Genomic DNA, 72,089 nt, shown 5'->3' with positions numbered 1-72,089 from the left:
TTTTTTTTCTTAGTATAGGAATGTACTGCCCATCTCAAAAATTGATGGGATAAATATAGAAGGGGAAGAAAGAGGGAGGAGCATCACCCAGCATCAGGCTCAAAGCAGATGGCCTGCCTGGTGTCCATATTTAGATTTCTGTTGCTGGCTTTATCCAGGTAATTGGTGGTTAATCTTGGGCAGAATTCAAAGCACTTCTACAGGCCAAAGTACCAGTACAGAGTGGACATGCTGTAAGACAGAAGCCACTCCATCAGCTAACTGGATCCCAGTCACCTTATAAGCCTGAGTTTCCCAATCATTTTAAATATGATGACTTCCCGTCATAATCACCTAAGAAGCTAAAAAGCACAAAAAGTCCACTAACGCTTCTAAATATAACTGCATTTTATCAGCCACATCATTTGAAAAAATTCCTTGTACGTGTGAGTCATTTCGTCTGCAAACAATGCTCAGTATACACTTGGGTGCTGGACCCTCTACTGGACCCCCAGCCCTGCTGAAGTCCTTGGTCCATAATTTGGAAATCGTAACTGTTTGCCTCTTCCCTAAAGACCTTCATTTGTTTGGCTTGCTTCTGGCTACATTCTACAGCATGCAGGATCAAACCCTGCCACTGCATTGAGAGCGTGGAGTCTTAACTACTGGCCCACCAGAGAAGTCCCAGAACCTTCTTTTGTATCTTTGTTGTGTTTTATGGCAGTGTTTAATGTGGATATATTAATGGTCATTGGTTCAGTTCATCTTAACAAAGCTACCTTATCATCTTCAAGTATCAGAGAACTCAAAAAAAAAAAAAGTGTTTTTATTTTTTGCCTGCTTATGTGCTTTGCTGTGCTTAGCCACTCAGTCATGTCGGACTCTTTGCAACCCCATGGACTCTAGCCCACCAGGCTCCTCTGTCCATAGGGATTCTCCAGGCAAGAATACTGGAGTGGGTTGCCATGCCCTCCTCCAGGGGATCTTCTCAACCTAGGGATCAAAGCCAGGTGTCCCACACTGTAGGCGGAGTCTTTACCAACTGAGCCACCAGGGAAGTATATGCCATCTTATTTCTTTTAGAAGCATTGGAGATAGCCACAATCTGACTTTTGACAAGCCACACACAAACTCACCTATATAGAGAAAAACCAAGCAATGATTTATTTACCAGCTGCCTAGGACAGAGAAGCCTGGCAGGCTACAGTCTGCAGGGTCACAAAGAGTCAGACATGACTGAAGCGACTTGGCACGCATGGCACATATGACATAGCAGAGGGGCTTCCTAGGTGGCATTGCTGGTAAAGAACCCACCTGCCAATGCAGGAGACATAAGAGACACAGGTTCAATCTGTGGGTCGGGAAGATTCCCTGGAAAACAGAATGGCTACCCACTCAATTATTCTTGCCTGGAGAATTCCATGGACTGAAGAGCCGGGCGGGCAGGCTACAATCCTTGGTTTTGCAAAGAGTTGGACATGACTGAAGCAACTTAGCGTACACACACATTACATAGCAGCCCTCACACTGGATGCTGAGGGAGAAAGCTGATGAAGAAATGATCCCTGCCTCCAAGGAGCTGCAGTCTCCTTTTGCTAAAGGGCAGGTGGGGAAGGCAAGGGAAGAACACCAACAAGCACAGAGACAACACCAAAAGGAGAGCCCAGCATTTGCCAGAGGAAGGCAGGGACTGCTCTGGGACTGAAGAGAAAGGGCCTCTGCCTGGAATGTTTATGGAAGGCTTCCAAGAAGAGGTGGTCTTCACCAGATTTATGGGACAGGAAAAAAAGGGAGAGAGACATTCCATTGAATGGGAGTGGCTGGAACAAAGGCAGAAAGGAATGAAGAGTATGTGGGCTCTGAAACAGGCAAGGAATTCAGCAGGACTAGAGAAAGTGCTGATGGAGCAGGAAGAACAATCACCTGCCTACTTAGATGGTGAGCGTATTCCTCACACTCCATGCTCTAACATAGGTCCCAGGAGTTCAAAATCCTGATTCAGCTGTCTGCCTGGCCTCCGTGGGCAATGTTTGATGAATGAATCATACCATCAGTAAGGACCGTGCTTAATTCTCTGTGTTGGTGGTGGAAATCCGTGAGAATGGAACATTTGGGGCATGTTATACCCAGCATTCTTTCATTTGCTGTCTCTAGCAGCAAGTCCCCAAATTTCTTCATTGAACCCCAGCTTTGAAGCGTGAAGCTGTCCTGGGCCCTACTTGCGCTAACTCCCCTGGTCCTAAGAATCACCCAAGTGCTTGTTAGTAAGACAAGCTTCTAGAATACCCCCACCCAGCTGTGAACAGCAGTCTGTAATTTGGGTGCCCGTGGTCTTGAACAACTGTGAACAACAACCTCTCATACTTTGAGAAATGCTACACTTCTGGAGTTTTCCTTTCTTCCCCTTTCAATAATTCAGCGTATTTCCAGTGTGTCTAGACACCACAAGTGTGTCCAAACAACCACCCTTTCTCATGCTGTGCAGGCATGTTGGTACCATTTTTTGACCCAAGTAGGAATTGGAGAAGACTTACTCAGAAGCTGCTATGACCAGCCAAATGGGGCAGGCCACCTAGGCCACCGACCCTCCCCATCTCCTCAGCTGCTTCCCTTCATCACTGGGCCATTCTCCTCCTAACAGCCAGGAGCTTTGCTGTCCCAGGGCCTGAGCCTCTTACGTGGAGACACAGCACTGCAGCATGTGGCCTCGGCTCGGAGGCTTTGCTGAAGACACCGGATGCCTACCTGCTCTCCTACACAGGACATTTTCTTCTTGTTTTCTTGAAGTCAATTTAATAATACCTTTTACTTTTAAAATATACCCTTTGAAAAGCACATTCTGTTGATTGTGTGTGTGTGTGTTTGTGTTGCTTTAGTCTTATCCGATTCTTTGATGATCCCATGAACTGTAGCCCGCCATGCTTCTCTGTCCATGGGATTCTCCAGGCAAGAATATTGGAGTGGGTTGTCATGCCCTCCTCCAGGGGATCTTCCTGACCCAAGCAGATTCTTTACCTTCTGAGCCACCTGGGAAGCTACTTTCGCCTATTTGCCTGTACTTTGCTATTCTTATTTATATGACTTTGAACTTCCTTTCTTTTTTTCATGCTGACCCTCTTTCTGTCTCAAAATTTTAAACCTCCATTTATTTTTACATCCTTTTTATTGTCTCTTAGAATTAGGTTGAGATTAAAAATTTTTATTGCTACTTGCCTAATACTTGTCATTTTATGTCATTGTTGTTTAGTTGCTAAGTCCTGTCTTTTTTGAGACCCCGTGGACTGTAGACTGCCAGCCTCCTCTGTCCATGGAATTCTTCAGGCAAGAATATTGGAGTAGGCAACCGTTTTCTTCTGCAAAGGATCTCCCCTACCCAAGGATGGAATCCGCATTTCCTGCATTGGCAAGCAGATTCTTTACCACTGAGCCACCAGGGAAGCCCTGGCTTTTTATACTCAACTTCTAATTTCTCTTACTTAGCTATATATATATTTTTTGTTCTATTTTGTTCTATATTTTTTGTTCTACTTTTTGTTCTATTTTGTCCTTTTATTTGGCAACTGTCTTGATCTCTGCTTCTTTGCAACCTAAAATTCTTCTTAACTTTGATTTTCTCCTTCTTTGAATATTTTTATGCTTAAATAGCTCTGTTTACCTTGTGTTATTTGCTTTCAACCCTTTCCCTCTTTTTATTTACATTTTATGCCTTAATCTACACTTATAATCTTTCTTTACTCTTAATTCCTTAGTCTCTTGGTTGTTTCATTGGTCTTGCCTATTTTTTATATGCTCTAATTATTTTTCCTTATGCATTTTAATTTTTCCATCATATTTTAAAATTTTCCCTAATTCTAATTTAGAGCTTTATGCTTAATCCCCTCATTTTGTGAATGGAGTTGCTGAGATGCAAAGAGTTAGAAAAAACTTGCTCAAGATCTTAAGATGGGCAGTGATGGAACCTAAATAAGCAGCTGGCTCTATTGGTGACCAGTCTGGTGCTTTTCAAGCAAACCACTCCAATAACAATGACTATGCAGAGTGAAGCTCCCCTGGTGGCTCAGATCGTAAAGAATCCGCTTGCAAAGCAGGAGCTGCAGGAGACTGCGTTCAATCCCTCCCTCAGTCAGGAAGATTCCCTGAAGGAGAAAATGGCAACCCACTCCAGTATTCTTGCCTGGAGAATCCCATGGACAGAGGAGCCTGGTGGGCTACAGTCCATGGCTCACAAAGAGTCAGACATGACTGAAGCAATTTAGCATGCACACATGTGCAAAGACTACCCATTTTCTTTAAAATAAAGAATTCCAGGGACTTCCTTGTTAAGTGTTAAGACATTGTGCTTCCTCTATGGGGGGAGGGGGGGCGGGGCAGGGGCGGGAGTGGAAGAGGTAGGTTTGATCCCTGGTCAGGGAACCCACATGCCTTGTGGCACAGCCAAAAAAAACAGGAAAATACAATACAATAAAGAAAGCCTGGGTAGAATCTCATTCAAGAGCATTAGGTTTCCAAGACATTAGAGTCAAGACTGTGATTCAGTGTCAGTGATCACCCTGGGAGAAGGTTTTTCTTGACCTCTCACTAAAAAACATGTGGAAATAATGTGAAAAAGGGAAAGCCAAGAATTGACTTTATTTGTAAAATACACAGAAAAACAGGGTGTGAAGTCAGAACACAATGTGCAAATACTCTAAGCAAACAGACAACTCCAAGCCTGTTTTCTTGTTTCTAAAATGGAATCATCTGGCTATTCCTGCCGTACTCACATTTGTGTTGTTGATCAGATCAGAGCACCAACAGAAAAGTTCTTTGTAAACTTTGTGCCTAGTTGTTCTTATAATGCCTGTAAAATTCAAGAGACATATTAGAGGAATAACAATATTATAAAGAACATCACTTTTACTTTTAAAATATTAGTATGTATATTGGTTTATATAAAAAGGGAAAGAATACAATGTTGTGCTACTCTCAATACTCCAAATCATATCTTCCCCTTCTTTTTTTCTTTTTTTATGAATCAGATTAGCTTTTATTGACTTTCTATTGTTTGATGCACATTTCCATCCAGTGCTCTTGGATTTATAGTCCTGTGTTATATGCCTGCTTCATTCCTCAAGTTCTGATGGATTTTTAAAAATGAATATAACACTACCTTAAAGAAAAATACTTTATAAAAAAGTCTGTCTTTAGACTCCAATTTGATCTTACCAATCAAGCAATGACTTCTGCAGCAAACTTGGGGTTTCTTCCCTGATGTATTTCTTACTTCTACATTCGCACCAAAGTTCCACTACAAACAATCTTTGTGGAAGTTGACAATGACAATGAGAACAAGCATTATCTTGCACATCTGGTATTTGAGACGATTTTTTAATTTCCTTATCCAATAAACGTTTCAGACAGCAATCTTTCAGGGCCTTGGCATCTGGGGTGGTTATTTCCGAGACAGAACTGGCTCTGCAGCAGCAAATTAATGGATTAAAATGCTGAGTGAATTCTCACTGGTGAGAAATGTGGGAGTAAGAACGAAGGATGAGTTAGGTCAGGTGTTACTGATAAGGACAACGGATCAGGAACATTCTAGACCTGGAGCTGCCTCCCAGCCAGTGCTACAACCACCAGAAAAGAACGAGAGTAGGATTGTCACTCAGGACACTTAGGTGTGGGAGCACCTGACCACCTTTTGCCCTTTAGTATGAAGCCATAGGCAAGAAACCTATCCCTCGCTGTGATCTTACATGTGATCTCACACATCTTACTCTGATCTTACATGTCTTGGAAGGACAAAATTGCAAGGAACTTAGAACTTCAGTTAGAAGTTCTTCACTATAACTCACAACTTCCCCTCAGAGACCCTCAAGTCCCTGAGTGACTCAAGGTGGCCAGGAGGCCTGCATCAGCAGTGGAACAAGAAGCTTCCTAGGATGATATTCTTTCCTCCCCACATTTCTGACCCTCTTCACCCTGCACCCATCAATGACAAAACAGAGGCAAAAGAGCCCACCCACAATGTTTGACTGCAGTCTTACATTTGTCAGGGTGAGAGACCTGTGTTCTTGCTGTAGCAAAGCAGAGCCATTTCCGCCTTCAGCTCAGCATAGGCCACCTGGGGAGACTTTGGGAAGAGAGAATAAAGAGGAGTGACTGGAAGTGAGAAGACAGGCAGGGCACAACCTTAGGGTAGACTCCTCTTATGAGAGGAGACTGGCCACCACAAAGAAGGCTCCATCCTACAGCAGTCTCGGACATCCCTAGAGGCCCAGTGGGTTGCTCCTAGGACCATGGACGCTGTGCTATCTACGACATGGAGACACGGAGGCACTGAGCTTCATTAAACAATTTTTTTTCTGTTTTTTTGGCTGCTCTGGGTCTTCCTTATGGTGCTCGGACTTTCTTTGGTCATGGCACGCTGGGGCTTCTCTTGATGCAGAGCATTGGTTCTAGAGCAAGTGGGCTCAGCAGGTTGTGGCGCCAAGGCTCCAGAGTGCACACACCTCTCGAGTTGTAGCATGCAGGCTTAGTTGCTCCTTGGCGTGTAGGCTCTTAGCTCCCCAACCAGGGATCGAACCAGTGTCCCCTGCACCAGAAGGCAGATTCTCAACCACTGGACCACCAAGGAAGACCCTTGAGCTTCAATTTTTGATGTATTCATTTAAAAACCACTTCCTCTTCCCACCAACCACCACAAAGTGCTTCCCCAAACCCAGTTGCCCTGTTCAAAGAGGGAAGGTGATTTCAAGATGTAAGGGAGAGAGATATTCTATTTGGGTTTATTTTTACCTATCTTGCCACTGACGCTCCAAGTCTCTGAAGAGACGCCAGAGCCCACATTGGCTGTTTGTAAACAGTGAGGATTTTCTGAGGAGAGTTAGTGTTAGTTGCTCAATCTGTCTGGCTCTTTGCAACCCCATGGAATGTAGCCTGCCAGGCACCTCTGTCCATGGAGTTATTCTGGCAAGAATACTGGGGTTGGTTGCCATGCCCTCCTTCTGGGGATCTGCCCAATCCAGGGATCAAACCCAGGTCTTCCACATTGCAGGCAAATTCTTTACTGTTTGAGCCACCAGGGAAGCCTTTTCTGAGGAGAATGGGATTAACAAATATAGCTGAGTGTGTCTCTTCAAGTTCTACAAGACGAAAAAGCACCTGGTCAACAACTCGCCCACCACTGAGTTGCACCATCTGCATGTTACAGTACATTCCTGGAACTCTTCTCTGTCTGGTAAACAGCTGTCACGAGAATCATTTCTCCCTGACACTGCTTCTTTTACTGGTGACCTATTGGTCAATAGCACTGAGCAACATTGTTTGCTAAACCTCAATGATGACCCCATGATCTTCACTCCCAATTTATATATCAACCTCCCTTAGCACCCTGAAAATTAGCAGCAAATGGTACAGAAGGCAGTGAAAGAAAATAGCACAGTGTTGGAAAATGATTAACTCACAGACATTAAAGAGACACAAACTCATAAATAGAAAGATGCCCTGCAGAGTATTGTGGGCATTTAGGCACACTTGATAGAAAAATGGTTAGGAACAGGGAATTTTAATTGACTTAATTTAAACTGAGATGACTCAAGAATTGCAAACAAAAACTTTCTGCATGCAGCAGCACCATTCAATTTAGACTGAATGGCCCAGTGATTAACTAATTTGAGACAGTGCTCACCGATAAATTGCCATAGATGCACATCTGTCAAAGGAATTTGTCACAGGTTGTCAAACTTCCGTGACATGAACGACACAAATCCACTCATTAGGTGGCCCCTTGTTCTTTTCATGAGCCCTCATTGACCTCAAGGACAAATAACACAAACTGCAGGCTAAAAGAAGGAGCAGAACTCACGTAGCTAGTCAACCTTGGGAGTCACAGGACTCTATATGAACTTTTGGAGAGGATGTTAGGAACAAAGAACCATGAAAACTGAGAGCAGAAAAATACTAAGAGCTGACATGTACTGAGAGCTGATGACATTCTGGGCTTTATTCTAAGCACTGTATCCGTACTATCTTATTTAACCCTCACAACAATCCTTAGAGACTGATCCAATCTTCATCTTTCATGTGACGAGATAGAGATTATCCACTTTGTTCTATAGATGAAACCTAGAGAATTTGAGCAAGACTTGCCCATTGTCACAGAGCTAACCCTTTGGGGAGGGAAAACCCAAAGGACTTCTCTTGACCCCGGTCCAGTGCTCCAAACCCTTGTAAGCGGGTGGCAAGAATTCATTTTACAAGGTTTACTGAGTTCAGAAAAGACATAAAACCATTCCAGGAAGGAGAAACTTTCCATCATTTCCAGAGTAATTGATGGCCAGTAGGCTAACGGGGTCAGCCAGGTGTCATCTGGACTGCCCAGAAGTAGAGACACAGCTGCTCTTCTTCTCCTCATGTTCTCTCTCAGACCAGCAGAGGCCTGGGGTGCTGGAAAGGGCTATCTGGACACCTGAGGAACTGGGCATCACTTGTCTACAGCTTCTGAGCCACGCTAGGAAAGCAAACTAAGAGGAAGCTTCTTGAGGAGGAGGAGTTAAACTAAGACCTCATCCTAACATGGCAGACAGGACAAATCTGGAGAGGAGGCCAAGTGATAGAAACAAAAGTCGGAGGTTCACAGGGGATGGTGAATTGGAAAGATATCTACTAAACTGAAAACAGAGGCATCTCTAACCAACTGTTGTGGCTGAAAGTGGTGGCAGAGGGTCATTCCAGCTTTATCTGTAGCCGACAAAATTTTCTCAGTGACAATAGTCTCATGTATTTATATTTAATTTGCTATTAAAATGAAGTAAATATTTTTGAAAGGAGAAAAACAGATAAATGAAAGGTGGGGGCAGTGTCTAGACTTGTACAGGTATTGGGTAGCTTTTCAGCTGGTACCTGAGACTCCCAGTGTGAGTCACTGAACGGCTATTAAGGTCACTATATCAGTCCAAAGGGGGCTTCCCTGGGGGCTCAGCAGTAAAGAACCCACCTGCCAATGCAGGAGATATAAGAGTGATATAAGGAAATATAAGATTTAATCCTTGGGTCAGGAAGATCCTCTGGAGAAGGAAATGGCAACCCACTCCAGTATTGTTGCCTGGGAAATCTCATGGACAGAGAAGCCTGGCAGGCTACAGTCTGTGGGGTCACAAAGAGTCGGACATGACTTAGTGACTAAACAACAACAATCTGTCCAAGAAGTGAAGGTAGTCACAGCCCCAGTGACCAGGGTTACTTCCTCTTCCCTGCACCTGGGGGCCATGGGTTTTCCTTTGGGAGGGGGTCAAGAGGTGCCCCAAGGAGAGAGAGAGAGAGATTTTGAGGAATTGTCTCGTGTGGTTGTGGATGCTTGGTGAGTCCAGAATATGATGGGGGAGGCCGGCAAGCTGGGAAGTCAGGAAGGAGTTAAAGTCCAAAGCCTGAGAAATCCCTCTTGCTCAGGAGATGTCAGGTTTTTGTTCTATCAGACTTTCAATGGATTGGATGAGACCCATCCACATTCTGGAAGGCAACCCACTTTATTTAGTGTCTACTGATTTTAATACAAATCTCATCCAAACCCATCACAGAAATATCCAGATTAATGTTTAATCAAACGTCTGGGCACTGTGGCCTGCCAAGTTGAGACATCACATTAATCATCATAGCATGTAAACTTTGAGGACCTTAAGAAGATTGTCCTGTGCTGAGACTAAGAGGGAAGGACATGGGGCAGGTTGCTTGTGCCATTTCTGTCTATGGCGGCCAGTAAATTAGCCTATATCCTTTATTCCTTTTCTTTCTTTTAAACTTGCCCATTACTGAGTCAATTCAATGACTAATCTTTAGGTGGGTTAGGAGGAACTGGTGCTTGCCTGGTGGCTCAGATGGTAAAGAATCAATGCAGGAGGCCTGGGTTCGATCCCTGAGTCGGGAAGATCCCCTGGAGAAGGAAATGGCAACCCACTCTAGTATTCATGCCTGGAGAAGCCCATGGACAGAAGAATCTGGTGGGCTACAGTCCATAGGGTCCTTGAGTCAGACACAGCTAACACACACACAAAAGGATAAGTAGATTCTCCTGGCTAGCTCCATGATCATCTAGCAACACTCAGACACTCTCAGATGATAAACCCAAATGCGCACAGAGGCCTGGGGACCTCTTGACCCCTTCCCAAAGGCAAACCTGTGGCCCCCAGGTGCAGGGAAGAGGAAGTATCCATGGGCACTGGGGCTGTGACTCTCTCGACTTCTTGGCCAGATTACTGTTGGTCTTTAATTGCAAAGTCATGTCCGACTCTTTCAAAGTGAGTGCCCCTGCTTTCTCTTCCTAAGCACCTGTTTAGTTTCTTTCATGGAAAGTAAACCCCACATGAGCAGATAATGTTTTGTTCGTTGTTGTGACTAGTGCCTACAAAGATGTTCAGTAAATACTGCATTTATTGAATGTTAAATCGATAAATGTCCCCATGCCAGCCTCAGACTATTGCAAGAAAGTAACTCTTTTGGAACTTCTTTCATTTGTTAAACACTGAGTGCCTACTATGTACCAGGCACTCTCAAGCCGCTGCAGATAACAAGAAGGGCAAGGTCTCCTCCACATTCATGGAACTTAAATGTGGTGAGGAAAGTGGACCATGATAGACTGTAGCCTATCACGCTCCTCTGTCCATGGGCTTTTCCAGGCAAGAGTACTGGAGTGGGTTGCCATTTCCTTCTCCAGAGGATCTTCCCAACCCAGGGATTGAACCTGAGTCTCCTGCATTGTAGGCAGACACTTAATCATCTGAGCCACCAGGGAAGTCCAAGTAATAAAATAGTAACAAGTAATAAGTTTAAATAAAATAATTTCAATATTTGATATTTTAATAATTAGATATTTTGACTAGACATTTCAATTTATTAAATGTTTAATTTTTAATAAATAATGGCAAATCAGATTTCAAGCATAGATCTATGAAGAAAATAAAGCAAAGTAACAGGCCTGAGAGTGAGTGGGGGGTAGGTTGTGCCCACCTTAAGAAGCCTGCTTGGCGAGCCTCGGTGAGCCCTCAAGGGAATGTAAAGGAGCCAAGACAAGCCTGGGGTGGAGTGCTGTATGCAGAGCCACATCAAGTGCAGAGGTGCTGAGACTGGAACACGTTAATCAAGTCTGAGGACAGGGTGGCTAAGCCCAGAGAAGGAGAGCGTAAAAGGCTAGGTCAGTGTCAGGGAAGGCTATATCAACTCAGCCTCTCAGGCTGTGCTGACCAACGTGGGTTTCCTTCTAAGGGTGACAGGGAAGTCTTTGGAGACTTTTAAGCAAGGGGTATTACTTCCTGGTGCATGAGGCATAAGAGCTGTGGGTTTGATCCTGGATCAGGAAGAGATCCCTGGAGAAGGGCATGGCGACTCACTCCAGAAATCTTGCCTGGAGAATCCCATGGACAGAGGAGTCCACGGGGCCACAAAGAGTCAGACACCACTGAAGCGACTTAGCATGCATGCATTACTGTCTGGTTTACTTTTTAAATCACCATTGGCTTCTCTGTCAAAAAGAGGCTGTAGGATGAGACTGGGGGCAGGGAAGGCAGGCTGGGCAGTCACATTCAGGAGAGATACTGGTGGGATGGATCAGAGTGGGATCTGTGGAGAGGGTGAGAAGAGGCAGGCTACAATAAGGACAACTTGACTCAAAAATATTAAAATACACTGGCCTTCTTCAGAATCTAGGACTTCCCAATATTCTTCCCGCACTCCTGGGTTGGCCCAGTTTGAACTCACTTTTTTGGTTCCCCAGAGATGCCTTTGCACTTCTCCATACCTGATCCTATCAGAGAGGGAGGCAGCATGCTAAAGGAGTGAGTTGTCTTTTTTCCATTTATAGAAATAAACTCTCATTTCACTCAAAGTAAAGATATTATGGGGTTTCCCAGGTGGCTCAGCCTGTAAAGAACCCGCCTGCCAATGCAAAAGAAGCAGAAGTGAGTTCGATCCCTGGGTGGGGAAGATCCTCTGGAGAAGGGAATGGCTACCCACTCCAGTATTCTTGCCTGAAGAATCCCCATGGACAGAGGAGCCTGACAAGCTACATGGGGTCACAAAGAGTCAGACGTGTCTGAGCAACTGGGCAGGCAAGGATAATACAGAATAAAGGAGGAGAAGCTCTTTTCCACCCTTGGAAAACTCTCTCCAGTTACAGCCACTAGTGCTCTATGAGCCACTATGAAGATTAAATTATTCAAGAAGTAATCAGAATATGACTTGAAGTGTTTAAAAAGTGAATCCTGAAAAAACAAACAAATAAACAAAGCCCACCACACAGAGCTGGTTTTACACCACCCACAGGGCATCTCTGGGTGATTCTAGGCACTGGTGCACCTCAGTGGGTGGCCCCCATCCCACCAGCAAAGCGAGAAAAGGCTGACTTTATCTCACAACCAGGGAAACATGGAGATAACTCCAGGCAATCTGCCTGCTCCTTGGGTGGGTGCTAAGGCAGACTCTCCTGAGAGGCTGACATGCATTATCAGTTCTCTGAGAGCTAAATGCCAATGCAGTCACTGTTAACAATTCCTCCACCCTACAACTGGAGATAAAGTTCCAGCCCATCCCTAAAAGGTGCAGAGATTACTTATTTCTGAGTAAGAGCGGAACAGGAGAGGTCTGGGCTAAACCAGAGGAAACTGGTCTGGGTGGCTTAAGGTCCTGCATCCCGGGGTTAACGAATAGCAGGGCGCACTTCCAATGGAGAGAACAGCTACCCTGCACGCGCTGCACGGCTCCAACCTAGTAAAAGTTAAAGGTTTCCTGACCTCACGCTGCACTCAAGGCCATCTCTTAAAAGGAAAATTCCAAAAACAAAGGTTGGTAAACAGAGGGGACTATTATTTTTGACAGCAGCACAAAGACTTTCTGGCAGAATATCATGTCACTGGAAAATGATTGCTAAGGAGTCCTCTCCTGATTAAAGATGTTCTGACAATGGTTGTGGGCCTCATCAGCTGAAACCAGAGCAGAAAGCCAGGAGCCAGGCTAAGAGGAGTGTAGCTACCTGGGGTCTTCAAAGTCTGATTTCAAAACTGCTCCCTAAAGCGTGGCTGTGCAACAGAGAGTGCCTTCTGTTATGATTGAACGGGCTAATGCGTGCAAAGTGCTGAGAGCAGCACCTGGCACCAAGCAAGAACTCATAAAGATTAACTCTCTTTGCTAATAATACTCGCTCATGCCTTTCCACCAAGAAATTACTGTATTGTTGTCTATGGTTACGTTTATCCCTCCTTATGCATTATGAGCTCTGAAGTGTCTTTTTATATCATGCATCTCAGAGCCTGGGGCTGTGATTTGAAATGAATTATTGACTCACTTGCATTATCTGGTAGAAGTGACAGAAATGGAAAAAGGGCGGAGAAATAAAAGACAAATGAAGTCTGAGTTTCCTTTGCATCCTCACCCTTTGTTTCTTTGTAAAGCCCCTCATTTAGGGGCTGTTTGTTACATTTTCTCTGTTGGACACTGGTTCCAGTTGAGCCTCAGTGGAACCAGTAACACTCTCTGCTAGACACAGTTCAAGCTCAACCAAATGAGATGTCACCTGTCTCCCAACAAGGACTGGACATCACAGAGGATACACAGAGGGCACAAGCCCAAGCCCTGTGAGCAGGTTTATTTGAGACCTCTCCACCACTGCCCCTGACAGGTACTTCCTGACATACACTGAACCAATAACAGTAATAGCAAAAACAATAGTAACCAACATTTGCTGAGCACTTATTATTTCATATATTACCACATTTAACCCAATCAATAAAGTGTATATTCTGTTCTTTCGTCGGGTGAAAAAACTAAGGCACAGAAAAGTCTCATGCTTAAGGTCACACCACTAGTAAAATGGTGAGATTCAAACCCAAGTTCATGAGTGTCCAAATTCATTCAGATAACCACTCAAGCCTACAGTGACCCCTGGCCACACAGTCTGGCTCTGAAGCAGAAGCGCCACAGCAGTGGTTCTCTGCAGGGCATGTGCCTTCTGTGTGCCTGTCTTTCTTGTCCCTGCAACAGAGCAGGGCAGCCCAACATATCTCATTTTCTATAAAAGCCTCTATAAGCTTTCTTTTTCACTTGCCCCTGGTTACTGCCACACTTAGCAAGTGCCTTAAAACACAACCATCTCTGGTTTGTAACTTAACACTGAAGAAACCTGCTCTCATTTTCTTTCCTGGTGGAACAAAAACATTGACGCCACAGGTAACAGAGGCAAAGCATTTATTGATTAGATTCTCATCAATATTCACCTCTGCCCAAGATTAGACTTGGCCTCATGCCTCCTACCTGGCCCCTCCTATTCTAATGTATAACTAGTCTCAGAAAGCTGGAGAAGGACAGTCAGAAGCTGGCCACTGCATCTGCCACTCTAGACCTGGAATTAAGAGGAGGACTCCGGCCCATAAAATGACAGAAGATAAGGTACAGTTGTATTATGTCCATTTGAGGACATGAGTAGGGAAATCTGTTCAAGTCAGTGAGCATATTGAGGATTCTGTACGAGTATACTGAAGATTTGGGGAATGTTGGGTGTAGCTACTGCAGATGAGCCCTTCTTCTTTTGGCCAATTGATAGTTAATTTAGCCGCTAAAAAATCATATTTTTTTTTCAGTAATTGGAAGTTTAAGAATACTTGCTCTGTTTTCTGACTAGCCTGTGTAATGTTTTCTCGAGTAGTACAGCCTAACAATATTATTGAAGGAATGTGCAAAAAAGGGCACTTTAAGCCAAATCTAACTCATCATGAAACTGACCTGAAATCTTCAAAAATATCAATATATGAGAAGGACTGTCTAGATTAAAGGAGACTAAAAAGGACTATTCTAGATTAAAAGAGACAAAGAAGAACTGACAGCCAAATGCAACAAGTGAGCTTAGATTGTGGAAGGAAGAAGAAAACAGCTCCAAGGGACAATATAGGGGTAGAAATTGTGGGTATATTAGACAATATTTTATAACTACTACATTCTTGGATATGATAATGGTATTATAATTATGTAGGAGTAGGAGAATGTCTTTTTCTTAGTGAGTACATGCTGAAGTATTTAGGAGTAAAGTGACATAAATATCTGATACTTATTTTCAAATGATTTGCCAAAATAACACACACAGACACACACAGTGAGAATGAAGCAAATGTGAAGGCTAAGCATTGGTGAACACAGGTGAAGGCTATGGAGTGCTCACTGCACTACTCTGTAAATTTCTCTGTAGATAAAATACTTTTCAAAATAAAACCTTGAAAAGAGAAAGGGTATAGTGCTATTGTTCCCTTATAAGTGTCCCCCAACCAAATCACAATCATACAATGGGTGTTCGAGGAGGGACCTCTGAGTTCTGATCTGGTGTAATTTACTCTGCCAAGCCTTCCTTCATGTCAGTAAGTGACAAGGCTGGGAGCACAGGCTTTGTGGTCATGATCCTAGATTGCGAGTGTGCTAATGTTGCCTACCTGCTGTGATATGGGGGTTAAGTTTTTTTAATTGGCCTATCCACCAATTGAGATTTTAAGGATATTTGCTCTGTTTTCTGACTAGTCTGTGTAATGTTTTCTCAAATGGTTTTTCTCTCTTGCAACAAATTAAAAACACATTGGAATTGAACATAAGGATATAGTATGGGAGATAGGGATTATAATAGTTCTTTACTGTATGGAGCTTCCCTAGTAGCTCAGACAGTAAAGTGTCTGCCTGCAATGCGGGACACCTGGGTTCAATACCTGGGTTGGGAAGATCCCCTGGAGAAGGAAATGGCAACCCACTCCAGTACCCTTGCCCAGAAAATCCCACAGATGGAGGAGCCTAGTAGGCTACAGTCCATGGGGTCGCAAAAGTTGGACACGACTGAGCGACTTTACTTTCTTTCTTTCTTTCTTTTACTGTATGGGAGTAATTAAATGAGATAATATTAGAGAAACTCAGGTGACAGTTTACTATCAATAGCTGTGTGTTTGTATAATGTATATTTAAGGAATACTAGCTAGGATTTCATGGTTTCCTATTACAGCCCAGGATACAGCTAAATTAGATAAAACTTTAAAAGCAGTATAAAGATAAATATTGAGTTAATAACTATACAGATGATATGTAGATTTGGCAAAAAAAAATCATGAAGGTAGCATTCAAACAACTGAAGTTTGGTAGATACTGCAAAACAGAAGGTGCTTGTCCACAGTGCCTGGCACATAGAATATACTCAAGTTTCATTTAAAATGATTATTACCTTCCCTTAGGAGCCTTAGAAATTGTGCTATAGCACTTCTCTTGAGAATTAAAGAATTGCCTAGAAAGGGAACCCAGAAAGAATGAGAACTATTGTAAAGCGCTATGTGTCACCTTTATAAATTCACCCGGGTTGAAAGGAATGAGCTAAGCACGAGACTGGATTCTCACTCTGGATATAGCCAGTAATGCGTTGTATAACTTAAAGGACTTCGATTCTCCAACTGAAAAAGGAAGAGATCAGACTAGAATCCATTGCTCTTAAAGGTCCCTTGAAACTTGAAAATTCTATAGCTTGAGAAACTCCTGGACTTTTCCAAAGTTGAGTGCAAGATCACCTTTGACTTGCTGCTTGTGGTATTTTGTAGAGGAAACAGTACAAGCTTCTCCTCCCTGCCTAGTCAATCAAGAGCTGCTGAAAATCTGAAAATCATTTTGTTTAGCAGTGGGAGTTTAAGATGAGCTCTGGGTTCCAATAAAAGAGTATCTGTTATTTACCAGCTATGTGTGTTGGGAATACCACTTGGTCTCTGAGCCCTGGCTTCCTCACCTGTAAAATGGAGGTATTTTGTAGTAGTGTTGTGAAAACTATAGTTTGAAAAATTGACAGGCGGTTTTTTTGGCAAGAGTGATGAACAAGATGCTAATGATGTGATTAAAAATCAGTTGTTTTACAGCCCTTTTACTATTTATAGGAAGACCATAGTGTGTGTCTTATTCAGTCTTTATAGTAAGTCTATGCATAACTATTATACCCATTTTTGGGGCAAAGAAACTAACACTTGGGGATGTTAAGGGCCTGGATGGGACTCTTATAGGTTTTCTGACTCCCAAGTTGATTTGTTTTTCCTAATGGACTCCATCTGACCTCTAAGTCACAAAATAAACACCACATTTTGTTCTTTGTTAAGGTTTAGCCCACTTGCCCACATTCTTTTCTTCTACATTTATCCAGCAGCATATTTTTAATTGGATATAGAGCATAGCTTTCTTTAATTTAAAATTATTAAGCTCCAAATGTCTTTCAAAAAGTGCAGGCTTAATACCTTGCTGTCTATGAAAACGGAGAAGGCAATGGCACCCCACTCCAGTACTCTTGCCTGGAAAATCCCATGGATGGAGGAGCCTGGTGCTGCAGTTCCCGGGATCGCTGCGAGTCGGACACGACTGAGCAGCTTCGCTTTCACTTTTCACTTTCATGCATTGGAGAAGGAAATGGCAACCCACTCCAGTGTTCTTGTCTGGAGAATCCCAGGGACGGGGGAGCCTGGTGGGCTGCCATCTATGGGGTCGCACAGAGTTGGACACGACTGAAGTGACTTAGCAGCAGCAGCAGCCTATGAAAAGGTTGAGAAAAGACTTGAATATCTTCTACCACTTGGTGGTTACAGGCCTTCAGGCAAGTTCCTTACCCTTTCTATATCAGTTTTACCATATGTAATATGATAGAATTTCAACCTACAAGGTTATTGAGAGAAAAGGCAAACCAATTAGATCACAGAGCCTGGACAGAGTGAGCTCCAGCTAAGTTTTCACTAGCTTCTATGTACTTATTTGTGGGTCAGTCTCTTGGATGATAGATTGAATGAATTAGGGTTAATGGGCTAATTCAAATTTAGTAGTTTTCAGAAATTCTCCCTCTCATAAACAGAACTTTCTCTGACCAAATCTAACCACACAGAGGGTTGACTACAAATGTTACCTCTTTTTATTTGACAATGGAAAAGGAAAAGATGAAATGCAAAGAGCCAGTTCAGAATGGAGTTCAGAGAGGGAAATCAAGCCTGAAAATAAGAGATACAAGACAAAAAAAGAAAAATGCAATCAAACAGTTCCAGAGACTTCAATATTTGGAATGATTGCTTCAGTTGGGAATTCAAATGACCCACTTAAAATAAATGAGATTGCTCCTTGTCTGACCAAAAATTTCTCTCTTGAGGAGTTAAAGTGAGGAACTACAGGCCATAGGGTGGCAGGATCAGAGCCTTCACTAAAGAAAAGAAGCCAGGAAGACCAGAGGACAAAGATTTTAAGAATGTCCTACGATTTCTAAACATTTAAAACCTCTCCTGAGTGGGACGAGTGCAGAAAGTAGCACCGACATGTACACACTATCATGTGTAAAACAGACGGCAGGTGGGAAGTTGCTATACAACACAGGGAGCCCAGCCTGGTGCTCTGTGATGACCTAGAAGGGTGGGCTGGGAGGAGGGGGTGGAGGCTCAGGAGGGAGGAGCTCCAGTTCCAGTTCCAGTTCAGTCGGATCTGACTCTTTGCGACCCCATGGACTGCAGGATGGCAGGCTTCCCTGTCCATCGCCAACTCCCGGAGTTTACTCAAACTCATGTCCATTGAGTCGGTGATGCCATTCAACCATCTCATCCTCTGTCGTCCCCTTCTCCTCCTGCCTTCAATCATTCCCAGCATCAGGGTCTTTTCAAATGAGTTAGTTCTTCAAATCAGGTGGCTAAAGTATTGGAGTTTCGTCTTCAGCATCTGTCCTTCCAAAGAATATTCAGGACTTATTTCCTTTAGGATGGACCGGTTGGATCTCCGTGCTGTCCAAGGGACTCTCAAGTCTTCTCCAACACCACAGTTCAAAAGCATCCGTTCTTCAGTGCTCAGCTTTCTTTATAGTCCAACTCTCACATCCATACATGACTACTGGAAAAACCAAAGCTTTGACTAGATGGACCTTTGTTTATATACATATATATATATATATAATTATGGCTGATTCAAGTTGTTGTATGACAGAAACCAAAACAACATTTTAAAGCAATTCTCTTACAATTAAAAAATAAATTTAAAAACCTCTCTCCTGTTTCCTTCTCAGTGGTATTTTTTGTTATCTTTAAGTGGAAGAAAGTGATCTTAGGGGCAACTCCAGTATTCCTACAGCAATGACTTAAAGCAATTTAATTGGGAGGTAATGAAACGGGAGTTCTATCTTTAAAAATTAACATTTATTTTTGTCAAAGAAATGTAGGAACAGCTAACACTGTTGTGACTGAGACTCATTTGGAGTGTCAGAGGAAGGCTGATGGAGTGTGTGTGTGTGTGTGTGTGTGTGTGTGCATATGCAAGCACATGCACTCATTTGTATCCACTCTTTGAAACCCTCTGGTCTGTAGCCTGGGGCTTCCCAGGGTGCTAGTGTAAAGAACCCACCTGCTGATGCAAGAGCAGAGGTGCGGTTTCAATCCCTGGGTCGGGAAGAGCCCCTGGAGAAGGGAATACCCACTCCAGTATTCTGACCTGGAGAATCCCCATGGATGGAGGAGCCAGGTGGGTTACAGTCCATAGGGTCACAAAGAGTTGGACACGACTGAAGCAAATTAGCACACAGTATGCACAGACTGTAGCCTGCCAGGCTCCTCTGTCTGTGGGATTTTCGAGGAAAGAATACTGGAGCAGGTTGCCATTTCCTCCTCCAAGGAATCTTCTTGACCCAGGGATCAAACCCTCATCTCTTGGGTCTCCTGCATTGGCAGGTGGATTCGTTACCACTGCACCACCTGGGTACAGCAGACCAAACCAGCTGCAGCCACTACCTTCACTCCCGACTTCCATTCCTGCTCACCACTGCCATGGTCACTGGTTGTACTCAAAATAAGAAGAAAGGAACTATATGCTTGTCTGGTAGGGACCGGAGAGCCAGCAGAGAGCAGAGCCTGGGGTGGGAGGGGCATCACTAAGACACCGGGCACTGGGAGACCCTGCCGCTGGAGGGACAGGGGATGTGGGGAGGAAACTGGGAGAGTATATTGTGGCCCTGGGCTTGGTGTTGGGTAGACCCTGAGGTTCTTCAGCTGAGCTACAGAGGAGCAGTTGAGTAGCCTTTGTTTGTCTTTTCAATTTTTACCAAAAACCTCACAAAGGTTTTCTGTGGGTGTGTGAGGATGGCGGGCATTTGTGTGGTGAGTGGTGGGAAAATGTGCTTGGAATTGGTGGGTGTTTGGTCATTTGGCTTCAGCATCAAAATTGGCAAATTCTATGAATATGTGCACTCTTGGATATTTTTTCCAATTTAGGAAGATTAGGATCCTACATTTTCAGATATGTTTGCCTTTTGAATGTCTGTTTCTGATTCATGAGAAATTCAAAATAACCAAGTAATTAAAAGCATAGGTTCTAGATCCAAATCATTATTCTACAACTTACTGGCTGTAAGACCTTAACCTAGTCTGCTGCTGCTGCTGCTAAGTCACTTCAGTCGTATCCAACTCTGCGACCCCATAGCCCACCAGGCTCCCCTGTCCCTGGGATTCTCCAGGCAAGAACTCTGGAGTCGGTTGCCATTTCCTTCTCCAATGCGTGAAAGTGAAAGGTGAAAGTGAAGTTGCTCAGTCATGTCCCACTCTTAGCGACCCCATGGATTGCAGCCTACCAAGCTCCTCTGTCCATGGGATTTTCCAGGCAAGAGTACTGGAGTGGGGTGCCATAACCTAGTCTAGTTATCTGTAAAATAGGGATACTAATGGTGCTGTTGTGAGGAGTGCTATTGGCAGAATAAGGGCCCTCAAAAGATACCCATAACTGTCCCTGGTTGTGTCCTTTGTCCCGTGTGAATCTGTTACCTCACACAAAATAAAGGGCTTTACAAACATCTTTACTGTTATGGACTTTGAGGTAGGGAGATTCTGTTATGAAGATGGAGGAAGGGCACAACTAATCAAGGGATGTTGTGGCCTCCAGAGCTAGGAATGGCCCTTGCTTTACAGCCAGCACAGACTCTGGTCCTTCATCAAGAAGGAATAAAATTCTATCAATTCAAATTTTCCCCTACATCCTCCAGAGAGGAACACAGCTTGCCAACACCTTAATTATAGTCTGGTGAGACTACTATCAGACTTCTGACCTACAAGAACTGTAAAGTAATACATTTGTGTTACTTAAGCCACTAGTTTGTTGATTTTTTTTGTAATAGCGAGAAGAGAAAACTATTACACACACACACACACAGTGTGTGTGAAGTGATACTAAATCACTTGAGTCATGTCTGACTCTGTCCTTCCCCATGGTCTGTAGCCCACCAGGCTCCTCTGTCCCAGGGATTCTTCAGCCAAGAATACTGGAGTGGGTTGCCATTTCCTCCTCCAGGGGATCTTCCCGACCCAGGGATGGAACCCGCATCTGTCTCCTGCGTTGGCAGGCGGGCTCTCCACCACCAGCACCACCTGGGAAGCCCCTTGTCTTACAGGAGAGGAGATTGAACGACAAACATGAGAATGCAGAACCATGCATGACAGAGAGCAGGTGCACAACAGTCTTTTAGGAGAAAACATCAGCCTGCCAAGTGCAGAGCTGAGCGCTGCAGGGAGAGGTGGTCTCCAGCCAGCAGCTTCTGGGCCTCCTGCCTTGCTGCCCTCCTGCGTTCTGTGAGCTCCATGCCCAGCCCTCTCAGTTGCATTTCTGGTTTGGTTCTCAAGTTCCAGTTTCTGGGTGTTACTTACAACTCTGCACATACAGCATCATGCTTCCATGTCAAGATGCAAAGTAAGTAAATGAAAAAAAAAAAAAGATGCAAAGTAAGTGACTTCATTTGTAAAGCAGTTCTCGGAGACAATTTAGTATCATGTCCTGTGGGTACTTCTTTAAACATATATGCCCCGATCCCATCACTTAGGGTTTTGTGTTAACTGAAAAATTTTTCATGCTTCCCAGTACACGCCGAGTCTGACACAAGGAACCCCTCTTATCTCCTATCTCAAAACTCTGCCTATTCATATAAAGAACTCAGATTCCCTTGTAGCTCAGTAAAGAATCCACCTGCAATGCAGGAGAAGCCTGGAAAAGGCATTGGCTACCCACTTCAGTATTCTTGAGCTTCCCGGGTAACTCAGACGGTAAAGAATTCACCTGCAATCCGGGAGACCTAGCTTGGGAAGATCCCCTGGAGAAGGGCATGGCAACCCACTTCAGTATTCTTACCTGGAGAATCCCGTGGACAGAGGAGCCTGACAGGCTATCGTCCATGGGGTTGCAGAGTCGGACACAACTGAAGGGACTTAGCACATACACATGTGGAGAAGGATGTTTGGTTCCTTCCCTGGACAAAGCTGTCCCAGACTCTTTGCTGCTTTGGCAGTATAGGAGAAATGAAAGACACTCACAGTCCCATATGAATGAGCCCTGCCAGGAACATAGGGGTATATAAGAATGAGTGTCAAGTGGCAAGAACCAGCCCATAGAACCTGTCAGAAACCCATGCTGCAGACTGATGGACGGTGGGCAACTGAAATTGCCTGGTGTTTCCCAGCCCTGTGTTTCATTCCCCGCAGGTCACCGGGACCTTGGTTTTGGCTGTCTTCACTGCTGTGCTGAGTTCCTTCCAGTTTGGATATGACATTGGTGTGATCAATGCACCTCAACAGGCAAGTGAAACGTACAAGTTCTCTTTTTGGCAATTTCTGTCAGTGGCAGAAAGATATCAGCTCCTCATCCAGAGAGATAAAGTGTGCCCACATGGGGAACACGTGGCAATCCGGTCTTCTGTTGGGTACCACGTGCGTGATTCCAATGCTGATAACTTGACCTTTGCTCCTCATTTAATAACCCTCATAGAAAAAGAAAGAGTAATGAATAATTCTTGATCTCTGATTCTGCTGTTCGCTGAGCTCACAGAAAACTTCAGCCAGAATACCATGTGCCAAAAGGATTTAAAAAAAAAAACAAAAACAAAAAAAGGCTTAAGAGCTTATTGCAGCATATATTCAGAGCTCCTAGCCAAAAATGGATGGAAATGCCAGGGTGTAAGAAGAAACAGTGGAAGTACAGGCTTTTTTCAGTGCAGAAACATGTACTGAGCACCAACTCACTGTGTGTCAGGAACCAGCATATTCTCTCCCCTGCGGATTCGCCCAACAACCTGATTATGCCCAGGTTTTTGTCCAGATCAAAGCATTTTCGAGCCTTGGGTGGGGAGGGGGTGGAATCAGATAAAGGTAGTTAAAAGGTACAAACTTTTAAGTGTAAGAGAAGTAAGTACTAGGGATGTGATGTTCAACATGACAAATGTAATTAAATATAACTAATACTGCTGTGTGTTATATATGAAAGTTGTTAAGAGGATAAATCTTAAGAGTTCTCATCACAAGAAAAAAAAAAAGACAAGCAAAGGAGAAACTGTAGGAGCCTAACACTGGAACGATTCCAGTCCTTCCCTCTACGTCAGTCTCCCATGTATGATCCAAAGTAAAATAATATAAACCTTTTAAATAAGTCAAGAAGTCCAACAAAGTTTGGGTTTTCTCCATGTTGACTCTTTGGGTATTTTTAATATTGGACACTTTCTATCATTTTTCACTTTTACTGTATGCATCCCTACTCTGGTTTCCAGGAAATACACAGGAGAGAGATATCATTTGTCTTAGATCCCACAGCCTGTAAGTGGGGGAAATCAGGAATTCATTCCCTCTGCCCTAACTCAGACCATCAGGTCATTTAGGGTGGGATTGATATTGTGTTCGTCTTCTTAACACCAGTGCCAAGCACAGTGATTGATAGAAACATAAAATGTTTAGTAAATAAAGAAGAAAGAGACAGAGAGGAGAAGCTGGGGAAAGGGATGGCATAAGGTGACAATACAAGCTTCAGTTGGGTGTTCTCTGTGAACCCATCATATTTTGTCTGCTTCTCTTAACATAGTGGACTCTTAGGAAAATGTAAGAGACTACAGGGTGTGAATGTGTGAAATGTGTACTTGCCAAGTCCGTCTGCTGAAAAGGGTTGCTCCTTGGACCAAAAGATGCTCTCTGGTTAGGCACCACATGGCATCATGAATGTGGCAGGTCTTGCCAAGGCTGAGAGATTTAGAGAATCGCTCTAGGGGGTCATATCTTTTTTCCTGCGGCTGATAACATGTGCCAATGTAGCAGGATTCCTGAAATTTGGCATTGGTAGAACCTTTTCTCTCCTTGTGGGAGAACTTTTCAAATCCTTATTTAAACCGCCCTCTTCAGTGTTGGACGTAAAAATTAATCTAAGGTTCCCCTCCTCTAATCCAAGTCCTAGAGCCAGACCTGACAACAGAGGTCATCCCTCTCTGGCATCAGGATTAGTGCCCTCTCTATAGCCCCCTCCATCTGTATTTAAAGAGCTGTTTAAACAGCACTATGTAAGAAGAATTTGTTTTCTACTAGCAGAATGACATTTGGAATTATTTTAGGGTATTTTTAAATCACTTTTTATGACTGTGAAAACTCTGCATACCTGTTGCAGAAAGTTTCAGAAAGAGAACTATTAATGATTATTCACGTAGGGCAAACTGCTGAAAACATCTGGGCTATTTCCTTTCAGCTGTGTACATTATCCATATAGAGTGATCTTCCCATGAGGCAAAGGTCTGGATTGGAGTTCTTTTATCATAAGAGGATGTAAGTTCTCTCCTTCATCAGCTGACTTTACCACATAGGACTTTGCCCAGGTCTGGCAGCGTAGACAGCTGCATTCCAGGTCATTGTTAGAGGTCTTCCCAGCCCATTGCTGCCAAGTGGTGACCAAATCATCCAGAGGAATGACATGGAAGAAGAGCCGGAAGGATGTGCCTTTACTCAATCATACTTTTGTTCGAGTTTGCCTCTACTGAAACACTATAAAATATGGCTCTGTGAACTCTAGTTTTGAACACTGTTTACTGTTACCTACTGCACTCAGTGAGGACCCACGCAAGACACTTCCTTTAGGTCCCAGTACCTTCTCAGGGACTTCTGAGTTGGTTTTGATCTTCGGAATTCACCAATATACATGATTGTTTTCCTCTCTTTTCACTGGCTGCTAGGAAACTTATTAATAAATTTATAGCTCACCTAAAGCAAGGATACAGCACCTGGTGTTTGAATTTTGTATGCTAACTTCATTTTTGGCCTCAACTTTCTCAAACTTTTTTCTTATATCCACTTTTTTGTTTCTGTTAAAATATTTACAGTAGCCAATTTAAATCCTGCTATGCAGGGCTAACAGTGGCATGAAAATGTACCTTTTCAGCTTGCAGGATAGTTTCAATATGGACAGTTGCCAATCTTTAAAACTTGAAGCATTTTACATAAAAATACACACGTCTGGTTTCTCTTTAAAAATTAAAGGCCATGCAATGCTAGTCTCAAGTTGCAGCTTCCTCCTTCAGATGGGACAAATAAATTCTGCCCACTCAGTATTCTATTCCCAATACTCGTTGTTTAGTCACTGAGTCGTGTCAGACTCTTTGTGACTCCATAGACTGTAGCCCACCAGGCTCCTCTGTCCATGGGATTTCCCAGGCAAGAATACTGGTGTGGGTTGCCATTCCCTTCTCCAGGGATCTTCCTGACTCAGGGATTGAACACATGTCTCCTACATTAGCAAGCAGATTCTTTACCACTGGAGCCCATATTCTCAATAGTATAGACTATATTTCAGCCCTCAAGTTCTCAAGCTTCTTCTTGCCTCCTTTACTTGTTTGTTCCTGCCAGGTTCCTGTTGGCACTGGAATTTGTGACCTCTGTTTTATAGGATGTGGTCAACTGTAAGCAATCTATATGCATTAGTATGTGCCTAACACACATAATTGAAATAATCCTGCTTGAACACCTAACAAATAGTTTCAAGGAAAAACAAACCAAAAATATACAGAATGTTCGAAATATTTCAGCTATTTTTCTTTATTTTATCTCCTTAGGTAATTATAACCCACTATAGACATGTTCTGGGTGTTTCACTGGATGACCGAATAGCTATCAACAACTACGCTCTCAACAGTACAGAGGAATTGCCCACAAGCCTGGGAGATCCAACGCCAGTCTCCTGGGCTGAGGAAGAGACTATGACATCAGCTAGCCTCATCACCATGTTCTGGTCCCTGTCTGTGTCCAGCTTTGCAGTTGGTGGAATGATTGCATCGTTCTTTGGAGGGTTGCTTGGGGACAAGCTTGGAAGGTAGGCAAATTTCATAAATAAGCATACACACAGAAAAGTCACTATTTGGGGTTTCAGAATTTGTTTGGAAAGAAATAATCTTCCATTTTGTGGGATAGTTTTAGAGTTGTTCTTTCCAACTCATGATCTTATGAGTTAGGTTGGTATTGGACCAAATAAGGGCTTCCCTGGTGTCTTATATGGTAAAGAATCTGAATGCAAGGCAGGAGATCCAGGTTCAATCCTTGGGTCAGGAAGTTCCCCTTGAAAAAGAAATAGCAACCCACTCCAGTATTCTTTCCTGGAGAATTCCATGGACAGAGGAGCCTGGCGCGCTATACTCCATGGGGTCACAAAGAGTCAGACACGACCAAGCGACTAACACTTTTACTTTCTGAACCAAATAATAGAGAAAGCTGTTGCAGTAAACTACTTAATTGTGAAGATATTTACAGACAAAGTGAATTTGGTGTGTATTTCTGGATAATCACTTTGATTCTCTGACTTTATAACTTATAAAATGTATTAAGAAATCACAGCCCATGTGGTTTACTCAGGAACTCAAGGGAAGAGTCAAGCATGGAATTTTTAAATCTATTGTTGGCTTCACCAAATTGCTCCATTTCTCAGACACCCAGTTTTTCCTTTTCAGATTAGAATTTGACATCTGGATCAGCCAAGTCATAAGGTTAAGTCAATATCACCAATTCCCAGTTGCCCAATGTACTTGATAGGCAGTTTCTAGCTGCTGCTACTGCTGAGTCAAAACCCAACCACAAATGAAGCAAGTGGTATCTCCATTCCTCAACTTTCTATTTTGGATTGAAACTTCCTGTTTTGGATTAAAAACATCAGTAGAACTCCTTTACATCCAAATTTCATTTAGTCATGTGAAATACTAAAGCTCTTGGAGTTCCCCCCACCCCCATCAACTCAGTCCAGTTGCTCAGTCGTGTCCAACTGTTTGCAACCTCACAGACTGCAGCACACCAGGCTTTCCTGTCCATTGCCAGTTCCTGGAGCTTGCTCAAATTCATGTCCATCGAGTTGGTGATACCATCCAACCATCTCATCCTCTGTTGTCCACTTGTTCTCCTGCCTTCAATCTTTCCCAGCATCAGGGTCTTTTCCAATGAGTCTGTTCTTCATACCAGGTGGCCAAAGTATTGGCGCCTCAACTTCAGTATCAGTCTTTTCAGTGAATATTCAGAACTGATTTCCTTTAGGATTGACTGGTTTGATCTCCTAGCAGCCCAAGGGACTTCAAAGAGTCTTTGCCAACACCATAGTGCAAAAGCATCAATTCTTGGGTGCTCAGCCTTCTTTATGGTCCAACTCTCACATCCATACATGACTACTGGAAAAACCATAGTTTTGACTATATGGACCTTTCTCGGTAAAGTAATGTCTCTGCTTTTTAATATGCTGTCTAGGTTTGTCATAGCTTTTCTTCCAAGGAGCAAGCATCTTTTAATTTCATGGCTGTAGTCACCATCTGCAGTGATTTGGAAGCCAAAGAAAATAAAGTCTGTCACTGTTTGCATTGTTTCCCTATCCATTTGCCATGAAGTGATGGGACTCGATGCCATGATCTTAGTTTTTTGACTGCTGAGTTTTAAGACAGTTTTTTCACTCTCCTCTTTCATTTTCATCAGGAGGCTCTAGTTCCCCTTTATTTTCTGCCATAAGGGTGTTATCTGCATATCTGAAGTTATTGATAGGAAATAAAACAGAAAATCAAAGTTATTTCTTTATATTTATTTTCTGGTCTTTGCATCCACTTTTTTATCACTTTTTTCTGATGATAAAAATATGCAAATATGGAAAAATTAGAAAATGCAAAAACTTTTAAAGATCTAAATGATACAGGCAACTACTTTAGTAATGTGTATGCTCAGTTGTGTCCAACTCTTCATGACTCTATGACCTGTAGCCCACCAAACTCCTCTGTCCATGGGATTCTCCAGGCAAGAACAGTGAAGTGAGTTGCTATGCCCTCCTCCCCGGGATTTTCCCAACCCAGGGGTTGAACCTGCATCTCTTACATCTCCTGCATTGGTGTACTGGGTTATAATTCATTTAATTATTAAAATTCCTACTTTATAGTTTTCCCTCTTTGGTTATTAAATTCTGATAATTTCTTCCTTTTGTACTGGAGCTTTTAATAAGACTATAAGAATTTTTCTAAAGTAATAGGTAGCACGGAAACACAAGTTTTATTCTTATTCTTATTTGAAAAGGACTTCCCTCTACCATAAAAGAAAATGGTCAGTTCTTCAAATTTTATCAAATTACTGACTATTGTGGGGTATTATCCAGCTCATCACATGGTTTGTTGGGAAAATGAGTATGAGATTATATAGTTTTATTCTTCCAGAAAAAAACAATCTGCTTGGTGTTTAAGATACTTGTTTAGGAAAAGCTCACCTATTAAAGTTTGAAACACGGAAAAAGAATGTAACAAGATACTTACATTTCTTTGTGGGACAGACATTTTCACATTTATTCACTCAGGTTCTTTTATTGGCCTTATCATCATTGACTGAACTTTGAAGAAGGTTTTTGTGTACATCACTTTCTCATTTAACAGGAAGAAGAGTATCAGATACCTGCAAATGTCAATTTTTGTATGATCAATTTTGAAAATGGTGGTTTTTTTGCTATTATCACCTTTACTAAGTATTTTGCATTGGTTGACATTGATTCATAGATTCTGGAAATATGCTGGCATATAATGATAAAATAAGAATAATTATAGTTCTCTGACAAGGCTTAAAGTAAAAGCATGTTTTAATCTACTTCCAAATAATTTATACTAAAGAAAACTTAAATTTTAAAGTTCTTTCATGATCTATAGCGGCTAAAATCTTGTACCACTAAAAGAAAAAAGTGTCAGTGTCATAGGTTATAGCTATAGAATTAAATTTAGCTATCGCCAGGCATTTATTCTTCAAAACAGTCAGCATGTAGAAAACTAATTGTTAACTATTTGAAAAGGTCTCAGAAGTGTTATCTTAAGGCAAACTAGTCATCATCACAATTGAATCTTCTCTATCAAAATGTGGAGATTAAGTACATGCAACCCAAATTCTCTCATTATAAATATTATGTATTGTCAATGCTTTAACACATAGATAAATCAAAGTAGCAATCATGGTTTAAGATTCCCCAACTAGCTCTATCAACAAAATTAAAATAATCACTCTTTGGTAAAAATCTCAGCATGCTCTGAAAGCAAATCCTTTTTATCAAGTTTCGATGCTAAATTTATAATCCTTGCTTTTCAAATTTTCAGAATCAAAGCCCTGTTGGTAGCAAACATTCTTTCATTAGTTGGAGCTCTCTTGATGGGGTTTTCGAAATTGGGACCATCTCACATTCTTATAATTTCAGGAAGAGGCATATCAGGACTCTACTGTGGTAAGTTGTGTGCACACACACGCACACACACACACACCCTCCCACACAAACATGTGTACATCTGAAAATTATTCTCAAGGTAGATGTGGTTACATGTAGGGAACTTTTTGAGCATAAGGTGACATCACAAAAAGAAAAGGTAATAGCACAAAGTTTCAGTTCTGAGTCAGGGAGGTTTGGGACTAGTAAGTGGAGTTGTAATGAGATGTTCTTAACCACAGCAATGACATCATTTCTAGTCATATGCTCCAACACAAATTACTTAACTCTTATTTTTCTTATCCATTAAATGAGAAGGATAATAATATCTACCTCATGGGGGCGCTTGTGAGAATATGTGTAAAATGTTCAGCATAGAATCTGACTACAGCTAGCTGTTATTGTTACTTATGTTGTTCAGTAGACACCGGAAGACTGCTATGCCCAGAACCCCTAACTCTACCCTTATGGCCTGCCTAGCTACTGATGTCTCTGTCTCTCCTATCTGGAAAGACCTTGATGTTCTGGCCCATCTCTCAGGCCACATTCCCTTACCCTATCTGCTTCCACACTTGGCTGGTCCAAGTGTTAAAGTGAAGGTGGCCATAGGGAGAGGAGCTTAGGCAGAAGCAGCTGGTAGAGGAGTTCAGAATGGAGGAAAGATGCTTTTCCCATCTAAATATCTGAATCACTATTTCTTGGAAAGAGCTCTTCAATCTTCCTGAAACAATTTAGCAGCAGCGGCCTGAAGAAAGGGAGGATAGTCCATTCTCTAAAATAGTCAAATCTTTTGCTCTTCAATCCCAGTAATACCTGTTGTCCCAAATCACAGCCACTAATAATAACCGTTGCAGGTGAGAGAGGGAAGGTGAGCACACAAAATGCTATATGAAATATTTCTAACACTTTTACCTGAAAAAGAGGAAGACTACAATTCTGTTCATCTTCAATGATTGGTTGAACCAAAAGTCTGGTCTTCTGCATTGCAGGCAGATTCTTTACCAGCTGAGCTACCAGGGAGGCTCAAAATAAAAATCTAAGATTATTTAATTAAATGGCTTTTCTTGTTATTTTCAATGTTAATACAAATAACTGAAATGATAGTTTGATCAAGGTAAAGAGGCAACTCACTTATGGGAAGAGTTTTGGATTCAGAATGCATCAATTCTGGCACTGTCTTGGTCTGGCCTTAGTCATTGAATAGAAGGCTCGGTTTCCTCCTTGGTATTAGTTCCCTCTAATGAATTACTTCAAACTTAGTGACTTAAAACAACACAAATTTGTTTTCTTACAGTTTTGAAGACTCAAATTCAGTTTCACTTGACTGTAAAATGAAACTAATAACACCATCAAAGAGGTCCAAATCAAGATTCTTCTTTATTTTCTCTCTACTTTTTGAAATACAATAAGAAAAAAAATTATAAAATATTTTTAGTGATATTGAAAATAAATGTTATATACAGTGTGTAGCAACCTATTACTAGCATAACTAAGTAACTTGTACTCTCTAAGCACCTTCTAAAATTATGTCTGATTTTATTATGAGCATTAAAATAGCTAAAAATTAATGAAAATAAATTAATAACAATTAATAGAAAATACAATTTGATTTCGAGTTCGTAAGACGTCAGACCAGGTGGCCAAAATAGCTCAGTTGGAGAGAGCAGTTAGACTGAAGACTGAAGACCTTTGAGCTTATCTGCGTTTTCTGTTCTTGAGGTATGTTTGGCCTTAACAAAAATACTACAGCCCAGAATAGGACCAAACAATGTTTGTTTTTTATTTTTTTCCCCCTGCTTCTTTAAGATCAACAGACCACACAGTAGAGTTGCATGTAAAAGCAGAAATTTAGATGCTGTATCAGCCATGCAAATGCTCATGGGATATTAAGAACAATTTGAAGCATTAAAAAAATATTGAAACAATTCTCAAAAGCATCTTTTATACAAAGACCATACATTTCCATTTGATAGGCCCACAGTATATCTAAGAGGAAGCCTCTGACAAATCTTATTTTCAGGAAATGTCAAACATTGCATTAAGTTTTGCTCATTGACTAGTCTCTGACCTTTTTATGCTCTTAGCAAATGTCTAGAGTCTCCACCATTTTCAACATGACTGGTTACATCTGCATCTAGGAAAACTACAGAAGGCATAATGGCCTAGAGCTTTTCAAAATTTTGTTTTCTTTTAAGCATCAGAGGGCTTCCCAAGTGGCCCTAGTGGTAAAGAACCCACTTGCCAGTGCAGGAGACATGAAATGTGGGTTCGATCCCTGGGTTGGGAAGATGCCCTGGAGGAGGACATGGCAACCCACTCCAGTATTCTTGCCTGGAGAATCCCATGGACAGAGGAGCCTGGCAGGCTACAGTTCATAGGATCACAAGGAGTCAGACACAACTGAATCGACTTAGCACATGTGTAAGAATCAGAAGTCTTTATTCAAATAAAATCTTTTCTGAAGCCCATTATTTAGAGAGAATAAAGAAGCTAGGTTGCTCTGGTTGGAGTAATTGAGGGAGGAGCCCCTGAGTCCCTTAACTCCTGACACCTCTCTACACACTCCTCCCCTCAACTCTTAAGTGTAACTTTGAGGCTCCTCCACATTGTAGAAACTCAAGAAGGGCTTGTAGTTCTCCTGCTAACACTCTATTGCACTGTGATCTTGGGTAAGTCATTTCTCACCTTTATCAAGTAAAGAGGTTGGCATAGATATGTTCTAATTTCCTTTAATCCCGTGATTTTAGAGTAAGAATATTACTGTATTTTTAAGAATATTGTTAAAGCATTCTTCAATCTCTTTTCTGAAGATAACCTAAGGCATCATGATACAAACTCAATATTAACATGAATTTTTTAACTAAATAAAGGCAATGCTATGAATAATTGCCAGATGAATGACTAACCATCTCCTTCTATTTATATCTCCAACTACAATTTCATTTGGAGTCTCATCAACAAACATTCTTTGCATAAATCGTGTCTGCGGTTGGTGACAAGGGCTCTTCCTTCCAATAAACTCAGAATGAATACTGACTGTACTTAAATAAAGTTACTGCTGTTGATGTCATCCTGATTACACTTTAACGTGTATGTTCATGTTTCACTCAGGGCTGATTTCAGGCTTGATTCCAATGTACATTGGTGAAATTGCTCCAACCACACTCAGGGGCGCTATCGGTGCTCTTCATCAGCTGGCCATTGTCACGGGCATTCTTATTAGTCAGGTAAAAACTCCCATCCCCTCCCTCACCCATCCTCTACTTTACCCAGCTTCTCTCCCCCTGACTGGCCACTCTTACTGTAAAACAACACAGAGGAAAAGACAGTTCCACAAGTGGTCTTGGAGGTGGCAGTACAGAGACATAGGCTTTTTAGTAGCTCAAAGTTAAAATATTACTAATCCACGCCTCACTTTTCCCCTGGAAGCTGTGGTGGAGTTGGCACTGAAGGTGACCTGGTAAGCCAAGTCTTAACTACTGGAGCTATTCCAGAATTACATTATTCCATTTAGATTTCAAGGGAAAAAAATTTCAAAATTTTGGCTGCCTGGGTTTCCTTTTTTCTGAGCATCTTTCCTGCTCAGATTTAAAATGCAAAGGATTGCAGTAGCAGTTCTTGTTCAGTTACCTTGTTCTTTCCTTCTCTCCTGTGTTCTCAGAGGGAGTCCTCAGAACCTCAAACTTATGACTATCCAGAGGATAAACTACTTTGCAATAGGGATCACAAAACTAGTTCTCTCAGAGTAATTGCTTTATTTATGTAATCCATTCTATTTAAGTTCTGGGTAATCGTCCAAAGTTATGCATTATTTTTGCTGTTGTTTTAGATATCAAATGCGTGCTTAAAAGTTTGGTTGATTTCTATCCTAAATGTCCCATAGGAGTTAATGAAAACAAATCTAGCTGAACTCTTTGTAAAACAGAGTCCCTAATTCATTTAAGAAGAGACATACTAGTAACAATTTCCATCTTAAGCATACTTGTGCATACTTGAATCAAAGTCAGGAGTTACTATCAAATAGCCAATGTGCTTTTCCAACAAATTGTTTCAGAAGGCAGCTCCAAAGTGATATGTAGTTGATATGCTTCCTCCCTGCCTTTTCAGATCGTTGGCCTTGACTTTATCCTGGGCAATCACGAGCTATGGCACATCCTGCTTGGCCTGTCTGCTGTGCCAGCCATTCTCCAATGTCTGCTGCTCTTCTTCTGTCCAGAAAGCCCCAGATACCTTTACATCAAGCTGGATGAGGAAGCCAAGGCAAAGAAAAGTAAGTCTATGGTGGTTTTCCTTTCTTCCTATTGTTTTGGAATTATCAGTTAATGAGAAACCGTGCACATGAATGGATACTCATGAAATTGGTACCAATGCTTTTCAAATGAAGTCAGTGATTATATGTAAGAATATGCACGATCACTTAATATGACTGGTACATGTCATTTTGCAACCATAAACATTCACACAAGCCCAAATAGAAAATCCACATGCAGTGCATTGAACTCAGACTTCTAACAGACCTTTCCTACATTGTACTTCTATGATAATGAGGAATAAGATGAAGCCAAATGTTTTGCTTTCTTAAAAAATAAAAAGACAGGATTTAACAAGAAAGGATTTCCAACACCCATTCTATTAGGTCATAGAATGGGTTAGGCAGAACTGTAGTTCTTTCATTAGCATAACAAAAACAAATTTATTTTTGTTTTGACCTGAGTTGTGTCAACATGATCATTTTGGGGGACAGGCTTGAAAAGACTCAGAGGAAGTGATGATATCACCAAAGACATCACTGAGATGAGAAAAGAGAGGGAAGAAGCATCAAATGAAAAGAAAGTCTCCATAATTCAGCTCTTCACCAATGCCAGCTACCGACAGCCTATTCTAGTGGCATTGATGCTGCATGCGGCTCAGCAATTTTCTGGAATCAATGGGGTAAGTTTAAGAACACCCTCCCTCACTCTTAAGACCAAAGTGAACTAAGACAGACGAGGACAGGAGTTTAAGTTTAAGTAACTAAGGACACATTAAAATGCTGACATCACAAATATCTTGAATGAGCATTAATTTTATCTTGCCTTGTCTGCTTTCTAAAATTACCTTACAATTTTTAAAAGATGTCAGTGATCAGTGGTCTGCATGTCAATTAAGATGAAGATTAAAAGGCAAGTCATAATAAATACAAAAGAGGGCAAAAGAGAATAAATATACCAAGAAGACTGAATTACTATGGGCTTCTAGAGTTGAGTATCAAATTTAGGATTTCAGATAGCCTAGGCAGAAGGACTCATGGTTCCTGCTATCTATTTAAATGAAGTGTATCAGATAGCCTAGTGCAAAGAATTTTCCTGCCATCCAAGAAATTTTCACTGTTTGGGGAGACAGCACACAAAATAAACAATAGAAGGAACTGATATGATATTGGTGAGTGAGGGTAATAGAAAAGACATGACTGAAAAACATACTGAGTACTAAACTAGCTAGCTTTTAGGTTTTGAAATCTTTGTATTATGCAGACTAAAATTGTCTTACTGATGGTTAGCTGCTAGAAGAAAAAAATTAAGCATTGGTTAAGAAACCAGATTTTAAAAACCACGTATCCCCATTCAATGCTGTTAAAACTGTGATTTGGGCTTCTACAGTGAGTCAACCCCAGATTCACAGACACTGTGGGGGTGACTGATAGATGGGCAGAGACTTAGAGGAAGCAAAGAAAGTATTTCCCCCAAGGTGAAGCAAAAGGAGACCTGAGCCTCATTCCACAAGCTGAATGCTCTGCTCTGGCCTCTATCCTCCTTTAAAGGTCCTTGATGTTGATTTTTTTAATCTCTTAATTCTTTATAACTTTGGGTCTCAGAGACCAAATCTCTCTGAGCTCTCTCTCAGCTCTGCGAGTATATCCAAGAGCACAACACTTAATCTCTCTGAGTGTCCCTGCTTTAGCTTCCATCCCAGTGCCTGGCTTAGAGGCATCCAGGAAATGTTGAACCAGAGGCTTTTGGGTAGGATAGTGTGCAGTGAGTAATCCATTCCTCACTGAACACAGTCTGAACAGTCCTCCTGCATCAGCCCTGTCTGCAGGATGAGGCTGTAGGAAAGGAATGACAGAGGATGACACAACCAAAGAAAATGACTGTTATGCACATAGAGACGTAACTAATAATAAAGGCTATTAAGAAGGTTGTGAATCAGATTTCTCCATTTGTACTGACATGAGTGGAAATTTTGGGTTAAGTGCAATGAAACCAAAATTCTTATACACACTGGTTCAGTTCAGTTCAAAGTTGCTCAGTCGTGTCCGACTCTTTGCAACCCCATGGACTGCAACACGCCAGGCCTCCCTGCCCATCATCAACTCCCAGAGCTTACTCAAACTCATGTCCATTGAGTCGGTGACACCATCCAACCATCTCATCCTCTGTTGTCCCCTTATCCTCCCATCTTCAATCTTTCCTAGCATCAGAGTCTTTTCAAATGAGTCGGTTCTTCAGGTGGCCAAAGTATTGGAGTTTCATCTTCAGCATCAGTCCTTCCAATGAACACCCAGGACTGATCTCCTTAGGATGGACTGGTTGGATCTCCTTGCTGTCTAAGAGATTCTCAAGAGTTTTCTCCAACATCACAGTTCAAAAGCATCAATTCTTCTGGGCTCAGCTTTCTTCACAGTTCAACTCTCACATCCATACATGACTACTGGAAAAACCATAGTTTTGACTAGACAGACCTTTGCTGGCAAAGTAATGTCTCTGCTTTTTACTATGCCCTCTAGGTTGGTCATAACTTTCCTTCCATGAAGCAAGTGTCTTTTAATTTCATGGCTGCAGTCACCATCTGTAGTGATTTTGGAGCCCAAAGAAATAGTCTGTCACTGTTTCCAATGTTTCCCCATCTATTTGCCATGAAGTGATGGAATCAGATGCCATGATCTTAGCTTTCTGAATGTTGAGTTTTAAGCCAACTTTTTCACTCTCCTCTTTCACTTTCATCAAGAGGCTGTTTAGTTCTTCTTCACTTTCTGCCATAAGTGTTGTGTCATCTGCATATCTGAGGTTATTGATATTTCCCCCAGCAATCTTGACTCCAGTTTGTGCTTCATCCAGTCCAGCATTTCTCATGGTGCACTCTGCATATAAACTAAATAAGCAGGGTGGCAATATACAGCCTTGATGTACTCCTTTCCCGATTTGAAACCAGTCTGTTGCTTCTTGACCTACATAAAGATTTCTCAGGAGGCAGGACAGGTGGTCTGGTATTCCCATGTCTTTAAGAATTTTCCACAGTTTGTTGGGATCTACACAGTCAAAGGCTTTGGCATAGTCAATAAAGCAAAAGTAGATGTTTTTCTGGCACTCTCTTGCTTTTTTTGATGATCCAATGGATGTTCAGTGATTTGAGCTCTGGTTCCTCTGCCTTTTCACTGGTAAGAGTGCAAATTGACACAACTTCTTTGGAAAACTATTTGGTAGTATCAATCAAAGCTGAGAACACACACACACTGTGATCCAACAATTCTATTCCAAGGTGTAAATGTGTACGTATTTTACCAAAAGGCTTGTACTAGAATAGAATGTTCATAGAAGCACTATTCATAATCACTCTAATGATAACTACCTAAATAACCATCAATAGTAGAATGGGTGACTAAATAGTAGAATGGGTAACTAAATTGTGGTATATTACTACAATAATATGCTAAATAGCAGTGATAATAAACAGCCTGCAAATGCAACAATGTGGATGATTCTCACAAAGGCAATGTTGATGCCAGATATAAAATATACATCAAGCAGTTCCACTTATATCAAGTACAAGACTAGGCAAAATTTATCTACAATGGCTGAAGTTGAAAGACTTTCCTTTGAAAAAGGGTGACATTTAGGGGGCTTCCAGAAGGCAGGAAATGATTTATTTTTTACCTAGATTATACAGGGGTGTTGGAGAAGACTCTTGAGAGTCCCTTGGACTGCAAGGAGATCCAACCAGTCCATCCTAAAGGAGATCAATCCTGGATGTGGAGGGACTGATGTTGAAGCTGAAACTCCAATACTTTGGCCACCTGATGCAAAGAGCAGGCTCATTTGAAAAAACCTTGATGCTGGGAAAGATTGGGGGCAGGAGGAGAAGGGGACAATAGAGGATGAGATGGTTGGATGGCATCACCGACACAATGGACATGGGTTTGGGTGGACTCCAGGAGTTGGTTATGGACAGAGAGGCCTGGTGTGCTGTGGTTCATGGGGTCGCAGAGTCGGACACGACTGAGTGACTGAACTGAACTGATACAGGTGTGTTTAGTTTGTGCAAATTAATTGAGCTGTACACTTAAAGGGTATATGTACCTTTTTGCATGTATTTTAACTTTAAGAAAAAGTTTTAAAACTGAAAAAAGTTAGATGCAGATGTAGAGTTTTCAGCTGAATATAAGGAGATTTTAAATGATTGGAAGTTTTACACACTAAAGGAAGATTGTGATTTCTCCTTTTCTGGAAGAAGAGGGATGATAAAACCTTTTGAGATCTCTCGGAACTCTGGTTCCATTGAAACACTCAAAAAATAAACAACCTAAAATAATTCTTGCATTAAAGCCTTAGCACTAGGCTTCTTGATTAAAGCTAAACTATTCTCATCTTTCAGATATTTTACTACTCAACCAGCATTTTCCAGACAGCTGGAATCAGCCAACCTGTTTATGCAACCATTGGAGTTGGTGCTGTCAACACAGTTTTCACTGCTGTCTCTGTAAGTGAAATACTCTAGATAAATATTCTGCTTGTTCCTCAGTCCAGAAATAGGAGTGAAAAAAACCCTTGTAACATAAAAGCAACCTGTGATTTATTGTCCACATGTACTGGATATGTAGATAGAACTATGTGAGTCACAGGAAGAGTCCTAGATGTGAATAACCAACCATTGTAGTGAGATTAGGCATAACTGAACACATGGATCAATGGTTCTCCCTATCTCCCAAATATGTCATTTGTCACTCACTTGTGAATCAGGAACTCACTTGGGGACAAGACACTTGGTATTTTTGTGTAAATACCTAGGCTTTTTCTCCTTTCTTCTGTACTTAAGTCCCTTAATATTAGCAAATGTGTATATGCATGCTCAGCTGTGTCTGACTCTTTGCAACCCCACAGACTATAGCCCACCAGGCTCCTCTGGGATTTTCCAGGCAAGAACACTGGAGTGGGTTGCCATTTCCTACTCCAGGGGAATCTTCCCGACTCAGGGATCGAACCCTCTTGCGTCTCCTGCATTGGCAGCAGATTCTTTACCACTGCACCATCTGGGAAAGGAAGTGTGAAAGTGTTAGTCATTCAGTCATGTCCGACTCTTTGCGACCCCATGTACTGTTGTCCATGGGATTCTCCAGGCAAGAATACTGGAGCAAATTGCCATTCCCTTCTCTGGGAGATCTTCTGGATCCAGGGCAGATTCTTTACTGTCTGAGCCACCAGGGAAGCAGAGAAGCACCCTGGGAAGCACCACCTGGGAAGCCCCTGATATTAGCAAACAGCTTGTCATTTCTGTCAGTACTGGATCTTCCACCTTGATTCCATCCTTCCATGGTTGAAATTTTTTATCCTGATATCTTAGGGGAAAAAAAAAAAACATTTTTTAAATAAACATTGTCCTCTTGATTAAATATCTAAGCCTCTAGCAAAATTAAACTGATTGAGCAGATTCTTATGATGTTAGGCCATTGGACAGAGCTTCCAGGCAGCTCTGAGGCTTTTCATATAGCTCAGTTAGAAAAGCATCTGCCTGCAGTACAGGAGATCTGGATTCAATTCCTGGATCGGGAAGTTCCCCTGGAGAAGGAAATGGCAACCTGCTCCAGTATTCTTGCCTGGAGAATCCCACGGATAGAAGAGCCTGGCAGGCTACAGTTTATGGGATCACTTGTTTTTCATTCTCTGCACATGGACTTTTAACTATTACCTAGAGTGGTCAATAATTACAGCCTTGCTACCTAGATCAAAAGGCAAGTTTGTCCAGACCACATTAAACAGAACTGGACCTTGGAAAGAGAAGGAAGAACAGATAACAAGGGAACACCAGTGCTTATGCCTTTAGAGTTAATGCTTGTTCAATCCAAAAGGCTACTCTAAAATCAATAAAGGATTGGTACTGGGATGGAATCCTATTTGCATTCTTTTGTCTCCTGAGATAATATTTTTGCAAATCTCACTTCAACATTATTTTTCTCATATAGAGATTGTGATTAAAATATTTTATGTGTAACAGGATTTGCTATGTGAAGAATCAAGTTATCAAGATCAGGGCAATCCAAACTATAAGAATGCCTAAAAAAACTACTGCAAAATTCCATTGTTGTCCACCCATCCAACCCCACCAACTCCATGGAGTGGGAGGAGTTTTTCCAAAAATAGTGTCCTGATTATTTTGAATATACCTTTTTAGAACTCATCCTTTTTTTCTGTGAACATTTTTGCAGGAGTGACATAATTTTAAAACTCTAATCAGCCGTCTAATGTACCCTCCAGGACTACAAGTAATATTTAACACTTTTAATTATATTTATTTTTGAAAAGTTTTAAAGTTCAAAAAAATACAAAAAGGATACCTTTCAATCATCCAGATTCTCTTGCCAAAATCAGGCAATGTTACCGAATTCCGTGTATCCATTCAAATAAAGATGTGCAAATAGGAATATGTACTGATAACATAGTAATGTTTCAACAATTCAGAGGGAATATAATCCTTTTTTTTTTCCTGAATGAGTATTTGGAGAGAGAGACTTTCTAAACTTGATGCTGAATGATGTTCCATATTTTGTATTTTCTTTTACACTAATGATCCAGTAGATGGAAACCTGTAATCTTGAGTGAGAAAACAAAACAGAAAGAAATATGAAGCCAACGGAAAGACAGCATGGGTCTAGAGGAGAAAGAGGCCTCCAAGTAGGCATCGAGGGTCTGAGTGCTGCACACTGTCTGTGGGGAAAATGGAAGTTAAGGTCAGGCATCCAGGTCTCTAAGACCTGACCAAGTCTCACCCTGTGTCTGTGCTCACCTGGCCCCAAGGGAGTCTGACTCAATTTTCAAGGCATGCAGTTTTAGAATTTATAATCCTATCAGTAATAGTTGTCCAGAAATAGAAGAAACGGATGTAGTGAAAGCCCTTTTTGCTGAAGAAATGCTCCAGTTTCCTTGGCGGCTTGACATGGTGTCATCAAATCAACTTTAAAAGTCATAATATAGACAGAGTCAAAATATATAGAGAGAAATTTATGAACTAGAGAAAGTTTTGTTTTTCCCACTTCATTCTCAACAATTAAATATCGGTTCCTTGCTTACCACTCTGAAGTGATCTGAAAGCCTGAGAAAAAGGGGTTTTTTTCACTGTGAGTGAAAAGAAATGTTTCTCAGATATTTTCAGAGCCAAAGCTCACTGCACTAAGAGTATTGGATTGCTATTGATTTACTGATAGATTTATGAGAACAGCCAAGTGAGAAATTATGACAGGTAATTTTTGTGTGTGTTTGACTCACCAACCTTGGCAAGGATCAAGCCAGAGCCTATTCAGCAAACTCTGGTCCTTGCTAATTGTAAATCTTAAACATTAGTGCAAAGATCCCAACCCAAAGGAATTGATGCCAAGTCTCCTAAAATAGGATAAAAAAGCAATTTAACCTTTTGCTTTAAAGTCTTATCTTTTCAAGTGGATAGTCATTACCAAGACCAAGTACTTTCAGGCCTGATTCTTTAGTGAGATGATCAAATTCTGTATTTTCCCCCTGAGTGGTCACAATTTGACTTTGTTTGCAGTAATGAAGTTGGATGATGACAGTTGACACATCAATAATTGCACTGTTTCAGAAGTCTGCAGTGCTCAAACGCTTTTAATTATAACTTAGGATAATTATCAAAAGAGAAATTAATGTCATTTTTATGTAGACCCTTCATATTTTAAGGGGAGAGGAAATACTGGACATCCAAGATGTCCAGTCTCTAACTATTGCACCCAAAGTGATAAACATCAGGGGGTAATGATGCTATGGTTCTTTCTCTAGAATGACCTGTTCAAATCAGTGTGACAAAAGGAAGACAGCATCTGTTAATCATCTCTGGTCACTGAGACCAGTTCCACCTTTCTGGGCAAGAGTCACTTCCCTCCTTAATTCCACATCTGCAAAATGAGATAATAGAATGGCTTCTTCTCAGCTGTATAAATTTAAAAGATCTCCTCGGCAGTAAAAACTATTTAAGTATAAAGCCACATGTTTTAAAACTTTCCTAGGTGTTCCTTGTGGAGAAGGCAGGGCGACGCTCTCTGTTCCTAATTGGAATGAGTGGGATGTTTGTTTGTGCCATCTTCATGTCGGTGGGACTTGTGCTCCTGGTGAGTCTGGTGTCTGCACTGAGATTTTTGGGTACCCAATGATAGCATTTCTGAGCCCCAAGTTAAACATCTGAGACTTACTTAACAAAATAAAGCAAGAGGAACAGCATATAAAACAAAAGAGAAATGTAAAGAAAAAGAATTAGCTTCAGGGTTTAAAGACTGAATATCAGCAAGTGAATGGTGCTTGTCACCCAGAGATGCAGGGTGTATAATAACCAGGTTTCAATCCTGGCTCTGCCACTTGGCTGCTTGTGTGACCTTGAACAAGTACCTAGACCTTTCTACCACTTTACAGGGTGTTCCGCATCCTGTCTACCGAGCTTGGTATGAGTAGAAGCAGAGGTCACTGGATCCTTGCTTTGCTTCTTCCACAGGAAGAGTGACTAGGAGGCAGAGAAAATCCGAAGCCACAGGATTTCTTATAGCTCAAAAGATTTAAGGATGATTCAGACTAGGAAAAAAAAAAAAACTTGTCTACGACTCATTGGAAAAGACCCTGATGCTGGGAGGGATTGGGGGCAGGAGGAGAAAGGGACGATAGAGTATGAGATGGCTGGATGGCATCACCGACTCAATGGACATGAGTTTGGGTGAACTCTGGGAGTTGGTGATGGACAGGGAGGCCTGGCGTGCTTCGATTCATGGGGTCGCAGAGTCAGACACGACTGAGCGACTGAACTGAACTGAACAACTGGAATAACTTATACTTAATTGAACATAAGCACATCAGTGAAAGTGAAGTAGCTCAGTCGTGTCCGATTCTTTACAACCCCGTGGACTGCAGCCTACCAGGCTCTTCTGTCCATGGGATTCTCCAGGCAAGAATACTGGAGTGGGTTGCCATTTCCTTCTCCAGGGGATCTTCCCAGCTCAGGGATGGAACCTGGGTCTCCCGCATTGCAGGCAGACGCTTTAACCTCTGAGCCACCAGGGATTCCCATAGCACATCAGGAAGAGTGCTATGTCCCCTCTGAACTCAACAAGGACTTAGCTACAGGAAGAAGCAGTCAGTGATCCCAGTTCCACTTTTATTTTGTTTTTCTTTTCTCCTCAGAGTAAATTCCCTTGGATGAATTACGTGAGCATGACAGCCATCTTCCTCTTTGTGTCTTTTTTTGAAATTGGGCCAGGACCCATCCCCTGGTTCATGGTGGCTGAGTTTTTCAGTCAAGGACCACGCCCTGCTGCTTTAGCAATAGCTGCGTTCAGCAACTGGACAGGCAATTTCATTATAGCTCTGTGTTTCCAGTACATTGCGGTAAGCAGCCTAGTTCTGTGCAAACTTACTGAACAGAAGATAAGGTTTAACAGCTGCTAACTGGGACTCTGTTTCTTCTCTGCAGGACTTCTGTGGACCTTATGTGTTTTTCCTTTTTGCTGGTGTGGTCTTGGCCTTTATTCTGTTCACATTTTTTAAAGTTCCAGAAACCAAAGGAAAATCCTTTGAGGAAATCGCAGCAGAGTTCCGAAAGAAGAGGGGTTCAGCTGAAACGCCAAAAGCTGCTGTAGAAATGGAATTCCTCGGACCTACAGAAACCATGTAAAGATAACCTGCTTTTTGACATGAACAATAACAGGAAGAAAGCAGTGTTTTTTAATGACACTTTTTTGAGAATTTTATATCTGTATCTTGAAGTATTGTTTTATTTTTTATAGAGACTTTATAGGCTCTGATCAGAAGTATCATCAAATATTACAAAAAAGTATTTTTTTCTTTTAACTTAGAGAATCTATGTTGGGTGGTAAGACTATAAGAAAACCAAAAAATCTAGCTCATTTTGTTACACTAACTGGCAAATACATTTAGTACCAAAAAAAATTTTTTTTTGTTACTTTGATGACCAAATGGTTTTTGTAAAATTAAACACTAAACGGCTTGGTCATTTAGCACAGGTTACCAGTTAATAATAACAACTATCATAAACTTGTGCTAATTCCTTGCTGGTTCAATCCTTTAAGCTATATTTTTGTTTTGCTTTTTTATTAACCACAGCCTGGTTTTCTGAGTTGTCTTATAAAATACACTCAAACAGTGATAAATCAAACATTTGTTTATCTCCTCAAACTTCAAATAAGATACAGCAGTCTAACGCTGGAAATTGGAAGCAAAAGATTGTTCTGTTTGTTAAAAAATATTTTCTGAACTATTATGTTTTAAAATAGGTTGAAAAGGTAGGGTTGGAAGATCCTGAGGGTGAGTCCCTGAAAATTCAAAAACATTGAATTTCAGCCTTGATCAAAATCCTTATTTAATTTTCCTGGAAAGACTGAGTTCCCAAACACAAAGCAATCATTCTTTTTGGTGTTTCCTTTTTCGCCTTGGCAGTATATGGAGCTATCTAAGCTGTTCTATTATGATTACTAACATTATTGTATACTACTTATGTGCCAAGCACTAAGTGCTTTTACCTATGTAGACAAATTGGAAATACACAGATGATTAAACAGACTTTCACTCAGTCAATTTTGCAACTATGGAAATAGAGTTCTGAAGGATACCAAAGGCTTAGCAGGGAGCTGAAATATCTCCAGGCTCTTTCCCTCACAAAGTAGAGCACTGAATCAATCCTTTTTACATTTGCTTTAATGTATGGAAGAGAAAGGCACTTTCTCTTTTTAAAAGTTCTTTTTAAGAGTGGGGAAAAAAAAATACTGACCACTTGAGGGTTTTTTGTTTTTGTTTTTGTTTTTTCTTTTTTTTCTTTGACCAAAGTTGTTTACCTTTATGTAATTTGACATTCCAAGCAACATGAAATTATTTCTTCTCACTTTGATTTTTGTTTCTTTTCAGCCAGTTTGGGATCAACTATGTCCCCTTAGCTGTTCCAGGATACCAAGTGAGCTTAAATAGTTTGGTAGACCTTTTTTTCTAAACTGTGAACTCAGTTAAAAAAAAAAAATAAAAGCAGGGACTTGGAGTCGGGCAGAAGCAGGAAAATGGCTCATCCCGTAGCTCCTGTCTTCTTCAGGATGCTGGTGGCCTTTGAGAAGCCCAAAGTTGCACCAGTAAAGAAATTTAACATATTTATAGGTGATGAATGTGATTTATTCAAATCACTATTCCTGATCTCATTTAGAATAAAGTGGAAATGGCAACCCACTCCAGTGTTTTTGCCTGGAGAATCCCAGGGACAGGGGAGTCTGGTGGGCTGCCATCCATGGGGTCGCACAGAGTCGGACACGACTGAAGTGACTTAGCAGCAGCAGCAGCAGTAAGTGTTTAGGATTTCCCTGATGACTCAGTGGTAAAGAATCTACCTGCCAGTGCAGGAGATGCTAGTTCAATCCCTGAGTCAGGAAGATCCCCTAGAGAAAGAAATAGCTTCCCCTCCAGTATTCTTGCCTAGAGAACCCCATGGACAGAGGAGCCTGGTTGGCTATAGTCTGTGGGATTGCAAAGAGTTGGACACGACTTAGTGACTGAACAAGTAAGAGTTTAAATAAAGAACCCACAAGACCCCTTTTAAGTTTTGATTAATTTTTCTGACTGACCGCAAATACTCAAAATTCAGACCCTGAAGTTTTCTGCCTCAGAGAAATGTAAATAGCATGTATTGTTTCCCTTTCATAATTTTTTCCTTGCAAAGATACTAGTGAGTTGAAAAGAAACATTCAGATGAAATAAGCGGTTAAAGCTTCATACTAAAACAAAGGAACTAGCTTAACATAATAAAAACTGCTAGGTTCTCAGCAATATTCATCATAATATATAATAAGATTGACGCTAATTAATTGGATTTAATCCCAGGGAAATTAGATGTGAGTTTGAATGGTTAATTTTCATAGTACACTATCATTTCTGTGGAGTCGTTTTCATAGTCAAACATCCTTACAAATGTGATCTTCTCTTAACTTGCTTGGAGCATGATCCAGCCGTTCATCTGCTACATCTAGTATTGTCCACTGTCCTGACACCAATGCAGGGATCTCCTCTCACTTCCTCTTCCACGCTCCCTTCTACAGGATCAGCACTGTCATGCACTCTGAGACACAGTAAGAGAATGCCTCACCTCAAGGAGCTCAGTCTATTGAGGAGTTCAGGAAGATCACCTGCATTTCTTGCCTTCCATCACCTCAGTGTATAGCACTTTGTAAATAAAATGCACTCAATAATATACCTACCTCAGAGAGCTGTGAGGATTAAACATAAAGTGCTAAGCAGAGTGCCTGGTACAGAGAGGGCACTCAATAAATGTTACCTAAAGTTAGTATTCATGACAATACTGTTAGGACACAGAGCTATCATATATAAGATAGTTCCAATTTTTTTCTTTTGAATAAAAAAAAGTTTTATAAACACAATATAATATTTTCTTACTTCCAGCAACAATCCCATAATGACAAGGGAATTGTAAGAATTAGGGGGAATATTAAGCTGTCTAAATACTTAAACCCATACTTGATATTTCTAAGTAGGGTATAAGAGTTTTTCTTGTATTTTTTAAATTTGCTTTTGCCTAAGTTATTTTTAAGAGGCCTATATGTAGTATTATTTCTTTGGATAATGCTAGGTACAAATTGAAATGCTATGTGTCATATATAAGTGTAACAACAGGATTAAATCACAGGACAAGGCCAAGCCTTCTTGATAAGATGCAAAAACTGCAAAAATGAGGACTTCTCTGGTGGTCCAGAGGCTGACTCTGCGCTCCCAGTGCAGGGGCCTAGGTTCCATCCCTGGTGGGGGAACTAGATCCCACATGCCGAAACTAAAAGATTCTGTGTGCCGCAACGAAGATCGAAGATCTTGTGTGCTACAGTGAAGATCTGGCACAGTCAAGTAAATATGGAAATAAAGTTAAAAACATTTAAAATATTAGATTACCTAAAAAGGTGTAAAAATAATTACAAAAGTGTATAAACTAGTGTACATAAGTATTTCTTGCTAGCTTATTATTGTATACATAGCAAAGCAGTGTTAGACAGTATCTTGTGCTTATAGTGTCCTAAGCAAAGGTGCTGAGTAAAGTGTGAAAAAATATAATTTTTCATTACAATTGTATATTAGTGATCTGAGGAGAAAGGGTTTATTGCCAACCACTCTTGAGCCATCTGCTGGTGTTTTTACTGCTTTCCAGTTGGGTGCACGTTAGAAAGAATCATCATGAAAATCCACTGGTTTTAGTTAAGAGTGTGTATACACTGCAGTTTTATGTCAATAAATATATTTCTAATTATTGTGTTACTTTATTTTATGTAGAAAATAACCACATTTAAGAAAATTTGTATTGGTTTACTGTATATAATCATTTCCTTCTCACAGTATTTTTCCTGTTCTCATATTAAAGATAATATGTGAGTTGCATTATAAATCCAAATGTTATTTCCATCAAGCAGTTGTTTTGATTATCAGTTTAGTAGGGAAAACTAACTGGTAGACTAGGTAAGAACAGTTGAAGAGGAATGAAGGACTCCCTTTGATGAAAATAGAAATACTTCAATTCAGTAAATATTTAATTGAGCTCCTATTATGAACACAACACTTTATTAAAGTTTTGTAAAAGATACAAAGCTTAGAAAACATGGTCCCTATCCTCAATCACCTGAATTCTCATAAAGAAGCTAAACTTTATTTTATTTTATTTTTTTTTAAAGAAGCTAAACTTTAAAAACAAATAGTTATGGCACAAGGGGCAGAATAGGAAAAACTGTAAGTTAGTGGTTTTAAAAATTTTTAGTTGACATCTAAAATTTTCATCATATGTTTAAATAGCTGCAAAGAATATAACTTTTCAAAATATATATATACATTTAAAAATTGCTATGCTCTATGTATCCAGTAGCATTTAATTACCATAGTAATTTGTTGCTCACCATAACCATTTTTTATGAAATTATTCATTTTCTTATTTTTAAATTTTCATCATGAAATTTAAGAACACTAGCAAGTAAAAAGTACATATAAAAGCATCTAGAAAGTAAAGACAGGTCACACACAAAGAAACAGGATTCATAAAAGCATGTCATATCTGAACAGCAGCTGTGAAAGCTGAAAGGCTGTGGAGAAATACCTACAAAATTCTAAGGGAAAAATTATTTTCAGCCTAGAATTCTGTTCCCAGATGTACTATCAGTTGAGTGTCAAAGTAGAATTAAGTATATTTCCAGATATGCAAAACTCAAAATTTTACCTATTCTGTACCTTCTCTCCTGAAGCAAGAGGAATGTGTACTGTGCCAAAGAGAGAGAGAGAGAGAGAGAGGAAAAACTGAGTGTGAAAGACATGGAATTCAGCAAAAGGGGAGGATGGAAGAAAAGTCTCAGGGCATGAGTCATAGGTGACGGCAAGTACCAGAGCCTAGAAGACAACCAGTTCAGACTGAAGCAAGAAAAAGAAGGTTCTGGGGAAAAACAGAACTAAAATATTCTCTGATGTGTTTGGCCATATGAGGAATACTTTGGAACCTTTTGGAAAAAAGAACAGTGCCAAACACATAGAAAACTAAACACATGCAAATACGAGGCAATTATGAACTCCTGGGGAGAGAGTGTGGAGGGAGCAACATGGGAAAGAAGTGTCCTGGTGCACTACTTAACTCAATGGTGAATAGTTATTTACACAATTATGTAAAACACTGAATATTGTTACAATTCTCATTTTCAAAAAAAATTTCTAATAATATAATGAGATATGTGGAAAAGAAAGGTGAGGAATTGTGAGGAAAAGCTCAATGATAATTAACACAGTAAGTTGTTGACACATAGCCACCAAAATCTATAAAGCAAAAAAATATCCATATGAGGCTATGTGCTGGTAATTTTCCCTGTGCTCCTGCAGTCTATGTTTACCCATTGTACTCTGCTCTGTGACTCAGAAAGCTGGTCTCTTCAGACTCTATCATCTAGGTTCCTTGTCTTTGGCTTCTAGTTGAGTTTGCTTAATGCGCTGCCCTGGTGGCAAATGGAAGGATAAGAAGAGGGAGAAGGAAGGCTATTGTTTCCTTCAGCTTCCAGCCCCCCTCTCCTTGGGCAGTGACTGTATTCCTCCACTTATGGCCACAGCTTCCGTATAGCTCCAATTATACTCATTACTGAGTTCTGGTAATCATTCCCCCAAATCTTGCCTCTTTTAATCCCAGAGTTGGTAATGGCATCATACTACTGTGAGTTCTACTACTACTAGTCCCAGGTACTTGACCATCCCTTGCTGTTCCTTAACTTGGCCCCCTCCTTTGTAAAATGTTTCTCCATTAAGCTTCTTTAACCACTCCTTTGCAGTGGGCCAGCTGCTTCTGTTGAGACCCAAACAAAACAACATATGAACTTGAACGTGGAAATTAAAGCTTTAAGAAACAGTTAAAAAAATTTCAAGGGGCTTCCCTGGTGGCTCAGTGATAAGGAATCCAGCTGCCAATGCAAGAGATACAGGAGATGCAGGTTCAATCCCTGGGTCGGGAAGATCCCCTCGAGGAGGAAATGGCAAGCCACTCCAGTATGCTTGCCGGGAAAATCCCATGGACAGAGGAGCCTGGTGGGCTACAATCCACAGGGTTACAAAAGAGTCAGACACAACTTAGCAACTAAACAGCAGCAACTACAAAAATTTTTCAAATATTCACCTATAAGAAAATTCATGGTTGAAGAAGGCTGGGGCAAGAACTTACTGTATTTTTTTTTTCAAATATATGTAATATAAGCCTGTATTATTATTTGACCTTTAAACTATAGACATGCATTACTTTATAAAAATAAAAATTATTATATAACCATAAATATTTTAATTTAAACTATTGAATCAACTGATAAAATGCTACACAGCACAAAGGTGCATGAGATTATATATACCAAATATATTTTAGATAGATTAGAGAGGCTGAGAGAGTGAAAATGGTAGAAAGGGAAGAAGAGAGAGGAGGGAGAGAGGAAAAAAGAAGAATGTACAGTACTCAGTGCTTATGGATAGATGATAGGATTTCAGCTAGGTTAGGGCTACAGTTGGGGTTGGTGTTCAGGTGTGTATGTTTGTATGTATGTGTGTGAGAGCATGTGGTCCAAGTTTCCTTCACTGTGCATGTATATTATGCTTGCTTGCTTGCTTGCTAAGTCGCGTCAGTCGTGTCCGACTCTGTGCGACCCCATAGATGGCAGCCCAACAGGCTCCTCTGTCCCTGGGATTCTCCAGGCAAGAACACTGGAGTGGGTTGCCATTTCCTTCTCCAATGCATGAAAGTGAAAAATGAAAGTGAAGTCTCTCAGTCGTGTCCGACTCTTAATGACCCCATGGACTGTAGCCTACCAGGCTCCTCCGTCCATGGAATTCTCCAGGCAAGAGTACTGGAGTGGGTTGCCATTGCCTTCTCTGATATTATGTTTATAATAAGCTAAAAAATGTGGGGGGAATTAACCTTCTTTCAGAAATAGATGGTGAGAAGAAAAGGAGAAATAGGTCTGCAGTTTGCACAACAATAAAGAACTTTATTACAACGTGGGGATGTGTGAATGTATTCACAGACTAAGGGAAAAGAGAAATAGAGAAGAATTTTAAGACACATGAGAGAGGATAAGCGAAGAATGGGAAAGTTTAACATTAAAAAATTATAGGCAGTGATATTAGAAAGGAGGAGACAGGTGAGAGAAAAATTTAAATGAAAAATGATATGAAGATATTTTGAGACAAAGAGTTAAAAAGTTGAGGTTGCTTGTATAAAGTTGACTCTCCATTTTCTGCAGAGAAAGTACTAGATGAGCTCCTACCCTGAGCAGGAATCCTGAAGATCATTGATTCCTGAACCAACTCCTATGAGTCAATTGCACCCTAAAGCTAAACCCTGCCTATAGAATTATCAGCTGAGTCATCTTGGGCAGTTTACACAGTCCTCTAAAGTTTCAACCATGTGCTCTTAGTGTGAAATGAAAATAAAGATAGCACAGATTTTGCTTACATTATAGGATTTTGCAAGGTACAGTAATTTTTAAAAAAATTTTTAACTGAAATGCAATATGAAATATGTACATAATTTAGTCCTCTAACGATGTATTTGTCTTCTCAGACTGCCATAACAAAATACCATAGACTGTGTAAGTTCAACAACAGTAATTTCCCACAGTTCTAGAAGCTAAGAAGTCCAAGGTTAAGGTGCCAGCTGATTTGGTTCCTAGTGAGGGCTCTCGTCCTGGCTGGCAGATGGTCACTTCTCTTCACAAGGCAGAAAGGATTCTAGTGGTTTTTTCCTCTTCTTATAAGGGCATCATCTCTATCAAATTAGGGGCTTACCCTTATGACCTCATTTAACCTTTATCACTGCCTCAGAGGCCCCAACTCTAAGCAGAGTCACTTCGGGGTTAGGATGTCAACATATGAATTTAAGGGGACATAAACATTCAGTCTATAACAAATGGTAAGGAACTTTTACCTTCAGGAGAGAAAAAGAAAAGACACAATGAGGGAGGGCTGGAAGTAGAAACAGGACCAAATTGTCTTGGAGGAATTAACATGTTTTAATATTCTATTTTGAAGAATGAAAATGTAGGAGGAGCTAAGATGGTGGAGGAATAGGACGGGGAGACCACTTTCTCCCCCACAAATTCATCAAAAGAACATTTAAACACCGAGTATATTCCACAAAACAACTTCTGAATGCCAGCAGAGGACATCAGGCACCCAGAAAAGCAACCCACTGTCTTCGAAAGGAGGTAGGAAAAAATATAAAAGACAAACAAAGAGACAAAAGAGGGAGGGACAGAGCTCCATCCCGGGAAGGGAGTCTTAAAAAGAGAGAAGTTTCCAAACACCAGGAAACACTCTCACTGTCGAGTCTGTGCCGAGCTTTGGAAGCACAGAGGGCAACATAACAGGGAGGAAAAATAAATAAACAATTAAAACCCACAGATTACGAGCCCAATGGTAACTCCCCCAGCGGAGAAGCAGCGCAGACGCCTGCACCCACCACTAGCAAGCGGGGGCTGGGCAGGGAGGCGCGGGCTGCATCACTTAGAGTAAGGATCTGGCCTGAATGCCCCGAGCGCTATCTGAGCGAACTAAATTGGGCTAGCAAACCAGACTGTGGGATAGCTACCACGCGAAAAGCCAGCCCTAACCTAAGACACCACCAGGCCCATGCACGGAACAAAGGACTGAACAGAGATAGCCAGCTGCAGACTACCCCCCTCTGGTGACAGGCAGCCAGAGCTGGAAGGGGGCAATCGCAGCCCCAGAGAGACATTATCTACAAAACTGTAAGCAGGCTTCTTTGCTAACTAAGACCTCTTGGGGTTCTGGACGGTCAACATCTGCCTGAGAAGGTGTGCCGGTTGCACACCCAGAAAACCGAGCGGCAGGGAGGCGATAAGTCGCAGCAACCGCGCTCACCAAACACCTCATCACCTGAGCTGCTCGGACCTGGGAAGGGCACAAAATGCAGGCCCAAACAAGTCTGTGCCCTTGGGGTCTACCTGAGTGCCTGAACCTGAGTGGCTTGGACCTGGGAGGTGCAAGCAGCCCAGGGCTGGCCTCGGATGGTTCCCGGTGGAGCAACCTAGAGCCTGAGCAGTGTTGGCAGGGAGGCTACAGTGTGGCTGAGGCACTGCAAGCACACGCCAGTGTTATTTGTTTGCAGCATTCTTCCCTCCCCACAGCGCGACTGAACAGGTGAGCCTAAAAAAAAAAAAAAAAAAGTGTCCACCACCACCCCTTTGTATCAGGGTGGAAATCAGACACTGAAGAGACCAGCAAACAGAAGAAACTATAACAGAGGGAACCGCCTTGGAAGCGACAGGCAATAGATTAAAACCCTGTGGTTAGTACCGACTACATAGGAAGGGGCCTACAGATCTTGAGAAATATAAGCCAGACCAAGGAACTAGCCTTGATTCATGGACCTGACATTCCAGGTTCCTACGCAATATTGCTCTTTACAGCATCGGACCTTGCTTGTATCACCAGTCACATCCACACCTGGGTATTCTTTTTGCTTTGGCTCCATCCCTTCATTCTTTCTGGAGTTATTTCTCCACTGATCTCCAGTAGCATATTGGGCACCTACTGACCTGAGGAGTTTCTCTAAAATTCTGAAGGAGATGGGAATACCAGACCACCTGATCTGCCTCTTGAGAAATTTGTACGCAGGTCAGGAAGCAACAGTTAGAACTGGACATGGAACAACAGACTGGTTCCAAATAGGAAAAGGAGTTCGTCAAGGCTGTATATTGTCACCCTGCTTATTTAACTTCTATGCAGAGTACATCATGAGAAACGCTGGACTGGAAGAAACACAAGCTGGAATCAAGATTTCCAGGAGAAATATCAATAACCTCAGATATGCAGATGATACCACCCTTATGGCAGAAAGTGAAGAGGAACTAAAGAGCCTCTTGATGAAAGTGAAAGTGGAGAGTGAAAAAGTTGGCTTAAAGCTCAACATTCAGAAAACGAAGATCATGGCATCCGGTCCCATCACATCATGGGAAATAGATGGGGAAACAGTGGAAACAGTGTCAGACTTTATTTTTCTGGGCTCCAAAATGACTACAGATGGTGACTGCAGACATGAAATTAAAAGACACTTACTCCTTGGAAGGAAAGTTATGACCAACCTAGACAGCATATTCAAAAGCAAAGACATTACTTTGCCAACAAAGGTTCATCTAGTCAAGGCTATGGTTTTTCCTGTGGTCATGTATGGATGTGAGAGTTGGACTGTGAAGAAGGCTGAACGCCGAAGAATTGATGCTTTTGAACTGTGGTGTTGGAGAAGACTCCTGAGAGTCCCTTGGACTGCAAGGAGATCCAACCAGTCCTGGGATTTCTTTGGAAGGAATGATGCTAAAGCTGAAACTCTAGTACTTTGGCCACCTCATGTGAAGAGTTGACTCTTTGGAAAAGACTCTGATGCTGGGAGGGATTGGGGGCAAGAGGAGAAGGGGACGACAGAGGATGAGATGGCTGGATGGCATCACTGACTCGATGGTCGTGAGTCTGAGTGAACTCCGGGAGTTGGTGATGGACAGGAAGGCCTGGCGTGCTGCGATTCACGGAGTCGCAGAGAGTCGGATGCTACTGAGCAACTGATCTGATCTGATCTGAAGGAACTAGTTGAAAATGAACTGACCCCGCAATACTCACAACACCACCAGAGAAAGTCCTAGATACACTTTTACTATTTTTACGATCATTCTTTCTTTTTTTTTTAATTTTTTTAAAAATTTTAAGTCTTCTATTACTCCTTTAATTTTCACTTTTATAACCTACCATTACTTTGCAAAAAAAAAAAAGACCCTATTTTTTTAAAAGCAAACTTCATATATATATTTTTTATAATTTTTGTGACCTTGTTTTTTTTTTCTTTCTTTTTTTCCCCCTTCTTTTCTTTAACATTGTGTTTTTTAAATTCCAAACTCTACTCTTTATTTTTAATTTTAGCTTTTTGGTATTTGTTATCAATTTTGTACCTATAATTTTTTTTATAATTTTTGTGACTTTTTTTCCTCTCTTTCTTTCTCTTCTGCTTTTCTTTAACATTGTATTTTTGAAATTCCAAACTCTACTCTAGAGTTTTAATTTATGCTTTTTGGTATTTGTTATCAATTTTGTACCTATATTTTCTTTATAATTTTTGTGACTTTGTTTTTGTTTGTTTGTTTGTTTTCCTCTCTCTTTCTTTTTCTTCTTCTTTTCTTTAACATTGTATTTTTGAAATTCCAAACTCTACTCTAGATTTTTTAACTTTTGCTTTTTGGTATTTGTTATCAATTTTGTACCTATATTTTCTTTATAATTTTTGTGACTTTGTTTTTGTTTGTTTGTTTGTTTTCCTCTCTCTTTCTTTTTCTTCTTCTTTTCTTTAACATTGTATTTTTGAAATTCCAAACTCTACTCTAGATTTTTTAACTTTTGCTTTTTGGTATTTGTTATCAATTTTGTACCTATATTTTCTTTATAATTTTTGTGACTTTTTTTTTTTCTTTTTCTCTCTTTCTTTTCCTTCTTCTTTTCTTTAACATTGTATTTTTGAAATTCCAAACTCTACTCTATATTTTTAATTTTTGCTTTTAGGTATTTGCTACCAATTTTGTACCTTTAAGACCCCAATCTTCAGTACCCGTTTTTCACTTGGGAGCAAGATTACTGGCTTGACTGCTCTCTCCCCCTTTGGACTCTCCTTTTTCTCCACCAGGTCGCTTGTGTCTCCTCTCTAACCCCTCTCTACTCTATCCAACTCTGTGAATTTCTGTGTGTTCCAGACAGTGGAGAACACTTAGGGAACTGATTACTGGCTGGATCTGTCTCTCTCCTTTTCATTTCCCCTTTTATCCTCCTGGCCACCTCTGTCTCCTTCCTCCCTCTTCTCTTCTCTGTATAACTCCATGAACATCTCTGAGCAGTCCAGTTGTGGAGTGCACATAAGGAAGTGATTACTGGCTAGCCCGCTCTCTCCTCTATTGATTCCACCTCATCTCATTCGGGTCACCTCTAACTCCCTCCTCCCTCTTCTCTTCTCCACGTAACACTGTGAACTTCTCTGGGTGACCCTCACGGTGGAGAAACTTTTCATCTTTAACCTAGATGTTTTATCAATGATACTGTATAGAAGGAGAAGTTTTGAGACTACTGTAAAAATAAGACCGATAACTGGAAGCAGGAGGCGTAAGTCCAAACCCTGACTCCAGGGAACATTAATTGACAGGAGCTCATCAAATGCCTCCATACCTACTCTGAAACCAAGCACCACACAAGGGCCAACAAGTTCCAGGGCAAGACATACCAAGCAAATTCTCCAGCAACACAGGAACACAGCCCTGAGCTCCAATATATAGGGTGCCCAAAGTTACTACAAAACCATAGACATCTCATAACTCATTACTGGACACTTCATTGCACTCCAGAGAGAAGAAATCCAGCTCCACCCACCAGAACACCGGCACAAGCTTCCTAACCAAGAAACCTTGACAAGCCACCTGTACAAACCCACACACAGTGAGGAAACACCACAATAAAGAGAACTCCACAAACTGCCAGAATACAGAAAGGACACCCCAAACTCAGCAATATAAACAAGATGAAGAGACAGAGGAATACCCAGCAGGTAAAGGAACAGGATAAATGCCCACCAAACCAAACAAAAGAGGAAGAGATAGGGAATCTACCTGATAAAGAATTCTGAATAATGATAGTGAAATTGATCCAAAATCTTGAAATCAAAATGGAATCACAAATAAATAGCCTGGAGACAAGGATTGAGAAGATGCAAGAAAGGTTTAACAAGGACCTAGAAGAAATAAAAAAGAGTCAATATATAATGAATAATGCAATAAATGAGATCAAAAACACTCTGGAGGCAACAAATAGTAAAATAACAGAGGCAGAAGATAGGATTAGTGAATTAGAAGATAGAATGGTAGAAATAAATGAATCAGTGAGGAAAAAAGAAAAACGAATTAAAAGAAATGAGAACAATCTCAGAAACCTCCAGGACAATATTAAATGCTACAACATTCGAATCATAGGAGTCCCAGAAGAAGAAGACGAAAAGAAAGACCATGAGAAAATACTTGAGGAGATAATAGTTGAAAACTTCCCTAAAATGGGGGAGGAAATAATCACTCAAGTCCAAGAAACCCAGAGAGTCCCAAACAGGATAAACCCAAGGTGAAACACCCCAAGACACATGTTAATCAAATTAACAAAGATCAAACACAAAGAACAAATACTAAAAGCAGCAAGGGAAAAACAACAAATAACACACAAGGGAATTCCCATAAGGATAACAGCTGATCTTTCAATAGAAACTCTTCAAGCCAGGAGGGAATGGCAAGACATACTTAAAGTGATGAAAGAAAATAACCTACAGCCCAGATTATTGTACCCAGCAAGGATCTCATTCAAATATGAAAGAGAAATCAAAATCTTCTCAGACAAGCAAAAGCTGAGAGAATTTAGCACCACCAAACCAGCTCTCCAACAAATACTAAAGGATATTCTCTAGACAGGAAACACAAAAAGGGTGGATAAATTCGAACCCAAAACAATAAAGTATATGGCAATGGGATCATACCTATCAATAATTACCTTAAATGTAAATGGGTTGAATGCCCCAACCAAAAGACAAAGACTGGCTGAATGGATACAAAAACAAGACCCCTACATATGTTGTCTACAAGAGACCCACCTCAAAACAGGGGACACATAGACTGAAAGTGAAGGGCTGGAAAAAGATTTTCCATGCAAATAGAGACCAAAAGAAAGCAGGAGTAGCAATACTCATATCAGATAAAATAGACTTTAAAACAAAGGCTGTGAAAAGAGACAAAGAAGGTCACTACATAATGATCAAAGGATCAATCCAAGAAGAAGATATAACAATTATATATGCACCCAACATAGGAGCACCGCAATATGTAAGACAAATGCTAACAAGTATGAAAGGAGAAATTAACAATAACACAATAATAGTGGGAGACTTTAATACCCCACTCACACCTATGGATAGATCAACTAAACAGAAAATTAACAAGGAAACACAAACTTTAAACGATACAATAGACCAGTTAGACCTAAATGATATCTATAGGACATTTCATCCCAAAACAATGAATTTCACCTTTTTCTCAAGCACACACAGAACCTTCTCCAGGATAGATCACATCCTGGGCCATAAATCTAGCCTTGGTAAATTAAAAAAAAAATTGAAAGCACTCCAAGCATCTTTTCTGACCACAATGCAGTAAGATTAGATCTCAATTACAGTAGAAAAACTATTAAAAATTCCAACATATGGAGGCTGAACAACACACTGCTGAATACCCAACAAATCACAGAAGAAATCAAAAAAGAAATCAAAATTTGCATAGAAACAAATGAAAATGAAAACACAACAACCCAAAACCTGTGGGACACTGTAAAAGCAGTGCTAAGGGGAAAGTTCATAGCAACACAGGCATACCTCAAGAAACAAGAAAAAAGTCAAATAAATAACCTAACTCTACACCTAAAGCAACTAGAAAAGGAAGAAATGAAGAACCCCAGGGTTAGTAGAAGGAAAGAAATCTTAAAAATTAGGGCAGAAATAAATGCAAAAGAAACAAAAGAGACCATAGCAAAAATCAACAAAGCCAAAAGCTGGTTCTTTGAAAGGATAAATAAAATTGACAAACCATTAGCCAGACTCATCAAGAAACAAAGGGAGAAAAATCAAATCAATAAAATTAGAAATGAAAATGGAGAGATCACAACAGACAACACAGAAATACAAAGGATCATAAGAGACTACTATCAGCAACTATATGCCAAAAAATGGACAACGTGGAAGAAATGGACAAATTCTTAGAAAAGTACAACTTTCCAAAACTGGACCAGGAAGAAATAGAAATCTTAACAGACCCATCACAAGCATGGAAATTGAAACTGTAATCAGAAACCTTCCAGCAAACAAAAGCCCAGGTCCAGATGGCTTCACAGCTGAATTCTACCAAAAATTTAGATAAGAGCTAATACCTATCCTACTCAAACTCTTCCACAAAATTGCAGAGGAAGGTAAACTTCCAAACTCATTCTATGAGGCCACCATCACCCTAATACCAAAACCTGACAAAGATGCCACAAAAAAATAAAACTACAGGCCAATATCACTGATGAACACAGATGCAAAAATCCTTAACAAAATTCTAGCAATCAGAATCCAACAACACATTAAAAAGATCATACACCATGACCAAGTGGGCTTTATCCCAGGGATGCAAGGATTCTTCAATATCCGCAAATCAATCCATGTAATACACCACATTAACAAATTGAAAAATAAAAACCATATGATTATCTCAATAGATAAACAGAGAAAGTCTTTGACAAAATTCAACATCCATTCATGATAAAAAAAACTCTCCAGAAAGCAGGAATAGAAAGAACATACCTCAACATAATAAAAGCTATATATGACAGACCCACAGCAAACATTATCCTCAATGGTGAAAAATTGAAAGCATTTCCCCTAAAGTCAGGAACAAGACAAGGGTGCCCACTTTCACCATTACTATTCAACATAGTTTTGGAAGTTTTGGCCACAGCAATCAGAGCAGAAAAAGAAATAAAAGGAATCCAAATTGGAAAAGAAGAAGTAAAACTCTGACTGTTTGCAGATGACATGATCCTCTACATAGAAAACCCTAAAGACTCCACCAGAAAATTACTAGAACTAATCAATGAGTATGGTAAAGTTGCAGGATATAAAATCAACACACAGAAATCCCTTGCATTCCTATACACTAATAATGAGAAAATAGAGAAATTAAGGAAACAATTCCATTCGCCATTGCAATGAAAAGAATAAAATACTTAGGAATATATCTACCTAAAGAAACTAAAGATCCAAATATAGAAAACTATAAAACACGGGTGAAAGAAATCAAAGAGGACACTAATAGATGGAGAAATATACCATGTTCATGGATTGGAAGAATCAATATAGTGAAAATGAGTATACTACCCAAAGCAATTTATAGATTCAATGCAATCCCTATCAAGCTACCAACAGTATTCTTCACAGAGCTAGAACAAATAATTTCACAATTTGTATGGAAATACAAAAAACCTCGAATAGCCAAAGCTATCTTGAGAAAGAAGAATGGAACTGGAGGAATCAACCTATCTGACTTCAGGCTCTACTACAAAGCCACAGTCATCAAGAGAGTATGGTACTGGCACAAAGACAGAAATATAGATCAATGGAACAAAATAGAAAGCCCAGAGATAAATCCACACACCTATGGACACCTTATCTTTGACAAAGGAGGCAAGAATATACAATGGATTAAAGACAATCTCTTCAACAAGTGGTGCTGGGAAAACTGGTCAACCACTTGTAAAAGAATGAAACTAGAACACTTTCTAACACCATACACAAAAATAAACTCAAAATGGATTAAAGATCTAAACGTAAGACCAGAAACTATAAAACTCCTAGAGGAAAACATAGGCAAAACACTCTCCGACATACATCACAGCAGGATCCTCTATGACTCACCTCCCAGAATATTGGAAATAAAAGCAAAAATAAACAAATGGGACCTAATTAAACTTAAAAGCTTCTGCACAACAAAGGAAACTATAAGCAAGGTGAAAAGACAGCCTTCAAAATGGGAGAAAATAATAGCAAATGAAGTAACTGACAAACAACTAATCTCAAAAATATACAAGCAACTCCTACAGCTCAATTCCAGAAAAATAAATGACCCAATCAAAAAATGGGCCAAAGAACTAAATAGACATTTCTCCAAAGAAGACATACAGATGGCTAACAAACACATGAAAAGATGCTCAACATCACTCATTATCAGAGAAATGCAAATCAAAACCACTATGAGGTACCATTTCACGCCAGTCAGAATGGCTGCGATCCAAAAGTCTACAAGCAATAAATGCTGGAAAGGGTGTGGAGAAAAGGGAACCCTCTTACACTGTTGCTGGGAATGCAAACTAGCACAGCCACTATGGAGAACAGTGTGGAGATTCCTTAAAAAACTGGAAATAGAACTGCCTTATGATCCAGCAATCCCACTGCTGGGCATACACACTGAGGAAACCAGAAGGGAAAGAGACACGTGTACCCCAATGTTCATCGCAGCACTGTTTATAATAGCCAGGACATGGAAGCAACCTAGATGTCCATCATCAGATGAATGGATAAGAAAGCAGTGGTACATATACACAATGGAGTATTACTCAGCCATTAAAAAGAATACATTTGAATCAGTTCTAATGAGGTAGATGAAACTGGAGCCTATTATACAAAGTGAAGTAAGGCAGAAAGAAAAACACCAATACAGTATACTAACGCATATATATATGGAATTTAGAAAGATGGTAACAATAACCCTGTATACGAGACAGCAAAAGAGACACTGATGTATAGAACAGTCTTTTGGACTCTGTGGGAGAGGAAGAGGGTGGGATGATTTGGGAGAATGGTATTGAAACATGTATAATATCATATATGAAACAAGTCGCCAGTCCAGGTTCGATGCACGATACTGGATGCTTGGGGCTGGTGAACTGGGACGACCCAGAGGGATGGTATGGGGAGGGAGGAGGGTTCAGGATGGGGAACACATGTATACCTGTGGCGGATTCATTTTGATATATGGCAGAACCAATACAATATTGTAAAGTTAAAAAATAAAATAAATTTAAAAAAGAAAAAAAAGAAAATGTAGCCCATTTTTGTTTACTTTTGCTGGTGCAGTCTTTTTTTTTTTTTTTTTTTAAAAGAACATTTATTTATTTGGCCAAGTTGGGTCTTAGTTGCATGTCATGGTGGGATCTTTCATTGCAACACACAGACTCTCTAGTTGTGGCATACTGGCTCAGTAGTTGTGGCACACGGGCTTGGTTGCTGTGCAGCATGTGGGATCTTAGTTTTCCGACCAAAGATCAAATCTTCATACTCTGCATTGCAAGGCAGATTCTTGACCACTGGGCCACAAGAGAAGTCCCTCTGGTGTAGTCTTTCACACCTAAGAACTTCTGAAAGCACCTACCCATCAATTTCTTAAAGGATTCTACTCTTCACTTTAAAAAAAAAAAATAATAGAACATTCTGTAAAAGAAAAAGGACTGTAGGAAGTATGTGTGGCAGACACTGGAATTTATTATTGCCAGAGGAGAAGAGGATGACAGAGGATGAGATGGTTGGATGGCATCACTGACTTGATGGACATAAGTTTGAGCAAGCTCTGGGAGTTGGTGATGGACAGAGAAGCCTGGTGTGCTGCAGTTCATGGGGTCACATAGAGTCAGACACAACTGAGTGACTGAGCTGAACTGAGAAAAATACAGGTGAATCAGTTACATCTGAATTTTGGAATCTCATGAAATGTTTGAAACATACATATGCTGAACAATTATTTGTTGTTTATTTGAAGTTCAAATTTAAATGAGTGGCCCATATTTTCATTTGCTAATTCCAGCAATACTAAAAATGTATCAATATAAAATTGTGGCATGAGATAAGAAGGCCTTCTTAACTGAACAATGCAAAGAAACAGAGGGGAAAAAAATAGAATGGGGAAGACTAGAGATCTCTTCAAGAAAATTAGAGATATCAAGATTTCACGCAAGGATGGGCATGGTAAAGGACAGAAAGGGCAAGGACTTAACAGAAACAGAAGAGATTAAGAAGAAGTGGCACAGAAGAATACACAGAAGAACTGTACCAGAAAAGTCTCAATGACTTGGATAACCACGATGGTGTGGTCACTCATCAAGAGCTGGATATCCTGGAGTGCGAAGTCAGGTGGGTCTTAGGAAGTATCACTACAGGCAAAGCTAGAGGAGGTAGTAGAGTTCCAACCGAGCTATTTAAAATCCTAAAAGATGATGCTGTCAAAGGGCTGCACTCAATAAGTCAGCAAATTTGGAAAACTCAGCAGTGACCACAAGACTGGAAAAGGTCAGTTTTCATTCCAGTCCCAAGGAAGGGCAATGCCAAAGAATGTTCAAACTACTGTAAAATTGTGCTCATTTTACATGCTAGCAAGGTTATGCTCAAAATCCTTCAGGCTAGGTTCAAGCAGTATGTGAACCAAGAACTTTGAGATGTATAAGTTGGGTTTCGAAGAGGCAGAGGAACCAGAAACCAAATTGTCAACATTCATTGGATCATGGAGAAAGCAAGGGAGTTCCAAAAAACATCTGCTTCTGCTTCATTGACTATGCTAAAGCCTTTGACTATGCCGATCACAACAAACTGTGGGAAAAGAGATGAGAGTACCAGACCACCTTACCTGTCTCCTGAGAAACCTGTATGCTGGTCAAGAAGCAACAGGAACCTTGCATGGAACAACAGACTGGTTCAAAATTGGGAAGGAGTACAAGACGACTGTATATCGTCATCCTGCTTATTTAACATATATGCTGAGCACATCATGTGAAATTCTGGGCTGAATGAATCACAAGCTGGAATTACGATTGCCAGAAGAAATATCAACAACCTCAGATATGCAGATGATACCACTTTAATGGCAGAAAGTGAAGAGGAACTAAAGAGCCTCTTGATGAGAGTGAAAGAGGAGAGTGAAAAAACTGGCTTAAAGCTTAACATTTAAAAGACTAAGATCATAGCATCCAGTCCCATCACTTCCTGGCAAATAGAAGGGGAAAAAGTGGAAGCGATGACAAATTTTCTTTTCTTGGGCTCCAAAATCACTGTGGGACGGTGACTGTGGCCATGAAATTAAAAGACACTTGCTCCTTGGAGGAACAGCCATGACAAACCTAGACAGCATATTAAGAAGCAGAGACATCAATTTGCCAACAAAGATCTGTATAGTCAAAGTTATGGCTTTTCCAGTAGTCATGTACCAATGTGAGAGTTTGATCATAAAGAAGACTGAGAGCTAAAGAATTGATACTTTCAAATCATGGTGCTGGAGAAGACTCTTTTCTCTTTTTTTAAGCATTTATAAGCAGTGTGATCTTTTCTCTTAAATTTATTTATTTTTAATTGGAGGATAATTACTTAACAATATTGTGTTGGTTTCTGCCATACAACAATGTGAATCAGCCATAGGTATACATGTGTTCCCTCCCTCTTGGAATGTAAGGATATCAAACCAGTCAATCCTAAAGAAAATCAACCCTGAATATTCATGGAAGGACTGTTGCTAAAGCTGAAGCTCCAATACTTTGGCCACTTGATGTGAAGAGGTGACTCATTGGAAAAGACTCTGACGCTGGAAAAAATTGAAGGCAAAGGAGAAAGTGGCAGCAGGGGATCAGATGGTTAGAGAGGGTCACTGAGTCAATGGACATGAATCTGAGCAAACTCTGTGAGTTAGTGGAGTATAGAGGAACCTGGTGTACTACAGTCCATGAGGTCGAAAATAGTTGGATACGACTTAGCAACTGAATGACAACATCAACAAATACACAGACTTATGGCAAAATAGAATTAAAAACTCAGCAGTCACAACTATATAAAAGTAATTAACACTTGATAAAATGGGTATTTCAAACAAGTGGAAAGTATACGTGCTGTGCTTAGTTGCTCAGTCATCTCTGACTCTTTGTGACCTCATGATTCTCCAGGCAAGAATACTGGAGTGGGTTGCCATGCCCTCCTCCAGGGGATCTTCCCAACCCAGGGATCAAACTGGGGTCTCTTGCATTGCAGACGGATTCTTTACCAGCTGAGCTACCAGGGAAATTATATATAACATGACAAATGTTACAGAATATATGCTTGTGCAGTGCTGAGTTGATTTAGTCCTGCCCAACTCTTTGTGACCCTATGGACTGTAGCCCTCCAGGCTCTTCTGTCCATGGGGTTTTCCAGGCAAGAATACTGGAGTGGGTTGCCATGCCATCCAGGGGATCCTCCCAACCCAGGGATTGAACCCACGTCTCTTTAATATCCTGCATTGGCAGGAGAGTTCTTTACCACTAGTGCCACCTGGGAAGCCCGAAAATATACTAACAAGTTAGAAAAAATAAAGTTAGATGCCTACTTCACACTGCTGCTGCTGCTGCTGCTGCTGCTGCGTCACTTTAGTCGTGTCCGACTCTGTGTGACCCCATAGACGGCAGCCCACTAGGCTTCCCATCCCTGGGATTCTCCAGGCAAGAACACTGGAGTGGGTGGCCATTTCCTTCTCCAATGCATGAAAGTGAAAAGTGAAAGTGAAGCCGCTCAGTCGTGTCTGACTGTAGCAACCCCATGGACTGCAGCCTACCAGGCTCCTCCGTCCATGGGATTTTCTAGGCAAAAGTACTGGAGTGGGGTGCCATTGCCTTCTCCACTTCACACTAGCCAAAACAATTAGCTGCAAATGGAGAAAAGTGCCAAATTTGGAAAACAACAACTAGAAGGAACAAAAGAAATGTGGTATACCTAGGGAAAATATCCTTTAGGGTGAAGGGAAAGAAAAAACATTTTCAGATGAAGGAAAAAACAAGGAATTTTTGTTACCAGTGGATCTATTGTAAAAGAAATTCTAAAGACATTTTCTAAGCATTTTTTCAGGTTGAAGGAATAATACAAATTATTATGATTGCAATGGTGGTTTATTAAAATATATATTTGTCTAAACGTAGAACTGTATATCAAATAGAGTGAATTTTAATGTATAAAGTTTATGAAAAGTAAATTTAGTGTTTTGTAAAAGCTGGATAAAACAAAAGGCAATGTCTTCTTATTATCTCAGATTATTTGAAGAGAGATTTTTTTCCCATCTTTTTCTACATCTGGCCAGTCATCAAAACATGAATAAAAACCAAACAAATTAAGCCTTGTTTATTCTGTTAATTACAGGTGACTTGCAGTAGAAAAGGAATATGCCAATCAACAAAATCCAGAGATAATTCTGAAGCACAATTTGAACTTCTCTTCACAGTCTCTGAGCTGACACTCAAAACCTTTTTCCAGAACAGTCAGAGGCTTGACTGAGTTTCAGCATCATTGCCAGACCTCCCCAGGTGGAGCCATTAACAATCAGTGAAATGGACCCAAAAAAGAGAAAAGGAACACGAGTTTCAAAAATCTGCTAACTGCATCATCAATTTCTGAATGATTGAGAGCGGACTAGAAATGCCTTGGTAGCACTTTTCCTGTCTCACACACCTGTCACACTGTAGCAGAAATGAGCCTGCAACAATGATCTCATGATACTGTGTAACCCTGAGGCCAGGATGAGGCCATCAATCTGCACTATCAGGAATGTCTGTACCCAGAGCCTCTGGCCACCGATTCTACTTTAGACTTGTTCCCAAGTGACACTGCTGATTATTTTTATCTCCTAACGTTATTGTTTAACTAGTTCACTAATGATTAAGACAATTTCAAAGACTGAGCAAGCCCCACTAACTAAAAGGCTGTTGCACTCTAGTTAAGATAGAAAGGGTGTCCACTGCCTGCAATTAGCTGATAATGCATTATAACTAATAGTACTTTGGGAAAGTGTCCTGTCAGCGGGAGCCCTGGGGTTGTTTTCCTAATGCTTGAAGATCATCCCATCAGTGCTTTTCTGTTTCATTGGATTAAGTGGTTGGTGCTGTACTAACCCTGATTTTTTTTTTTTTTTTTGAGTGGACCAGTTTTTAAAGTCTTCATTGAATTTGTTACAATATTGCTTCTGTTTTATGTTTTGGCTTTTTGGCCCTGAGGCATGTGTGATATCTTAGCTCCCCAGCCAGGTATGGAACCCACACCTCCAATATTGGAATGTGAAGTCTTAATCGATGAACCACCAGAGAAGTCCTCCTACTCTGATTCTTCTAAATTCTGAAAGTAATTTGGGTTCTGATTCCACAAACTCACAGAATTTTCTTCATTAGCATTTTCTGGAACTGTGATGTGGAGTGCTGTGATGATAAAAGTGGATAACCACCTTCCTATTTACTCATCTCCAGTTCTGCCTTGCAAAAGCATATCTATCTCAGCAGGAGGGCATGGTCAAGGAAAATCCAGGAGAAGTCAGAACAATATTTCATCTACCCCATTAAGTATTTCTCCATTTGCTTTCTCCATCCCATGCTTACTTTCTTTAATTTTTATCTCCCAGTGTATAGGATCTGCTGTTTCCACTATTCGTCTAATAAGTATATTTTGTATCCATTTCAGTTCAGTTCAGTTGCTCAGTCGTGTCCTACTCTTTGCAACCCCATGAATCGCAGCACGCCAGGCCTCCCTGTCCATCACCAACTCCCGGAGTTCAGTCCATCAAGTCAGTGATGCCATCCAGCCATCTCATCCTCTGTCATCCCCTTCTCCTCCTGCCCCCAATCTCTCGAGCATCAGAGTCTTTTCCAGTGAGTCAACTCTTGGCATGAGGTGGCCAAAGAACTGGAGTTTCAGCTTTAGCATCAGTCTTTCCAAAGAAATCCCAGGGCTGATCTCCTTCAGAATGGACTGGTTGGATCTCCTTGCAGTCCAAGGGACTCTCAAGAGTCTTCTCCAACACCACAGTTCAAAAGCATCACTTCTTCGGCGCTCAGCTTTCTTCACGGTTCAACTCTCACATCCATACATGACCACTGGAAAAACCATAGTCTTGACTAGACGGACCTTTGTTGGCAAAGTAATGTCTGTGCTTTTCAATATACTATCTAGGTTGGTCATAACTTTCCTTCCAAGGAGTAAGCGTCTTTAAATTTCATGGCTGCAGTCACCATCTGCACTGATTTTGGAGCCCCCCCCCCAAAAAATAAGTCTGACACTGTTTCCACTGTTTCCCCATCTATTTCCCATGAATTGATGGGAACAGATGCCATGATCTTCGTTTTCTGAATGTTGAGCTTTAAGCCAACTTTTTCACTCTCCACTTTACTTTCATCAAGAGGCTCTTTAGTTCCTCTTCACTTTCTGCCATAAGGGTGGTGTCATCTGCATATCTGAGGTTATTGATATTTCTCCCGGCAATCTTGATTCCAGCTTGTGCTTCTTCCAGTCCAGCGTTTCTCATGATGTACTCTGCATAGAAGTTAAATAAGCAGGGTGACAATATACAGCCTTGATGTACTCCTTTTCCTATTTGGAACCAGTCTGTTGTTCCATGTCCAGTTTTAACTGTTGCTTCCTGACCTGCATATAGGTTTCTCAAGAGGCAGGTCAGGTGGTCTGGTATTCCCATCTCTTGAAGAATTTTCCACAGTTGATTGTGATCCACACAGTCAAAGGCTTTGACATAGTCAATAAAGCAGAAATAGATGTTTTTCTGGAACTCTCTTGCTTTTTCTATGATCCAGCAGATGTCGGCAATTTGGTCTCTGGTTCCTCTGCCTTTTTTAAAACCAGCTTGAACATCTGGAAGTTCACAGTTCACATATTGCTGAAGCCTGGCTTGGAGAATTTAGAGCATTACTTTACTAGCCTGTGAGATGAGTGCAATTGTGCAGTAGTTTGAGCATTCTTTGGCATTGCCTTTCTTTGGGATTGGAATGAAAACTGACCTTTTCCAGTCCTGTGGCCACTGCTGAGTTTTCCAAATTTGCTGGCATATTGAGTGCAGCACTTTCACAGCATCATCTTCCAGGATTTGAAATAGCTCAACTGGAATTCCATCACCTCCACTAGCTTTGTTTGTAGTGGTGCTTTCTAAGGCCCTCTTGACTTCACATTCCAGGATGTCTGGCTCTAGGTGAGTGATCACACCATCGTGGTTATCTGGGACAGGAAGATCTTTTTTTATATAGTGTATTCTTGTGTATTATATAGTGTATTCTGTGTATTCTTGCCACCTCTTCTGCTTCTGTTAGGTCCATACCATTTCTGTCCTTTATCGAGCCCATCTTTGCATGAAATGTCCCCTTGGTATCTCTAATTTTCTTGAAGAGATCTCTAGTCTTTCCCATTCTGTTGTTTTCCTCTATTTCTTTGCATTGATCGCTGAGGAAGGCTTTCTTATGTCTCCTTGCTACTCTTCGGAGCTCTGCATTCAGATGCTTATATCTTTCCTTTTCTCCTTTGCTTTTCGCTTCTCTTCTTTTCACAGCTATTTGTAAGGCCTCCCCAGGCAGCCATTTTGCATTTTTGCATTTCTTTTCCATGGGGATGGTCTTGATCCCTGTCTCCTGTACAATGTCACGAACCTCCGTCCATAGTTCATCAGGCACTCTATCTATCAGATCTAGTCCCTTAAATCTATTTCTCACTTCCACTGTATAATCATAAGGGATTTGATCTAGGTCATACCTGAATGGTCTACTGGTTTTCCCTACTTTCTTCAATTTAAGTCTGAATTTGGCAATAAGAAGTTCATGATCTATAAGCCACAGTCAGCTCCTGGTCTTGTTTTTGTTGACTGTATAGAGCTTCTCCATCTTTGGCTGCAAAGAATATAATCAATCTGATTTCCGTGTATTTTGGTGTATATATTTTGCATATAGGGTGCTAAAAGTATATTTTGTATATAGGGAAACCAATCTTGGATGTCTTACAAGCCTCTGGGCCATGGGCAGGCAACTCCTGGCAGATCCCAGAGCTTGCTCAAACTCATGTTCATCCAGTCAGTGATGCCATCCAACTATCTCATCTTCTGTCATCCCCTTCTCCTGCCTTCGATCTTGCCCAGCATTAGGGTCTTTTTCAATGAGTCAGTTCTTTGCATCAGATGGCCAAAGTATTGGAGCTTCAGCTTCAGCATCAGTCCTTCCAGTGAGTATTCAGGACTGAGTTCCTTTAGGATTGATTAGTGTGATCTCCTAGCAGTCCAAGGGACTCTCAAAAGTCTTTTCCAACACCACAGTTCAAAAGCATCAGTTCTTCGGCACTCAGCTTTCTTTATGGCCCAATTCTCACATCCATACATGACTACTGGAAAATCCATGGCTTTGACTAGACGGACCTTTGTTGGCAAAGTAATGTCTCTGCTTTTTTTATATGCTGTCTAGGTTTGTCATAGCTTTTCTTCCAAGGAGCAAGAGTCTTTTAATTTCATGGCTGCAGTCACTGTCTGCAATGATTTTGGAGCCCAAGAATATAAAGTCTCTCACTGTTCCCTTTGTTTCCCCATCTATTTCCCCATCTATTAGATCCTGGCCATGTGACCGGGATCTAAGGGAAGGCAATCCAACATGGTTCTTAGTAAGCATGGAATGTCAAGCAAGGGGAGTTGTTATAACTTGAGGTATCTAGTAACTTTAGGCTCTAAGATTGTTTCAGATTGGAACATTCCAACTATAGATATGTTAGGATATTTATCAGGCCAGAATTTGGGGCCTGGGGAGGTCATCTTGTTACTATATGGTTACTATGTATATCTCTACATTGATATATTACAGCAGTTGTAATAAAAATAATGATGATGAGAATAATAACAATAATAATTTGATGAGCACTTTGCATGTTTGTTATAAACGTTTTCTCATTTATACCTTACAGTGCTCCTATAAAGTAAACACTTACAGATGAGAAGACCAAGATTCACAGAGATACACATGGACTTTCTGCACTTTTGCCCTTCCAGTTTCCCTGCCTGGGACACACACTTGCCAGTCACCTGGATCACTCCTGTTCACCCTTCAGGATGCAGTTGTAGTGTTCCTTATTCTAGAAAGCAGGCCCAACTCCCCTTCCTGGAGCCTCCTCTGGGCTAGACACCCTTCCTCTCTTTTCCCCAGTCCTCTACATGACCTCTGCAAAGCACTCACTCCATCGTATTAAAATGTTCTTAGATGTCTCTTCCACTAGTGCAGGCTGTGCTTTGCGAGGAATATGTTGTTTAGTTGCTTAGTCATGTGTGACTCTTTGAGACCCCATGGACTGCAGCATGCCAGGCTTCTCTGTCCTTCACCATCTCCCGGAGCTTGCTGAAACTCATGTCCATTGAGTCGGTGATGCCATCCAACTATCTCATCTTCTGTCTTCCCCTTTTCCTCCTGCCTTCTATCTTTCCCAGAATCAGGGTCTTTTCCAGTGAGTCGGCTCTTTGCATCAGGTGGCCAAAGTATTGGAGCTTCAGCTTCAGCAGCAGTCTTTCCAATGAATATTCAGGGTTGATTTCCTTTAGAATTGACTGGTTTGATCTCCTTGCAGTTCAAGGGACTATCAAGAGTCTTTTCCAACACCACAGTTTGAAACCATTAATTCTTTGATGCTCAGCCTTCTTTATGGTCCAACTTTCACATCCATACATGACAACTGGAAATACCATAGCTTTGACTGCTGCTAAGTCATGTCAGTCGTGTCCGACTCTGTTCGACCCCATAGACGGCAGCCCACCAGGCTCCCCCGTCCCTGGGATTCTCCAGGCAAGAACACTGGAGTGGGTTGCCATTTCCTTCTCCAATGCATGAAAGTGAAAAGTGAAAGTGAAGTCTCTCAGTTGTGTCCGACTCTTAGTGACCCCATGGACTGCAGCCTACCAGGCTCCTCCGTCCATGGCAGTTTCCAGGTAAGAGTACTGGAGTGGGTCGCCAGTGCGTTCTCCATAGCTTTGACTAGACAGACCTTTTTTGGCAAAGTAATGTCTCTGCTTTTTAATATACTGTCTAGGTTTATCATAGCTTTTTTTCCCAAGGAGCAACAGTCTTTTAATTTCATGGCTGCCTGTCTCCTTTCTTTCCAGAGGTGCTTCATACTGGGCAGAAATTATTAGAATGAGTACTACTCAGTAGAAAGAGTACAGTGCCTCGTACTGAGTAGGTACTCAAATACTTGGGGAATCACAAATTAAATAAAAGCTTTAAGTAGCATACAGGTGATTAGACCGAGGATCCTTTAAGATTCAGTTATGAGACACTACTGTTTTGAGATTCAGATTTGAGCCTGGTTGGCTTGAATAGATGATGCTGAAATTAACTGAGAAATAAAAGCAAGAGCAAGATAAGGCAGTAGTTTTGAATTCAAATGACCAAAAGAAATTACCCCTTCTAAGTTGGTAAACTCACCTAAAAGTTGAGGACCTACTTTTTTTAAAAGGAAAAAAGGAGTGTATTATAATGATTTTTCTATACTATTTGTGTTCTTAGTCACTCAGTCATGTCCGACTCTTTGCAATCCCATGGACTGTAGCCCACCAGGCTCCTCTGTCCATGGGGATTCCCCAGGCAAGAATTCTGGAGTGGGTTGCCATGCCCTCTTCCAGGGGATCTTCCCCACCCAGGGATCAAACCCAGGTCTCCTGCATTGCAGGCAGATTCTTTACCAATTGAGCCACAGGGGAAGCCCTTTCTATATACTGTACTACTTCTAATTTTCAAATGTAAATCTTTATGCAATTGCTAGGAATTATAGTAGTTTGACCCTAGAAATAATCCAACTTGAGTCATATCTTCAAAGAATAAGCTGTTCAGTTACATAACTCAGATTATATATTGAAGGACATGAAAATGCTACACAGGAGGGGAGGGTGAGCCCCTCTGTGTTACTGAATGGCCACTGCAGCAGCAGAAGTGGGCCTGCCAGTCTCCATTCACAGTGTTGATTTACCTTAGACCTCTGCCGACTACCCCTGTTATCTTCACCAAGGTGCCTCATGGAGTGGTCATTCTTTTCTGCCATCTGAGGGCGTTATGAATTGTAAATCAATTCAAAACTGATAAGCACACATCAACTCTGTTCCAAAGCATACTTGTTTCTATTAGCCTAAAATTTGCCATAAACCTTTCATACTAGGAAATCCTTGGTGAGAATGTCTCTCAGTCAAAAGCATATTTAGTTCAGTTAAACCTTGGAAACCAGCTTAACAAAATGCAGCATGGTTTCTTTTGTTTCTAATATCTCTTCATTGCAGGAGTCCCTGGTCGAGGGCTGGTTTTGATTGCCAATGTCATAATCTAAATTTCATCACAAGTACTAACTGATTCAATAGT

The 72,089-nt window shown here is 40.9% G+C and overlaps 1 protein-coding gene across 2 annotated transcripts; it reads left to right on the top strand.

The window, feature by feature from the left end:
* Positions 1 to 14,293: 14,293 nt before the first annotated feature.
* On the top strand, positions 14,294 to 43,474 carry SLC2A2 (solute carrier family 2 member 2). Of its 2 annotated transcripts, XM_086394108.1 has the most exons (11): positions 14,294 to 14,391; positions 22,476 to 22,568; positions 25,850 to 26,106; positions 29,381 to 29,505; positions 32,596 to 32,711; positions 33,592 to 33,754; positions 34,229 to 34,416; positions 38,116 to 38,220; positions 41,750 to 41,851; positions 42,909 to 43,112; positions 43,198 to 43,474. In XM_086394108.1, the coding sequence occupies exons 1-11, from the start codon at positions 14,377 to 14,379 to the stop codon at positions 43,396 to 43,398; spliced, it is 1,569 nt and encodes a 522-aa protein (XP_086250234.1). In that variant the 5' UTR covers positions 14,294 to 14,376; the 3' UTR covers positions 43,399 to 43,474. The 2 variants fall into 2 exon arrangements, with proteins under 2 accessions (XP_086250234.1, XP_086250240.1); XM_086394114.1 differs by lacking the exons at positions 14,294 to 14,391; positions 22,476 to 22,568; positions 29,381 to 29,505.
* The last annotated feature ends 28,615 nt before the right edge of the window (positions 43,475 to 72,089 follow it).

Source organism: Bos grunniens, chromosome 1 (genome assembly GCF_055505025.1).
Source record: "Bos grunniens cultivar Pamir isolate PY7600 chromosome 1, Bosgru_T2T1.0, whole genome shotgun sequence".
In the NCBI taxonomy this organism is placed as follows: domain Eukaryota; kingdom Metazoa; phylum Chordata; class Mammalia; order Artiodactyla; family Bovidae; genus Bos; species Bos grunniens.
Note: the sequence above shows the minus strand (reverse complement) of the source record. Positions and strands in the feature narration are given on the sequence as shown.

Excerpts from the sequence above, each read along its gene's own strand:
- SLC2A2 (XM_086394108.1), top strand. Across the intron at positions 26,107-29,380 it reads CTTGGGGACAAGCTTGGAAG|AATCAAAGCCCTGTTGGTAG; the intron begins GTAGGCAAATTT and ends TCAAATTTTCAG. Across the intron at positions 33,755-34,228 it reads GGAAGCCAAGGCAAAGAAAA|GCTTGAAAAGACTCAGAGGA; the intron begins GTAAGTCTATGG and ends TTTGGGGGACAG.